We start from the raw sequence: 71060 nt of genomic DNA, 5'->3' as shown, positions 1-71060 counted from the left end.
CAGGCAGTTGGGTGTACACCTGCACAGAGAGAGACAAGGGTGGGCGGGTGTGTGTCAACATTTTGTTGGCAGAAGAAACCTGCAGATATGTTCTGCTTTAGCTAGAAAAATAAGAAGTGGGTTTGCTTCTTTTACTGCCAACAAACCCAGAACCAAAGTGATGCTCTTTTCACGGCCAAATAATGGAACATTTATATTTTCTATGGAGCAGATGGGAAAGTGATATGTCATGTCACTGCTGTCTGGACTGAGAGAAACAAGCTAGTGTTTAGTGCCTGGCAGGAGTGTTACTGTTAAGACAAATCAGAATTACATGTCAGACACAGGGATCAATGCAAGCTCTTTGTTTGCAAAAAAACACCATAAGATCTCACTTGTCTATGCTGTAGTAATAAATTTCTCCACTCAGAAAATCCCAGGAATCTCCAGTTTTCTGTTTCCTCACAGACAGTTATTACCAAAAGGGCTATTTCTTATCATCCCTGGGGCGCTCACTTACTCATCCCCTCTCTGCATGAACTACCAGGAAAAAAATGGTCAAACCCTGCCTGGCTGCAAGAAGGGAACAATGTTCTCTCCTTAGTGCCATCCAGCCAAATTAAGGGGTTGGATTGCTCCTCACCCTTGCTCTTGAGAACATGGGGAATACCCAGAGCTGGAACCACGATGGCACAAAATCTGCTGCAGGAAACCACAGGCAGGATAACAACCACCCTCGCTTCCACACAAGCCTCCTTGGCTAAGGTTGCTCCTGCCTGTGCTCCGCTGTACAGTTGCTGCCCAGCTGCTGTCCAGCTGCCGACACCACATCCTTTCTGACCAGCTTTAGTGCCAATAAAACCCACTGATCAAATAGACATGGGGTTGTGGTTTCATCATCATGCACCACGGACCTCCAGGCCATATGCCCTCACCCCAGCACCCCTTAAGGGGGCACACAGGAGCTGCTGTGGTGCCCCAGAGAGACCCTCCAAATGCCAGTGTGTCCTGATTATAGCAGGTAACCCACAGTGACACACTTGTTCCCAGCTGTCCTTCTGTCCAGAGGTGTGGTTTGGGATGGAAGTAAAGGCAACAGCTGATTTAAAAGTAGAGTATAAATGCCGTGGGGTTTTTTTCCTCAAAAAAACTCTGTAACAAAGGAAGCTACGGCAAAACTGTGATAAAGGGCCCAGAGGGTGCATTTGCAGCTTTTGGAAAAGGGGAAGCTAGAGAAGGGGAAAAGACAACATCTTAACCTCTTCCCCAGTGTAAAACCATGCTAATTTTACCCCCATGGCAACTTAGGGTGAGCAGGAGGGCTGTTGCTTCAGCAGTGTTGTGGCAGGACTTCTAAACAATATCATTCTTTACATGGCGAGTCCCAAAAGCATCAATTCTGTCTGTCTACATAGATACCATAAGCTGATCCTGCCTGGGCTGTAGTGATATTTAATATGTAAATTTGAACTCCTAGGTATGTTTCAGAATGGAGTCCAGTCTCTTAATTTGTCATCTTTCTGCTTCCCTAGGCTGCAGTTATCCCAGAGCTGATGGCCAGGATTGAAGGGCAGGGTCTGGGGGGGAACAGGAGGCCACCAAGAAGCTGGGTTGACTGTTAGCGCTGTATCTGCCTTGTGAAACCTGTGGGGCATGAGTGGAAGCACTGGTCTCAGAAAATGACCTAAACTCAAGAGCAGGTTTTGCTTTAAAAATAAGGTAAGAATGTCCTTGAGGAGACGGGCTTCTTGAGGCTTTGCAAAACTGAAGTGGGCAAGGGAAGTTCTGCTGACTTTTCACTTTACCCTTGTCCTGAAAGAGTTTGTTACCACGTGCAAATCTCCTCTAAGGCAGATAAAGGGTACATCCACCAGCACAGACCACGCTGTCCAGAGTAAGTTTTTGCTTTGGGTCCTGTCTACATCCCAAACATGACTTCCAGGACTTGGCTGTCCATGTGACGCTGAGACAGATACCAGTCATAGTTAGGGTAGTGGAGACATTAATATGTTTTAGCCTCCTGTAAATCAAATGGCTTCTCCATTAACCTGTTTGAAAAACTAAAATCCCTTCATGCCAGAAAAAATCATATTTGGGATTTTTTGTTCCTATCCCAATCTCTAATAGGACCTTGGCTAAGGAAGAAGCTACCAGAAAAATTCCAGTTTAAGGGAACAGAAATTTATCTTCTGAGTCAACCTTTATTTCCTGGGTAGCTAAAGGGCAAACCAGCCCACAAAACCAGCAAACTTTTTTTCCCCCTCACGAGAAACCTGGAGAACAAGCTGTGAAGCCCAGATTACTTTTTGAATAAAGTCAGTAAAAAATGCCATCAGTGCATGCCTTATGGTAGGGGGCATTAATTTTCCAATTAAGATGAAATTAACCTCAGTTTGCCTGTTCAACTGCCAGGTATCCTCTTAAAGAGGTCTGTATCAGCTGCCTCTGCCTGGGGAGGAGACTGGCATAGAAAAGAGTGAGGGGCGATGTGGCTCCCGTCAGTGCTTCTCTGACTGTCCCTGGACTGACTGCAAAGTGAGCAGACAACTCCTCCCAGCCACTCTTTCAAATGCTCAGTTTGAAAATGAAATAAACTGATGAACAATATGTACCTTCAGCTGACAGAAGTCTGACTGAATTTTCAAAGAAAAGGAAAATTGAACTGGTGGCCACTAATAATATCACTTCCCAATTTCTCTATTAGAATCCTTTTTTTTCATGATGCTCCAAGGCAAAGCACACTGCTAGAAAATAGGCTTCTGGAAAAGCAGTTTTCTGGATAAGAGGGAAATGATTGTGGAATGCCTTGCTGAGTGCTCTTCAGAAGGGCAGGAATGACTTTAAACTGTATGATATGTTTTTCCTCTGTTCCTATTTGTCCTGACAACAGAAAATAAGGTAATTACTATCTTTCAACCAACTTCTGCTCTCAGTTTTACCACTATATATACACTGAAAGCAGTTGCATGATTTGTATTTCCTGTTTGACGCCAACAGGTTATTAGCCTGTTGATTCAACCACATAGTTTTTTATCTCTTTCACATTATCTTAACTGAAAATCCATGCACAGCATTTCTTACTTATAGAGTAGAAAGGGTGAATTAAAATACAGTAGAGCAAAAATGCAGGGTTTGATTCTAGGTGTTTTGAGGTAAAAAGGAAAAGATCCATGTGCCTTAGGTTCCTTGCAAGGTTCTTCTTACCATTGCTGACCTGATGGAGGACTTCCCAGCTGGTATAAACATTATATCAAAGCACATAACCCTGATCAACCATCCAGGAGGGCTGATGCTTTGTAGGCTGGAGCCTCCATCTGTAATTCCCTGGAGCCTGCACCAGGCAATATGGCACAGCATGCTGCACCATATAGATCAGTTATAACTGAGCACACAGTGCAAAGTTGTGTTTATCCTGAGAACGCTGAGCCACTTCCAACGGCAAGTCAGCAGTGAAGATCCTCCATCAAGGTCTCACCTGCCCTGGGAGCACAGTGCAGAGGTATCGTGCTCCAGGCAGCCTGATATCACTGTGAACAACTGGGTGCACCACCTGCAGGGCCTGGCCCTGCAGCAAACAGGAAAGAAGGAGCCAGTTTGCACGATTTCGGATTCCTCAGTGGACAGGAAGCAAGAAGGAAAGCTGAGGACACCATCCTGGGAAAGGTGCAGTAGTTGAGGGAGAAAACCCAACAGCATCTTTCTACACACTCTGGAAATACTGGACACAAAAACAGAGGGATGACACCTGTCCCCTTGCAACCATTCCTCTGGCTTCTCCCAAAGTGCAAGACAGAGCCTTTTAACTCCCAAAGCACACAGAGATCTGGAAATGGAATCAGGAGGAGTTTCTGACAGCTTCCAGTCACAGCTATGCACCTGCCTCTCTGGACACTCAACATCAGTGCTCTCAGGGAAGATGGACACCAGAAAACAGAGACTGTTTGAACTATAAGAACTATTTACCATCTCCTATCATCTGAACTGTGAAGAAAATAGATGGGTTGATATACTTGTTTTATTTTGGCACTTAACTCTTACTTGACATAATCTCAAAATACTTTTGCAAAATGGTTCTTCCCCCTTGCAAGTGTTGCTCAGCTACTGACAACAAGCAGGAGGATGAGCAATGCTCCACAGCAGACATCTGGTCTCTAACCACTGCCTGCCCTTCAGCAGGGGTGGGAAGAGCAGAATAACATGGGATGATGCAGGACAGGACATGTACAGGTCAGAATAACTCCCAGGCAGAGGTAGGGAGTTGGGGCTGAGGTCTTTGTGAGAAAGTTCCTGCGTCAAGGGCCAGCAGGAACTGCATCAGAGGCAAGGAGCAGCCCAGCAGCAGCCCTGTTAACTGTGTAGCTCCTAGCAAGTGGTAGTCCTGCTCTGGGGCTTAGTGTCACTGAGTGGCCAGCATGGAGGAGAGTGTAAGTGGTGAAGACACTGGTCGGCACTGTCACCTTATCCATGGAGTCCCATGTATCCCTTGCCTCCAAAACTTGTGTGACCACATCCCAGTGAATAGTTGGCCCCTGACTTGTGCTGCCTGTACCACGTTCTCACTGACCTGAACCACCTACCCCCAGGTATGGTATTAAATTAAATCAGGATCCAAACATGGTGCTGCAGGTAAATCTTCATCTGGGATAAAGTGAATTTAGACTTGGAACCGTTGGTTGGAGCTACTATTGATTTTTCTGGACCTATTTTTTAGCTTAATTTCATGAAGAAATGAGGCTACTGATGGCGTATGTTCACCTGATTGTGTGCCGTCTTTCAACAGACAGGCAGCACCCCCAGAAAAGGGGTTTGATGTGATCTCTGCTCCTGCTGCACCCCAGAGAGTCAGCAGGCCACAGAGATGCATGGAGAGCCCAGTATGATGATGCTTCTGCCAAAGTTTGAAGATGTTTAGATATCAACAAAACTCAAGATAAAAAACTGTAAGAAACAGTAAGCTTTTCCTGTTCTTAGTTCTTACCCTTGTTGATACTGGTACTGCTCAGCTTTTTAGGTTTATGCTGGGCTGAACCTCGATGACAAAGAATCATATATACCGTGAAGTGCTTAGGAGTGTGATACCATTCCAGAAAACTGAAAAAACAGTAGCACATTTGAAAGTCTTGGTACTCCAGATATTTACATCAAAAAACACTGCACCCTCATCCTTCACATGGTAGAAACTTAATAAATGATAGTTATCACCAACCATATTGGTTAAGAAACATCTTGGTTTCTGACTTCTTAAGTGTTTAAGATCTTGAAGTTGCTTTGAAGGTAAATTTTTTGTACGTATCTGGTCATGCTCCAGTCATAAGAAGAAATGAGTCCTTTTTCTTCCAAAACCAGGACAAACAAGGTAGTTTCACTGCTTCTTTTTTTGTCTTAAAACAGAAACCTCCACAATAGGAGTTTAGCTGTTGGATTCATTTTCACAAAAGGTTTTGTTTGATTGTTGCAATCTTGTGAAGTAGCTGCTGGGGAACAGCGCAAGATTTCCACGAACAAATGGATGAAGAATATTATTCAGCCAATTTAGATGATAATTACTCATATGAATACACCAATGAAAGCAATATCTGTGAAATGGGTGACTATTTCATATTTAACATCCATTTCACTACTGTCCTCTACACTATGGTATTTTTGCTCAGCCTGCTAGGAAACACTTTAGTGTTATGGATCCTATTCAAATATGAAAACCTTACATCTTTAACAAACGTCTTCATCATGAATCTCTGTGTCTCTGATTTAGTCTTCTCCTGCATGCTGCCTTTTTGGATAGTGGACCAGTCTTTCGGATGGATTTTTGGTGAGTTCCTTTGCAAAGCGGTGAATGCCATTTTCTCCACTGGCTACTACAGCGGTGTTTTCTTTCTGACTCTCATGACTATCCTGCGGTACTTATGTGTAGTGAACCCCCTTTCAAATTTGAGATCCCAGACACAGTGCTACAGTTTTCTGGTGTGCTTGGTTGTTTGGACTGTTAGTATACTAATTGTGGTTCCCGAGGTGATTTACACCACAGTGCAAGAAAACTATGAAGGGGACAGGACCTGTGATTATGCTGACTGGAAATGGAAAAAGGTGGACATTTATCTGAGAAACATACTCTTCCTGTTTTCCTTTGGAGTTATCGTATTCTGTTACTTCAAGATTCTCATAATCCTGCTCAGAGCAAGATCTCGCAGAAAGCACAGAACTGTGAAACTCATTCTCATTATTGTGGTGGCTTTTTTCCTGTGCTGGGCACCTTACAACATCCTCAGCTTTCTGATTAGTTTTCCACCATCTACCTGCCGGTATGCAAAAGACTCCACTCTTGCCTTTCACATCAGCCGTAACATTGCTTTCTCCCACTGCTGCCTCAACCCTGTGCTCTATGTGTTTGTTGGAGTCAAGTTCAAGAGGCATTTGGCACGGTTATGCAGTCACTGCTCACACTGCGGCAATGGTCAAGTCTCCAGCCCCCGCATCTGCTCTCAGGGTAAATTCCAGCATGAAGGTGCGTCCATCTACTGAAGCAAGACCTAACTATTAGGACGAATCCTGGAAGAACTTTCAGATTTTGGATGCCATGGAAAATCTCTAATTCTTAGAGGCACTTGCCTGGAAAGACACACAAATTTGCTCTTTGTAAACATGCTGTGTATGGAAAATAACAAAATGTATTTGCAGTGGGATGGAGAGTTGAGAATGCTGAGAAATTACTTCATTGGCCTGTAAGTCTTAACTTTAAATTTTTGCATAGTGAGATGGATTTTCTTTCATTTATACTCTGTTTTTAAAAGAAAAAACGTGCTTATTCCTTTAGAGTCTAAAACATCAAGTTGTAACATGAATATTGTTGCATATCTCTTCCTTACCTGACTTAAAATACTTGGATTGTATATAGCAATGGACACACAAGTATTTTCATAGCTTTTAATGCTGTTCAGTGTTTATCAGTGCGAAACTCATTGGTCTTTTCTGGGGGGGCTTTGAGGATTAACTGTCCTGGCAAGACTTACAAAACCTCTGAATTTCTGAAGTTCTCAGTGCAAATGTTCTTTCATCTTTTGGTAGACAAATATACATATAAAATTAGATAAGTATAAAAGCAGTATTTTGGGTGTGAAACAGAAACTTTGGGAGAGCCCTAGAAGGAACACAAGCTGTTAAGCAGATACCTCGTTAGGATAATTAATTTTCCTCCTGTTACTGCTCCTTAATGCAGGATTCTTCCAGTCTTTGAATACCCCCTTCAAGTGGTTGCAGTGGATTGACAGCCCATCTCCTGAGCAGTGCAGGAGCATATTTGCCTCTAAATGCTCTTTCCCTCCTTTTCTCCCTTTGCAATGGTACTGAAAAAGAATTAAACTTTTATAGTGCAAAAGAAATGGCTTTGTAAATAGCAGGATAGAAATAGCTTGCTTTATTTGTAAAATTCATGTTTGGCAATTATTTTTTTTAATGGAAAACTGATATTCTTCTTCCTGCTAGCTCAGTAGGTCTTTTTTCCCCAGGGAGTGTAATATGTAGTGTGTACTCCAGTGTAGCTGAATGATAAAGCCCCTGGAAACCAGAATATTTCATTTCATAATATTTGTATAGAAAGTATTTGTATAGTTTTGCTGTGGTATCAAGCAACGGTTTGGCAGTGGTTCTAAACAACAATTTGGCTTTTTGGGCATCCATCTTAAAATGTCTATGCACTATTTCATTTGATCTCTAAAGATCACCTGGAGCAGACTGCAGATTCTTCACAGTTGTCCTCTAGTTTTCAAAAAGCAGAAACTCAGATATTTATGAGTATATCCAGAAGTAACAATACCTAAGCAAAAGCCTAAGAATGGGGCAAACATGTATGACATAGTCCCAAATAGTCTTCCTAGGGCTTGCCCATGGTTTCCAGTTTGTTGCCAGAACAAAGTGATCATATCATGTCCCTTATCATCAGATGAGCCTTTGTGAACAGATCAGTCCTGGTATCCCACTACAGTTACAGACTAAAACTTAAAAAATTAAAGAGGTTACTAATTAACGAAACAGGGGAACTCACTCGTGTTCAAACAAACCACAGAAAGGTAGAAGTTGTCATTTTTGCTGGCTGTGGTGGAGAATAGCCTTTGGATCTTGTCTCCTGATAAGAAAGATTTGAAATTAATGTGGTCGCTTCTATGCAGTTCAAGAGACTTTGGACTGGGGACTCAATACCACAGATAAGGAAGAGATAATCTGTTGAAGGACAAATGAGTCCAAATTCTTCTTTTATTCTGGTAAGCCAGGACCACTTCACAGGCACCAGCAAAGCTCTACAACACATAAGTACTGTGACCATGAGTACAAGAAGGCCTTGTGCACCTACATAATTTCAACAAGTTGTCATTCAATAGTCTTAGAGCCACACAACCCTGAAATCTTTACTGTCAGAACATTTTATATTTATCTTTAAAAACTCGAGAAGTATAAGAGAAGCACGGAAGACTGAAATGATCCTGCTCTGCTCAGTTTTTAAGAAGTTATTTAAATCTATTTGTTACTTCAGTATATTTTGTTACAGTGTGTCTGAGCATGTAAAGGGAATGCTTAATATTACCTGACTGTATTGCAGCCATAACCAAAGTAACTCAGAATGTGGATCTTTTGCCTCCTGATATAATGAAGTGGTACTAATAAACATTCAGAAAGTCAATGGAATACTACGTTGTAATTTATTATTCTCAGCTTTTGGTAACTGTCTATAATAAAAAAAGGTATTTTTAATTGAAGAAGTAATTATGAATTTTCATAGTTTAATTTGGCTTGGAAGAGACTTCTTGAGGTTATGCAGTCCTCCATGCTGCTCACAGAAGTTCTATCTTCCCTGTCAGCAAAGGTTACATCAAATTCTGATGATCCCCAAGAACAGGGACTCCATAACTCCTCTGGGTCCTTGTTCCAATGCTTAATAACTCTTAGGGTGTATTTTTTTTCCTTCTACATGAACAAAATTTCTTTTCCTGCAACCTGGTGACATTGCATTTTCCCTTGCCTTCTCTCTGTCTTCACATTACGTAATTGAAAAGAGACAACAGATCTCCCCTAAGCCTTTTTTTTTTTTCCTGGGACTAAACATAACCCAAGCCAATCTAGTCTCCTCATACATCATGTACACCAACTCCCTGTAAGGCACTGGGAGCTGTATCCATTGTCAAGAGGAAATATGTTGTTGCTTATACACATATGCCATTAAAGACCTGTATTACTAAAGCGACTGGATATGTCCAGTGGAGGTCTGGGGATGGGCGGTCTGTGCACCTCTCTCCTTCTGAGAACTCCAGATGCTTGGAAAAAACAGACTGCTCTGGATACATCATAATGTTTAGGACCTTGAATCTTTAATTTCAATCCATCAACTATTATGTGGTCTGAGCAAATGCAGAACTGAGAGAAAGAAGTTTGTAAAGTGAAAAAAGAGAAACTAATTGCTTTTGGAAACCACAGCCAATTTGGGGAGCAGTGTCACTTTGAGCAGTGGCAGTACTACAATTACTGTATAGTGTCAGGGGTACCTTTATGAAGGATGGCACCACTAACCCTAATTTCAAGTTACAATTAACTAGATACGCTCTAGCTGCTCTGGTTAAGTGTATATTAAGTTCCACCCAGTGGGAATGGCAGAGCAACAGCTTCTCTCACAAGCAGCTTAGCTGGATTAGGCCCTTCCCTACCTGTATTTTCAGCACGTTAACACGAAACTGACTCTCAGTGCTATAGCCTGTCAGTGCTCCCACCTTCTGCGCAGCCATGGGAACCTGTATCAGTCAATGATATGCCAGCAGGGAAAATGCTCACTGGTAAGGGTTAAGGCAGGTAACCAAATTAATCCTTTCCATCACTAATGCAAACTGTCTTAAACAAAACAAGCAAACTTAAAATCTAAACGTTTAAGAAAGCATTTTACTCAAATCAATGATAATTTTGCTTCTGATCATAATTAGAGCAAGAATCAGACTCATAATATGTGCAATGCATTGGGCAAAACACAGCATGCACTTCTTACTGCCAGAAATATTTTCACTGAGAGTCAGGATACCTACACTTATAAATCGTTTCCAAATATTGAGGTTATCGAAATCATAAACAAAACTCTATTTTATCTTCTCCTTATGGTTACTCAGCAGTTTAACATGCCCTTGCTCATCCAGTGAAGCAAGAAACCAAGAAGAACAAAGGAAAGTGCAGGGAGTGGAGTACTCTCTCTGTATTCACGAACTGCTGAGGTAACAGATCCAAAATATTTTTGAGTTTGTTTTTTGTTTCATAACTCCAAACAATACTGTTTGATAAGGCCAAGTTCTGTTTCTTGATGGCAGTATCATTCCAGCCACTGCTGGGGACTTAGCAAGCCACCACAACTAGCTCTTAATCTTCTAAACCTTAGTTTGCTCTTGATCCGTGTGACATCCATCTCTATGCATGTAAGGCACTTGGTTTCATTTAAACTGCACAGTTCACAGTCTATATCCTGGCTCTCCCACATCACTGCTGATTCAGCTGAATCAGCACCAACAGCTCAAAATCTTGGTACCTACTTTGTCCACACAGCAGTGAAACGCAGCCAGCCCCAAGCAGTGATAGCTCCTAAGCCCAGTGTGCTCTGGTGGAAGTCAGTCTCAGAATCTGACCTGATATTAGCAGAATACTCCTCCAAGCCTCTCAGACACCTTGTCTAAAACGCCATATTTGCTTCTAGAAGTTTTCCAGAGCTTTGCTGTTTCTTTTTATGTTGTCTGCTCCCACCTTTATATCTACTAACAATTATTTGTCCACCTATTCAAAACAGAATGCAAACAAATGCAAAATGTGCTTCCAAAGCTTTCTCCCCCCAGTCACAGGAGGTCTCTGATGATGAACAGCAGCCTGTTGTTCAGTCTAGCTACAATGGTATGTTAATCCACTGAGGGTGACCAGGGAAACTGAGAGTTTTCTACTCTCATAAAATACCTCAAGTGCCTAGAGGAAGCAAAACCCTCTCCAGTCATTATATAACATCAATTAACTCTTCAAAAATTCTGAAGAAAATATGTAGCACATGTAACAATAATGTTAGACAGATGAAAAGAATGTATTCTATGGACACATACTCCGAGACCATGACAAAATATTCCCAGAATCTACTATCCACAGGCGATCACATTTTTTTTCTGTTATTCTTTGTTTGCTTGTGGTTTGTTTTTGTTTTTGTTTTTTTGGTTGTTTGGTTGGTTTTGGTTTTGGTTTTTGGTGTTGTTGTTGTTTGTTTGTTTGGGGTTTTTTTAATTAGATATCAGTTATTTAGAGGGTTTAGTAAAGACCTGCTCTTGGCCAATGAGGCACCAAAGTGTTGCCAGCATTAAATGGTTGATGACAGTGTATGATTTTTTCATCAAAATTAAAACTAAAGGATTCTATATTTATTCACAAACTTTGTATAGAAGTGGTGGCGTCTAGTGAAATGTGAAAAAAACCCACATCCAAACCCAAACCAGCCAACATTCAAATTATATTTTCAGAATCACTCTCAAAAACAGCGTTAGATTTAACTTCTGATGTCAGAAGTCAGTTTCAGCCCTAAAATATTTATCTTGGCCTACATTTCAGCAATATGGAACGGAAGCTAAATGCGATCTTTAAGGATCCTTAATACATGTTAAGCAGCAATTTAGTTATTTGAGTTGATTGAGATGGCTATCTCTGTTACATTCCACCAAGTAGTGAAAAGACTTTTCCCAACAAAGGCTTTACTTTTGCTGGGATGACTTGACATCGCCTTTTCCCAAGCTAGTAAGATTGATAATAATTTCCATCCAGCTTATCACAGTTTATGAAGAAGTTATTAAATAAATTTTATCAGAATAAAAATAAAGGAAAGCAACACACACGGAGCAGATAATGCATTTTTTTCTAGTGCAGTTTCCAAAAAGGAAAAATCTTGAACTTCTTTTATTGCTAAGAAATGAGAAAATATAGAAATTTCTAAGGAAGTGTTGGTCAGCTATGGACCTAGTTGGAAATGGCATGTTTTCCACTAAAAAAAAATGATCTGTATGTAAACAGGCAATGATTCAATAATTAATGTCAATAATTAAACATTTCTGAAATTAGTTTACTACACAGTTAAAAGGAGGAACAATCCATTCTAATTGATTATTTTCAAGTGAAAAGTAGAATTGCACACTGACTTTTTGAAAATATGGAAGAAAAAATCCATTGCAGTGAAATTATACGAGATTTGATTTATCGCTATTTGCATCTGATGACCCTGAAATTACTTTTGGAAGACACCCATTTGTCAACAGATCAATGAAAAAACAAACAGTTGTTTTCAGTAGATGCTCCTGGCACTGTACTGGATGATTCAGCAAAGTATGCCAAGAAAATTCAGCTTGAAGGTTGCTTCCAAACTATGCGAGGCATCCCAAAGCATTGCACAAGTCATGTGCCCACAACATGCAAAGCCCTATAACCTGTATTTCTGAGGACATTAAAATGCTTTTGAGTTATTCAAAAAACATACATTAGATTAATCACCAAAACTTAAGGTCACTTAGTCATTCTTCTTCATGGAGGATGAAAAAGTGAGGATGATGGAAACATGTACAGTGACTATGTACAAAATGTATTTCCTTGAGAGTCTTGAAAATGGGATGCTTTGATCTTATGGCTGCCTAAGCTGAAGTTTATGAAACTAATAAAGTCACAGACATTGTGGCAAGAATTGATGACAAACTGCTTGCTCACAAGTTTTATTTACAATCATTCATTTACCAAAGCCATGCAGAAAAAACACCAAAGGAATTTAGTATTCCAGTACACTTTCAGGTATAAAACCAGCATAGCCTATTTCAGATACTGCGAAAGAAATGTCCTTTCAGAGAATCATATGCATTATGGGAGGGTTAAAATCTGAAAAGGGGAAACAGTCTGTTTGTAGAAGGAGCCTGATGCTGGGAGATAGTGTGCTGGGAGTATTAGGAACCCCATGCCCCACATACCCCCCACACCCTGCCTCAGGAGGTGCCTTCTTGTTCCAGTTTTAAACTCACTTTCTCCCAGTGTTTTACTTTCTGTGGCCTTTATTAATCTCTACCTATGTCTTTCACAGAATCACAGATGCAATTACGTTGGAAAAGACCTCTGAGATCATCAAGTCCAATCTTTGATCAAATGCTACCATGTCAACTAGACCGTGGCAATAAGCGTCACATTCAGTCTTTTCTTAAACATTTCTGGGGATGGTGACTGCACCACCTCCCTGGACCACCCATTCCAATGTCTAATCACTCTTTCTGTGACGAAATTCTTCCAGATGTACAACTTGAACCTCTCCTGGCGCATCTTGAGAGTATGTCATCTTGTCCCTTCACCTTAGGGATGAGGATTTTCTTTCTGCCAGCTGGCGAAGGCAGAAGGGGGAAATCTGCTGCTAGATTTAGTGAGCCTGGCTTTCACATTTGCTTCAGTTGTCCATCAAGCAAAGAGCTTGATGAACTAATGAGCAAACCAAGAAAGGAGAAAAAAAAAAAAGAAACCCACCTATATTGAATAGTCCTAAAAGAAAGCAACGGATGGTATTATATTAAAAAGTTATTGTATTAAAATGAACAACCAAAAGTTATCATATGAAAAAAATCTTTTCAGTGGTGCCTAGCAACAGGACGAGGAGAAACGGCCATAAACTAAAACACAAGAAGTTCCACCTCAACACGAGGAAGAAATTCTTTCCACTGAGGGTGGCACAGCACTGGAACAGGCTGCGCAGGGAGGTGGTGGGGTCTCCCTCTCTGGAGACATTCAAAACCCACCTGGACACGTTCCTGTGTCACCTGCCCGAGGTAACCTTGCCTTGGCAGGCGGGTTGGACTGGATGATCTCCAGAGGTCCCTTCCATCCCTAACAACGCTGTAATTCTGTAAAAATCGACCTCGCCTGAGGGTACCAGAAACACACCTCCCGAGAGGAAACCACCCCAATCCTGCAGCTGTAGCCGAAAGCAGAGGTTCCCCCCCCCCCCATAGCCACTTAAACCCTTTCTGTTTTCAACACAGATCTTTCCCCCTCTGCGGCCTCCGGGTGTCCCGGGCGGGGCTCCAGCCACCGCCCCGGGGGTGGGGAGGCCGGTCCAGCGGCCTCACGGGAGTTGTAGTCGGGCGGGGAGCGGCGGAGCCTCACCCCGGGCCGCGTCTCCGCGACATGGCGGCGGAGGCCGCGCAGGTACCGAGCGACACCTCCCGCACACCCGCCGGGGCAGCGCGGCGGGGCCGGGGGGTAAGAGGCGGCGTCTGCCGCCGGAGGGAGAGGGAGCGGGAGCGGGGGCGGGAAGTAACTTCGGCGGCTTCCACTTGTTGCTGCTCGGAACTCGGCTTCGAGGGGTGGAGCCCCGGCGGGGAGAGAGGTGCCGGCGGCCTTTTGGGGGATGCCAGGGTCGGCCTTGTGGCGGGGTGAGCGCGGGCAGGGCAGGGGCGCATCAGCCCGGGGTGGGCTGGATGCTGGCCTGGGATACCCCCGGAACGGGGACTCCCCGACCCTCAGGGGCTCCGCCGAGGCGGACATCGGCCACCAGCCAGACCCAGTCCCCTTAAGTGTCATCATGTCCACCTGGTGAGCGATGACTTTAGACCGACATGAACACCCGTCCTATCTTTTCTCCCCTCCTGCAGCTGCAGGAGGAGCGGAGTCACCCTGATGGAAACCAAACCCACCCCCCAGCCCCCCCTCTCCCCTTATCCGTGCCCTCAACCCGCTATAAAGTGCTGACAGGCAAATATTTGCCGCTTGCCCCTAATCCCGCTTTGCCCTTGTGTCGGCAAATCTCCGGCGGATGGATAGGGAGAGAGTTTTGCTGGCACACGGGGCGGCTGGGTCTGTCTCCAGAGCAGATGCCGGGTCTGCAGCCTCCTCCTCCGGCTTATGTTGATCCTGGTAATCCAGAGTGAGCAAGGAAAAAGGCAAAAAGAAAGGTTTTAGTGAAATAGTTGTCCGCCGCCTTTGTGCTCTGGGTTCTCCTTGCTTAGAGGTCCTGCGGTGGTGAGTTGGACTGTGGAGGGGCTGTGCCGTGTTTTGGAAGCTGGTGAATTCCTTGCTGCTGCAGCTGCCTGTTCAGGAGCTCAGGACTCGGGTGTTTTCTGCCTGGGTCATCGCACCCACCCTCCTGCTGATGTTTACAAGGTTTGTGTTGCATACTGAGTTGGTCGGCTGCAGGTGTCACACTCCTGGTTCTGCTTCTCACTTGAAACCAAGTTTAAAGTTTTAAGTTTCAAGTTTAAACAGAGGGAGCAGTACCAGGCCTTTACCTCTTTAATGCTGAAGATCAAAAGTGGGTGTTTGATTTTATCCAGCTTCGTGCACCCACAAGGCAAGCTAGGATGAAACTTTCAGAGTCAAACATGTTCTCTGTCTTGTCAGCAACAAGGCAGCGTATTCTTTCTTAGTGTTTTTCTTATTTTCTGACATGGTGTTTCAGAACATGCGGCAGAGGAGACAGACTGCCTTGCAGTAGTGCTTTGTATGTTTTCCAGATTTTATTGTGTACAAGGCAGTTTCCTGAAGTCTTTAAATGATTCCCGTGGGAGTGCTTGAATTTAAAAAATCTTCTAGATGATCCAAATAGCGTTTCCAAACATTCACATTCAGAAGACTGCACTGCAGTTAAAAAGTTGTATCTAAGATGCTTTGGCGCAAAATAAGTGATAGTCTATTTTGCTCTGCTTGTTGTAGTATATATATCTGTAGTATATATATTTGACAGCATTTGTTGTAAACATGGTTTCACTGCTTCTTCTGAAGAGCCTGTTAGTTGGTTATGGAGTCTGATTTTCATGTATAAAAGAGTCTCTTATGTACACCATCTGACAACAGTGAGTGTATTGTATTTGCAGTCCCTCTCTCCACTGCTAGAGGGTTACATAAAAGGAATAGGAATTTGTCCTAATGTCCTGAAGGCCGGGATCCTCTAAGACTCTGCGAGTGATCCAGACCTAAAAAAACAATTAGAGAGACAAAACTCTTCAAGATGTAAAGAAAACTATGTAAAATTGTGGAAATTATGTGGTGCACTCAAGGAAAAGTAGTGCTGATTTTTTTTACTTCAAATTGTTATTTGTTTTTCTTGGTTGATTACATTTAAAAATTAACAATTGCCTATTTGTCAAATAAACCCGGAACTCCTCTAGTATTCTTTAAACGTTGTTGAGATTATTAAACTGAAGGGAACTGTAAGAGCCCTGAGTGCTTTCATTGTTACATATGACTGGTTTCGTTTATTTATTTCTATTACTATGTTTTTATTTGTTTCTTTTTGCCAAAGCAAGGAAACTTTAGCAGCTTGTATCCAGTCTAGTTCATATTTTCATGTAGTAATTCCTGGTGTTCCAGGGAGTGGTGGCTATTTGTGTCCAAAAATTCTACTTTAAAGTACTTTGCCCAAATGTATTCTGAAGGTGGTTTTACATTTGTAACACTGGTAGAAGGAGCAGAGCCTTTTTCCATAGTGCCTGGATCTCAGTGTTTGGTACAGCACTGGGAGACTTGCTGCACAGGGCCTTGATTTGTATACCCTTCCCTCTGATTTAATATTTTTGTCCATCAGAGTATTCTGTGTTTGTTCATGGTATAGTGATCTCAGCAAAGATATTTATAAGCAATTAACCCCTGAATGTGTCCACCATGACATTTAATTTCCTGCTGGGAAGAAGGATGAGAACTGGAAAGCTCTTGCCACTGCTACAAGCCAATTTAGGTTTTGAAAGTGAACTGGTTGGATCAGGGTATCCCTGAATAACTGGGCCCATGCCAAGCCTGTGTCATCTCTAAGCCTGTCTGTTCCCAGCTGGCCCAGCAGTGGCAGTCTCATACAGGCCTCTCTTCCAAACTTCGGGGCTTGCAACCCTGAAATATCCCCTTTCTCTCCGCAGTGGTGACCTACATTAGAAAACCCACAAGGAGAGAGAGGGAGAGGAAATAGTCTGTTCTTCCTGCTACAGAGGAAGGAAAACCAGAATTCTTTCTGTTGGCTCTGGGGCAGCATGGATCACTTGGTGGCCTGTCAGTTTGGGTTGTCTCAGCATGCTTTTTGCTTGCCTTGCTCTCTATTTGATCTTCACGTGTGTGGCCAAAACCTGTAATTTTCAGTGTTGCAGGTTGCTAGTTCACTGGGAAGTCCATACAGGCCAGGAGTTGTCCTAGGGAGCTGCCACTGCTGTTGGACATGTGCAGTGCTATTGGTGGGCAAGTCTCAACTCCCACCCACCAAGCTTCCCAAAACCATTAGCTGGAGGAAACCTTTTCAAGTACCTTTGAAACTTTATCTTGGAAGGCCTGCGTGGAATGGTAGATAAAGAGGTAAAAAAATCTTGCTAAGGGAAGGTCCCATTCAGAGCCAGGTTGTTGCTTTTAATCTATCCCACAGTTTCAGAGATGGCTGAAATGCTTTAGTCAGACTGAACTTGCTGAGAAAGTTAACAAGGCTCAGAGACCAACTTTGGAGACCTGAAAACCATGAGAGTTTTTGAAATCTCCGAGTTAGGACCAGGAGCAAGTTGGGTGTTATGAATCACCAACACTCCTTTTGCAGCTGGAAGTCCCCTGGTGTTTCTATTTCTGTAGGTGTTCTGTAGGTTTCTATTTCTGTAGGTGTATACATAGTGCTCCTCAGAGCAGCACCCAAGCATCAGGTGTATGGCTTGAAGAACGTGTCAATAGCTGTGTGAGTTACGAAGAGGAGGAACAGGTTTTGTGGCGGGGAAGCTACACAGGGACGTGGGGAGAATGGTTTGGGAGAATGAGGGCACAAATGGGGAAAAACCTTTTAACTTTTAAATTAAATCGATCTTTTCGGCTCACCATACAGGCAGAGGGGTACCTTCTCCAGGGACAGTGAAATAGGATGGGAGCAGCTGAGAAGAAGCAAGTCTCTGGGAGAGTTATAGTTGGGTTAATTGGTAGATATTAGTAAACAAGGTAGAACTCCTGACATGGGGCGAGGTCTGGTGTGTTCTAAGGAAAAGCGGCAGACGAGTTTGTTAAAAGTGATACTAGTGCAATTCCTGTTATCAGAAGAGTGCTCTTCTCTTTGTAAACTGACTGCTTCCTCAAACAGGGAACTTCTTTCGTCATGAGATAGGGCTGAGACAGGGTTGTCTTTGTGAGATATGTACAAGCCTGTGGTGTTGTTTGAAGAAAGTGATCATTTGAGTTCATGTTGTTCAGCAGGAGTCTGTGTCCCTCGTGTGATGCATCTGTGCTGTGTGGCAAAGTTCAGTGTAAGATTTCACAGGGTTTTAAGCCAGGTCTTAGAGTGGAGGTGCAATTCGGTAGGTGCAGCATTGAAAAAAATTTGTTAGGGTTGCCAGCTTTGCCCACTTGAGGTTAAAAATTAACTCTGCCTCATGGAGTTCTTACCGTGCCACTTGTATAGTCATGTCCATTGCCTAGTTTTGATCTTTTTCTAAGAACAGGTTGCAAATACAAGGAACAGGGCTGGAATGCAGGTCAGTTGTTCATAGAAAGGGAACATTGCACAAAGAAATGTATAAAACTTTACTGATTCTTCTGTATCAGTCTCTCCTTCAGATTAGGGTTACAAGCAGTATTTTATGAATGTCATTAGTTTGTGCTCTTATGCTGTAAAATGCAAATATCCCTAGAGAACAAGAGCCTTCCCACGAAAAGGGCTTTACTCTAAGGAGTCCTTAACTATAAAAATGCTTCTCTGTGAGGCATTTGCGAAATATGTGATTGTTTTTATGCACTTCATCTAGTTACTCTATTCTACTCTGCCAAAATACACTTCAAAACAAGGTTTGTGTGTATCAACATGTGGAAAATCCAGCATAGGTTTACAGCGTGGTCTCATGCTTGAGGTACTAGAAGAAATAAAAAACATTCCTCCAAAATCTTTTTATTTGTCATTGAAATGTGAAGGTTTGTTGGTGTAGAAAATGCAGGGGGAAGATTAATTTAGCAAGAAAATTTCGATTCTCAGAATGGAAACCCTGGCTCCCTGGCTGACGTTCAGGCTGTACCTGCCTTTTGTTTTCAATTGTCCTATGTCATATAGTCCGGCGTGTGTTTGTGTCAGTCACATTGCTTTGTATGCGGTGTTAAAGCACAAAGGTTTGAGTTGCTCAGTAAAAGCGTGTGTGTGGTCATGACAGAAGAGTCACTCTGTCCTTTTTACAGCTCACTTCAGACTCTTACTTCCAGCAAACAGTTCTTCAGCTTCATGGATATGCAGCTTCATGTACCTGCATGGTACAAAATGGGAAAAGCCAGCAGCACAGTTGCCAAGAATTCCACTGGGGCTCTGTTTCCTGTAACAACAAAGTACCAAGCAGTTTTTCCAGACAATTACTGGAATGAAATTATTTAGCTAAATCAGTGGTGTTGCGGTCCTGAGAGTTAGGGATTTTCTTTTCCCAGTTCTTTCTTCATCTTTGCTGTGAGGTTTGTGTTCAGTGTTCTTTTGTTAGTATATTGTGTAGCCAACTGTATGACCAGATAGGTTGGGTTTTTATTTCCACAGTGTGCTTTGCTGTTATCAGTCAGTATCTGCTTTTATAGGGCAAATCATATTCACACCACACAAGGGAATAACACGGTTAAGGTTGTTGTGACTCACAAACGTAAGATTTGTCTCAGTATCCTCACTTGTCTGTTTTGTTTCATATAGAATGTTAGAACAAGCACAGGACTGCAGGCACCAAATAATTAAAGGCCTCATGATACCATTGGGGGACACGTGATGATGATGCCCAAAAAATTAGTTCTTGCAGATCTGATTTACTGTTTAGTTGAATTACACCAAGTCTGCAGCGTGAGCTCTGCTCTTAGAGTGCGCTGAAAATGCACTTGGATGGGGAGTGGATTCTCTGATATCAGGCTATAACAGAGGTCTCACTGCAGCCTTTTTATCAATGAAGGGACACTCTGCTCGTGGACTTCCTCCCAAATTACTGTTCTGATTGCCCATGGGGGAGTGTAATATTTTGAAGACAACTACGTTCTGTCAAAGTTGGCCAAAATTGACCAATGAAGTAAAAAAAAAATGTAGCTGCTGGAGATGCAGACATGGTGTAGAAAATTTTATACCATCAGATTAAAAGTAGGTCATTGTAGCTGCTCCACTAACCAATTTAATTACAGTCATTAAACTTTGTTTCCTGTTTTATGTGTGTCTCACTCCCGTTCAGGTAAATCTTTTCTTTTCCTGGACATGGGCTATTTCCTTTCTGCTTCTTTCTTTAATCTCCAGGATATCCTCCTCTGTAAAGAAGATTGTCACCCCCACACTAGTACTTATGCCAGCAGGAGAGGCAGGAACCACCTTCAGAGATCAGCAGGCACAGCCCAAGAGTGCTAGGAGGGACTGATGACATGTCCTGCCTCCTCTGTGTAGCTGCACTGATGTCATGGCAGCTCTGCAGTTCTTGTGCAAGTTAATACCATCTGCCTTAGTCCAGTGCTGTTACTTTGTTATGTAAGAGGTAACGATGCATCATCTGAAAAGCTTTTGACCCGCAGCAGGTCATTTGTGCCTGACGAATGTATCATGCTGTTTTCGCATAGCAAATATTTACAGGCGTGCATAATAGGATAGGAAATGCTGGAGGAACAGAGTTGTGCTCCAGAGAGTTCTGGGCACAGTGTTCTGGGATCAGGAAGGATTAGATCAGGTGTTTACAGTTCTTCCTGTTTTGAAACTTTGAGAAACCAGCTAAGGTGCGTTACCAGCTTTCTTTGCCCCTGGAAGTGGGAGCTCTGCGCCTTTCTGAGGGATGGACTGTGTTCTCTAAGAACACCTCTGGAAGGACCACGGAGGGGAGAAGTATCTTTGTCCCCATTTTGCAGAGGGCAAGGCAAGTAGAAAAGTTTCAGCACGTTTGCCTTATGTAATAGTCCAGGTCAAAAAGTCCCCTTCACCTCCAGGAGGAGAAGGGGTTAAATGCATGTCTCAGGGATGGGAGCTGATGCAAGGAAGGGGGACTTGTGAGACTTTGCTCCAGGTATTGAGAAAAGGGGTGACATGGAGTAGGAAGTAGGCAGAAGAGTGGGCTGTGCAGCTACATCCTTCCAGCTGACTTGTGGTCTCTGTTCAGGATTTTCACATTCTACCTAGGAGATCCCACTGGGAATGAAGATGCATGTCTTGGGTGGATTTGACACAAGAGAATCAACTCATTGGGAAGAGGAAGCCTTCCTCTGCACTGTGCCACTGAGCTCTTGTGCACACAGTCATTTATCTGTGATTTCTGGGCACACACACTCACTTAAGCAGTGCTAGTGGGACTGGGGAAACTCTAAACTGCCTTAGTCCTCCTGCAGTGAATATCTGACTGAGCACCATGCTGGGAATTAGCACTTGGCTGGGAATTAGCGCTTGCTGTGCCTGTCTGCCGTAGGATGCCCCATATCCTCCTCCCTGCTGGTTATTGCAAAATAAGGGCTCAATTCCCAATTGCCTGCTCTCCCAGGCTCTCTGTACATGCCTGCAGTTGGCCTGGTCGTTGTTTTCCCGGTATGCCTCTTTGTGCCTCTGGAGTCTTGAATGGGAGCTTTGGGAAGGACAGGCAGGATCCCCTTGTTTGTGTGAGGAAGAGCATTTGGTTTGGTCACACTTTTTAGCTTCAATTGCCCACATGTCATAATCTTCTCACTTAATCTCCTTTCTGTAACAGTTGCCAAACTGAGCAGCTATGACTGATGTTACTGTGTGTGCTTAGAAAAGGAAACATTGACTCACTGGGTTTGTTATTCTTGCTTTTTTTTACATTGGTACCAAACTCAGCAAGTTGCCAGGAAGTGGTGGTACTTCGTATGCTCACTTTGTAGAATCAAGATAGGAGTCTTGAGAATGTAATATTGTTGATTTAGGGTAAAAAATTGTGTTTGGCACCACAGAAGGTTGTCTGGTCTCTGATTGCTGGCCTCCTCTCCCTGAAGCAACCCAGTTGTGGTGGGGATTTTGCAGTCCAAGGCCCTTACCCAGACAGCACATGGACCATGTGACACTTGAGTCATAACAAAATATGGAAACTGAAACTAGCAGGTAACACAACACACGTATTCAGAGAAACACGCTGGTAAGCCTAGTTTCAGCCTTCTCTTTATTCTGTACCATGTTTCTCTCTCTGTGGCTTTGTTAAGGTTTGCTTTGTTTCAAATGGAAAAGAATAGAGGATCACATCAGAACCATTTTCTAATAATATCTCAATACATAGGGAAGGATGGTCCATTTGATGAATCCGGACACCTACTTTAGCCATGCCAATTTAGTTCTTTGGGGAGTGAAAGAAAGAAAAGAGAAAGGAGATGTAATAATCTGACCTAGTCACATTAGATTTCAAAAATTTGTAAGTTTTTAATTACAACTTAATTTCATTGTGGTTCATCTTGAATTATAACAAAAGCACTGAAGTGTAACAGCAAATTTTCTAAAGATTCAGTGCTTTGGGTGTTGTGGTTCCTTGAAAATTTGGCTGTACTGCTGCAGACAGAATTCTGAACAACCTTTGAACAGGATGCTTAGTAAGTTCCTATGCAGTTTCTGTGTGGCTTTTTTTTTTTTTTTTCTTTTGAATGATTGTTCCCAGATTAGTGTTTGAAAGTTTAGATCCCCAGGCATGGTTATTTAGTAAAGTGTTTTAGGCTTTTAATTAGTTTTGCTTACAGAAAGATTTTCTATGAGTGCTAGGTATAACTCCTCGTTGTCCTAAGCAAGGGAGGTGGTGCAAGGTATGTTTATCCAACCAGGGATGTTGTAACAGAGCTTAAAATAAAGTGGTGTCCTCTTACATGTTGGGTTCTGAGAATGGGATGAGAGGGGTTTCTCATGCTAAACCCAGGCTCCAGTACTACATCTTTCAGTAGCTCCTATGCATTAAAAATACACTCCAGTGCCAGAGAATCAAGAATGCGTCATTTTTTGATTCCTTGGCCCCTGCCTACTCTGTGTCTTTGAAGTGTCCCTGAAATAGAAGAGTTGTTATATCTTTTTACTCTGCAGCCCGTAGGGAAGATCTAGCAGAGGATTTTGAGAGGGAAAACCACGTGTCATTGGAACCTCCCTCAGGGTCACAAGATGTTTTGCATGAAATGCCAGCCTGAGCTGGGCTGTACAACTGACTGTGTTGTATCTACAGCAAAAATTGCTCTCTGAGGTTTGCTCAGTAGTTTTGAAAGATATAATTGAAGAAATAACTGAAATGGAAAGTGAAATCTAGAAGGAAATAAAAAAAGAGATTCCTGGAAAGGAGTTGGCCTTGGAATTCTTTACTAAACAGGATCTAAAATGCCAAAGCACCTCTCTGCTTCTCATTTGAGCTGATAAAATCTTCCATTTAATTTTTGATTTTTACAATTGCAGGTGTTACAGAGAGAAGTAATCAGCATCAACCCAATGGTCATCAAGGATATGAACTCTGCTGTTTTTATCTAGATGGATGAAAAAGGTTAACAGCTCAGAAGGGGAGTTGCCTTTGTTTTCAAGATGGCAGCAACTAGTGGCGAAAGCCAACTGCAGCGGATTATCAGAGACTTGCAAGGTACTGCATCCTCCATGTTTTAGATAACAGAGAGTAGGAGTTGGTGTTTTCAGCTGTTACTCTTTCGTGCAACCATTACAGCAATGTAATCCAAGGTGTATGATGTGTGACTGATGTTTCTTTGTGAGACAAGTGCTGTACCTTCTGCAGGACCCTAAATTCCTAAATCCTGCAGATTTAAACATACAAGATAAGAAGTAAAAATATTTTCCATGCAAGATAAGAAATAATCTTTAAATATACTTAAAAAAAAGGTGGCTGTGGGGTGTGCATTGTGAACTAGTACTTTGTTGGCATGCACAAAGCTACTCTGTTACAAGACTTCATGTGAGATAAGAAGGCCTGATTTTTAGACCCTTCCTTGATGCGAAGCTGGTGTGGAGTTGCTGCTAATATGGGAAGGGAAAGAAACAGAAAGACAAACCAAACTGGGAAGGGTGATCCAGAGGAACAGTGCTGGAGGACTGAACCTGCTGTTCTCGCTGCAGTGGAACCTAACTTATCCTCCACTAGAAGTAGCCAACTTCATTTTCAACAGTTCTGTTGCAGGCAGAATTGGCAGCAGATTCTTAAGAATTTTCCTGCTCTCTGTCTTAATTAGCTGTTTATACAAAGATCCAGATTTTTTTCCTTTAAATTTTTATTAAAGTATATGCACCAAAACTGGGAACCTAGCTCTTCCTGTAGTATAAAAAAATGAGATCTATATGCCTGCTAACAGGAAGAGATTTTAATTTGCAAAGGGGATTGAGTGGGACTGGGAGCTGAGGCTCACTCAGTCACCTGAATTAAGTAGAAACTCAAGTGGAAAGCAAATTCAAAATCAGTAATTTCTGATGCTGAGAAGTACACGCTTGGGGGCTAGGGTGTCCAGGGGGACAACAGAATTTGTTTTGACTTGAGATTTCCTCACCCACTACAGCTGTACATTTGAGGGAATAGGAGTTGCTGTATGCTTTTTTTATGTAAATTATTTTACCCATCTGTGTTTGTAACCAGCACAAGCTGAACCTTCCTGAATAAAGCATGGAGAAGATAAATGTGCTGACCAAATGACTGTTCTCGTGTTACTGATCCCCTTTAGCAGATTACATGCTTTGTCCTTTCTAATCAGAATTCTGTTTGTTCTGTGGCAATACCTTAATGTGCACATGAGACAGCAAAAAGTTATTTCTCTTTCCTCTGCTGAGGTAGCAGTTAGCAGTTGTCTGTTGCCAATTTTTGCTACGTGTCAGAAGTGCTAAGTGTCTTTTTAAGAAGAAGAAATAGTCCACACAACAGATTGACATAGCTTGAGCTCTAGTTTTCTTATAGGTGGTTTTAAATTGCAAGCATATCAGTGATTTTTTTGCCCTGTCATTAAGACTTTTCAGCTTAAAGAAACTGAATACATATGCACGATGTCCATGAAGGAACCATTTATTTAGTTGTTTATGGATTCAGTGCTATATATCATTTGCATTAGTTAACTGGTTTCGTGTCTTGTTTTACAGATGCTGTGGCTGAGTTAAGTAAAGAATTTAAAGAAGGAGGGGAACCGATCACAGATGACAGTGTCAACTTGCAAAAATTCTCCTACAAGCTTGAGTACCTTCTACAGGTAAAAAATTATGTGTGTTGTTTGTAATCCACCAGTAAAGCTTGGCCTATTTTTCTCTTACTGCCTGTTCAATATGTGGGGTTTAACTCAATCATAAATGTCCTGTTGAGTCTCTCTTTCTATTTTTGTGTGTGTGTGTGTGGTAAGTGGACTGAAATGCGTGCTGCTTATTGTACTTATTTCAAGTGAAAATAAATAAATGTAATTGAAAGGAAGAGCTGGCAGTTTGATTGAAGAATGTAAGGCATTTCTTTATTGATCAGAAAGATCTGAGCTTGATTTTAGAGTTGCTAAGTTATCCTGGAAAAACTGTGGTAATGAGATCTTGACAACATTTTGATGCAAAATAAATACTAGTGAGCTGTTCATGGTGCAAATATAGTAGTGTGAGTAATTTACATTTTTTTTTTTCAATTTCACTTCAGAAATTCTTTTTTTTTCCTTTTTTATTGTGTGGAAGGCTTAATGCAAAAGCCTGCTTTTTAATCTGGAATGCTATTTTTTTCCTTCCTCAAAATTTAAGTAGAAGAGGACATTGCTGGGCAAACTGAAATTCGGTTTGCATGGTCTTGTGTCCACATATGCTGTAATCATGTCACTGATTGCAACAAAGACATACTAATCTAGTTTTAATCTAGGCAAGGGAGTTTTAATTGGGGTGCAGAGGCTTCAGCAGAAGCTGAAGAATCCTTTGGGATTTGAGTGGCCCAAGATGCAACTGGTTGTTAGTTCCTTACTCTTGAACCGCTGCTGAATTTGCTGTAAATCTTTGTTTTGGCAGTTTTGAAAGGGTGTCTGTATTTTAAAGAGACTCAGAACATTATTATCTGTTACTGTCTGTAAAGTAGCTTTTGTAACTGCTGGATTGCATCAGTACAATGCAATGTCTCCTTCCTTTGTGGATACACTGGCTAAAGCTAAGAGGAGTCATGAAAGCACATATTACTGGGAGAGGAACAGCATTCCAAGTAGCTATATATAAATATATTTATATTTAAGTTTTGCTCTTTGCATTTTATTTTCCTCATTTAAGTTTGACCAGAAAGAGAAAAGCACATTGCTGGGCAACAGAAAAGACTACTGGGATTATTTCTGTGACTGTCTGGCAAAAATCAAAGGAGCTAATGATGGAATCCGCTTTGTCAAGTCTATTACGGAAGTAAGTATATCAGCTAAGTATTGTAATATGTGGTTTATGCTTTGGTAGGTCTTTTCAGAGAGCAGTAGAAACAAACCAAAAAAAAATCCACCGCTTTTAACATATAGCAAAAAAAAATAGGGGATTTTTTTTGTTAATTCTCATGTAAAGTATAAAAATGCAAAGTTACCTTTTCTACTAGAGCACTAAATTATATAGGATTAGATAGCTTGACTCCTTTTTCAAAGGCCACTTACAACTGAATGTGCCCTGCCTTTTCATAAAGTGCCATTTTTTCTAAAAAGAAGTGAAAAATTAAGTCAAGGATAGAACCTGCCGTCTTTAGCACAGCTTACAGCAGGACTTGGCTCTAAGAGTAAGATGAAAGGTTCACCGTATTTGACATTTCTTAAGACTTCTTCATCTGGTCTGTAGAGTTGAGAAGGACTGACTGAGGGCAGCAGTTTCATCTTCTGTCTCAACTTTGTTCCTCTGTGTGAAACAGCGTGATGAAATGACTTGGAATGGTTGTCTTTATTACCTCGGTTAAGAGGTAATGAACAGCACAAAAAACCTTGTTTCTGTTATATATAGTAATAAAAGCTTAATCTTCTAAAAGCCATGTTATGCCTTCAGCTCAATGAGTGGGTGAGATAAATACTGTGAGAAGCTTTCTGCGTTGATCCTGTCTGAGTCCTTGGAATCGTTTGAAGATTTTCCTTGGGGGTAGAAGAGGCAGTGGTGTGGTGGTGCCAGCCAGCATTGTCCTGATGCTCGGTGCCGTTATCTGTGAGCAGGGCTAACTTGTATTGACAAGTTACTATTTACAGCAGATTTCCCTATTCTCTTAGCAATTTCTCCACAGCAGCTCTAGATAATGTTGTTTTGATCCATCTGAAAAAGAACCATGATGCTGTAGTAGAGGCAGGCCCTGAGTTCTCTACCCTGCTTTCTTCTCCCTGCAACTTCAGAAGTGTTGAATTTTGCAGTTCCGAGGTGAACAATCCAAGGGAGGGCTCCAGTTTGTTTTACCACTGTGAAGGAAAAGAGGGACGAGACATGGAAATTTGATTTGAATATCCCATTACTTCCAGGAAGACTGGTGAAGTAAGGACAGTAACTGCTGCTGCAGGAAAGATCCTCTGACTATAGATAGTGTCCCCTAAATTCTTGGTAGCATTAGACAATCTGTTTTCTCCACAAAGGTGATTGTGCCATAGTCTTCCACAGTCTGTTGCCTGTGTTATCACCTGCATATTACCACATGTAAAGACTGCTCGCTTTTTCCTCCTTCAGTAGCTCTGGCTGCTTGATTGTTAGCACAGTATCAGAAGTTATTGTTTGGAAGTAGGATATTTTCTATTTCAGATTATGTGCAATAATAGAAATTAGCTTGTGGAAGACTTCTTTTAATTTTAGCTTTATTAACTTGTGGTTTAGGAGTATGGACACTTATAATAAGGATCAGTCAACCATTTCAAATAACTGAGTTGGCAGACTTGGGTCCATGACACAAAAACATGTTTGTTATTTCCCTTCATGACAGGTAAAAATCATCACTCAGTCTTTGAACCTGGCTGGATAGAATACAAAGGTTTCCAAATGTAATTTATTTGCTCACTGAACAAGAATTTGACTTTCAAAGGTGGAAGTGAACAAAAAGGAAAGAGCAATGGCAGTTAATTTTGGGAACAGTCAAACATTTAACAGCATAATGCCTCTCCTTCTGCTCTACCTTTAGTACTTCTAATATTAGGGTGCATGATATGCTAGAGAGGTGGAGAAAGAAGGCAAATGAGAATACCCTGGAAACTGTTATCTGTTAATTACAGAGGGCTTTATTCTTTATGGCAGTAGGTGAACAGTGAGTTCTGGTCATTCCCCTTTTCCTTTCAAGAGGTGATTACACTGAATGCACATCTTTCCAAATCTTGACAGCCATACATTGCACCTTAGTTACAGTGTTTGCTGTCTACACCAAGTCAGATGCTGCCTGCCTCCTAGATTGCTGGTAGGGCTCTAGCAGGTGGTTGGCATGGTTTTTCTTCCTAGTCAAATAGCCTTTGGCTATCTGTAGCTGCATATGCATTTTCCTCTACTCCTTATCAGGTACATGCATTTGTTCTGGTATCTCCATGCTTAAAAAAAGGCTTTGCAATTTTAATTGATAAACCAATGGGAGGAAGGATAGGATTAATTCTTTGTCTTCCAGTGGGTTTTTTGTCTGACAGTATCCACTAAATATGCCTAGTTAGGAAAAAATGCTTGTAAGCTTCTGTGCACAGGGTGGGCATAGCATCTCCCTGAAGAAACTTTCAGCGATCTCCAAGGTGAATGAAGATGAAAACCAGTTGGAAATTTAAATTTGCTCTTTCTAGGGTACTTAGTGTTTGGGGACCATGGTATTTTGCACTTCCTGTCCTATAGAATTCAAAGCAAAAAGCATGAAAAACTGTTGCTTTCTTTGCTCCACATTTCATTTATGTTCCTTTTATAAAGAACGTTTTTGTATGTAGTGGATTACTGAGCTAAATGAGGAACCTGTGTCTTACTTTAGAGCATAAGCCCAGTAACAGCAAAAACAGGGAAGCTGAATGTTTCACATATTGCTCTCACTTCACCACAGTGGAATACTGATCAGAAGGAGAGGAAGCTTGTATGGCCTTTGAGCCTTCTTTTACACTAACTTTTCAAGTGAAGTTTACAGTAACCTACCAACTTGTGCCTCAACCCCTCTGATATTTGTCTTGGCTTCTATTTTAAATAATTTATTTGCATTGTTAGTTGGATGAGTAGTTTGGTGAGAAATTCTTTCATCACATTCCATTTCCTTTCCTAAACTGGTTACTGATTTTGATGGAAAGAGAAAATGAAACACTGCTATTTGGAGTTTCAGCATTTTGCAGGACAGAAAATGGTTCAGATGTAAAAGACAAAACAAAATATCAATCCCCCAAGTTAACAGCTATAACAAAATTCAGTGCTGAGTTTTGTGATCCCCTTTATGTTGATTTAACAGCTGTCTTCCTAAAAAGATCCCTCAGTTTCAGTCATGCAGCTGCTCTTGGTCTGAAGTTAGAATTAGATTTTATTCAATGTAACAGCCAAGTATTAAGGAAGGCTTTTTACATCATCTGGGGTTACTGTGTCCATGGATATGTATATTTGTTTATGTGTACATCTTTGTTCTATGACTAGACCTGTCCTAAAGCTCTTTCAGCTGTGGCCATACACATCCTAAGTATCATTAAGCAGCCACTTCTGGCTTTGCTGGGCATATTGAGGTTTTGCCTTATATTGGGAATTGTCCTTAGCGTAGTCTGTACTCAAGTATTCCATATATTAGATGATTCATTGGTCCTGTGATGCCTTTTTTAGTATTATAAAGTGGACAACAGCCAGCTGTAGAAAGAAATTCGTCCTTCGTCCAGTGACAGACATGGGAGAAGGTGTCTGTCAGTGGCAGTTCTTACTGCTTTCCTTGACTGCTTTTTCCTTTATGGTGGCTTATTGTGAGGGTTTTTTTACAATGCTGTGTAGACTGTTCTGTCCGTGTTTCTACAGGATTACAAATGATATTTAGAATTTTCTTTTCTTTTGGTTTCTCCCTTCCAGCTACGAACATCCCTTGGAAAAGGAAGAGCATTTCTTCGTTACTCCCTGGTTCACCAAAGACTCGCAGACACCTTGCAGCAATGTTTTATGAACACCAAGGTGACCAGGTGAATAGCAAAGTACCTTGATAACTGGGTGTTTGCTCGGTATGATTTAGCAACATCACCTAGTAGCTATTGAAAGAAGTTGAAACCCTTCCAAATGGTTGGCTTAGACAGGTGGTAATAGGATATGAAGGTTAAGAGACCTTTTGGCCTAGGTCACTGGTTCGTATCTATCTTGGGCTTGTAAAGATTGAAAGTTATTACAGCTAAATGTGTGTGGAGTGGGTGGTACTGGTGCTTCCATTCGTCGGTGTCGAAGGTGATGTTTTCATAAGTATGGAAGATCCTGGGTTTGATCAGCTGCACATCATGGGGAAGGATTAATTTGGATGTGTTGCACAAAGCCCCAGAATGCATTTCCATTTCTCTGGATTGTCATACAGAGGAACAACTTGCCTCTGTCCAGGGAACACCAAAGGTAGCTTGTAGTTGTTTGGAGGGACACTGCTAGGGCATTTAGAAAAAGCCAACTATTTTCACAGTGTATTTAACTCTGGATACTGCTTTCTGTCCCTCATTTTTGATGTATTAGGTGAGTGCTTTAGGTATTTACCCTGTGATTTTCCAGTGTGTAGCAAATATGTTGCATTATCAGTGATTTGCCCAAGCACTAGAGGAAAAAGTCTTTTGTGCAGGGGCTCCTCTAAAAATATTTATGTGGAATTAATTAAAGTTGGTTAGTTTCATTTACATCAAAGGGATGGGATGCAGTTTGGTGGATCTAGTTGCTTTCAGTTTGTGTTTAGAATAGTGTATCTTAATTTTTCTGGAGTGAAGTAAATAATGATGTTGTTGAGTTTTTTTGCAAGAGAAACTACTGCTTCTCCTTTGCTTATGAATAAGTATTTCTTCTTTTTTGTTTGTTTATTTTCAAGTGACTGGTACTATGCAAGAAGTCCATTTTTGAATTCCAAAATGAGTTCTGACATTGTGGGTCAGCTCTATGAGCTCACTGATGTTCAGTTTGACTTGGCATCAAGAGGCTACGATTTAGATGCAGCTTGGCCAGCATTTGCCAGGTAAGATGGAACCACTTTGTCATTTTGTATTTACAGGGCCATAAACCACCTGCCTGTTAAAGAACCTGTAAAAGTTTATGCTTTTGAAGGTAGCAGTAATTGTGTTAGAACAGGTATATACTTTTCCCATGTAATTATTCTATAAACAAATTGGCCTGTTTTTCCTTCTAGTATACTGTGTCCCAGCAATCAGAGATGATGCTCTGTAATACAGTACTTTCACTAACTGCAGTTTAAGTCCAAATCCCAAACTGTTCTCATCTATACAGGCACAAGAAGAAACATTCTTGGCTTCTGTTTTAAGAACTGAGATGTAGTGGGTGGACAGGCAAGCAGTGTGCTTCACTTGCAGTAATGGTGATCCCACTAGACTTGAGGAATAACAAAAACTACTAGATCTGGTCCAGATCCATTTTTATCCGTGAGAATTTTCTAGGGCCACTTGCTGCCACCACCTGGTTGAGCTGCTACCACACAGCAATACAATTCCTTAGAGTAAGACTACATTGATTCTTCTGGATGTGGGAAGTCATGGCTACCAGCCCCATAATCTTTTGTAGGTGCCTTCAATATCCTTATTTTATTTTTCATCAACTTCAGTGGTTGTTGCCCAAGGCAGCAGTTGCAGTTAGTCTTTTTGCATGTGGTAGATACCGGTAGACAAGTCTTACATATGGGAGTAGAAAGACATGTATATATGTGCTTAGAGTTATATATTGTTTCTCTGTGTGATCAACAGAAGGACACTGTCCTCACTTGGATCTTCAGCATATTTATGGAAGCCACCAAGTCGCAGTTCCAGCATGAGCAGTTTAGTGAGCAACTATTTGCAGGTAAGCAGATTGCAAATAAATATTTATGTGACATGGCAGATCTTTAGTTGGCATAGTTCCAGAGAACTTTCTAGTTTTATCGTGGTTATGACTTTTATAATGCTATACTACAACAACTGTTCTTAATTAAAAGTAAAGGGAATTATCTGGTAGCTGAATCAACTGAACATGCAAATCTTGTAGAGGAAAAAAAGTATATTCAGAAGACTGCCTACAGATAGGTATGATTTCATTTATCTTCTGGGAAAACAAGTCCCATTTCCTGTAAGTAGATATCTTGTAGTGCTGTGAATACAACGTGAATGTCACTGTATGTTAGGAATCTGAATTTGCTCTCATTTGAGCACACCATTTATATACATGTTTAATACTACTTAGACCTTCTGGTTTTCCCTCTCTGTTCATTTAGGCCCAGGAGTTTCCCTCCAGCCCTGATGTAAATAGCTCACTAAATGCTGAACACCTTGAGGGCTATGAAGAGATGCGTTTAGAACTTGACCAGGCTGAGCTGAGACAGAGGGAACTTCAAGATCGTATTCACCAGCTAGAAATGGAAAACCAGGAGCTCCAGGCAGCTGTCAGCCTTCAAAAAGAGCAAGTACAGGTAGAAAAGGAGAAGAACAATAACTACAGTGAGGAGAACTCCCGGCTGACAAAGATGATCACAGAGTTACAAAAGCAGTGTGAGGTCTCACACTCCACTCAGAGCACTGTCCATGACCTGCAGAAGTGCCTACAGTCATTGGAATTAAATGCAGTGGAGCAGCAGAAAGAATATTCAACAAAAGTGGAGCAGCTGTTGACCAGCAAGGAAGACTGTGCCTCGAAACTGCAGGTTTTGAATCAGGAGCTGGAGACCTCAAGGGCTTTGGTTGCTGTGAATAATCTTTGCATCGATGAGCTCAAAGCCAAGCTGAGTTCTTCAGAACAGAAGAATCTCAGCCTCCTTGCGAAAGTTGATGCTGCCTTGGACGAGAAGGGACAGCAAGCCACAGCCCAGTGTGACTCTGCCCTACAAATACGGGCACTGTTGGAGAAGCTTCAGGAGATGGAAAAGGAAAAGGCAGATATGCAAAGACTAAATGATGAACGTGCGTCTCAGCTGAAAGCAGCAAAGGAGGAGCTGCGGCTGAAAGAACAGGCACAGAAGGAACTGGAATCCAGATACAATCGCCTCACTGCTGACTCCAAAGAAGAGAGTGAAAAGCTGATTGGGAGCCTGGAAACTATGACAAAGAAAAAGGATGCACTTCAGAAGGCCCTGACTCTGAAAGGAAAGGAGATGGCTGAGCTCCAGACCCAGGTAATGGGGTCGCTGGCTCAGGTGGGGTCACTGGAAAAAAGTCTTGAGGAAGCCAGGAAAGAAAAGGAGAAACTTGAGGAGGAATATGGTAGGAGGGAAGGAGCACTGAAGCAGGAAGCCCAGTCACAAGCAGAGCAACTTGAACTACAGGAGGGTCACTTAACAAAGGTGAGTCAGACTGTGTGTAGCCTTGAGGAGCAAAACCGGAAACTCATGTCTGAGAAAGAGCATCTCGGGCAGAAAGTCAAGGAGCTGGAGGAGCAGATGGAGCTGCGAAACTCTGCAGTGAGCGAATTGGATGAGGAGAGCAGGAAGCTGAAAGCAGAGAATGTGAATTTGCAGCAGTCCAAGAACAAGATGGAAGTGAAGCTGAAAAATCTGGAAGCTTCTAAAGCTTCCCTGGAAGCTGAGGTAGCCAGGCTGAGAGCCTCTGAGAAACAACTTCAGAGTGAGATAGATGATGCCCTGGTGTCAGTTGATGAAAAAGAGAGAAAGCTCCGGGGTGAGAACAAACAGCTGGATGAAGACTTGCAGAATGCCAGGAGGCAAAGCCAAGTTCTTGAGGAGAGGTTGGAGGCTCTTCACTCAGAATATGAAGAACTAAGGCAAAGAGAGGAGACCACCAAGGAGTCTTATGCCTCACTTGAAGGACAGCTAAAGAGTGCCAAACAGCATAGTTTACAAATGGAAAAAAGCTTGGGCACCTTGAAGGAAAGCAAAGAGTGTCTCCAGTCACAGCTCACAGAGAAGGAAGTAGAACTGCAAGGCATGGAGAGCCAGTGTGAGCAGCTGAGAGCAGAAGCTGAAAGACACAGAAAGAAAGCAGAGACTCTTGAGGCAGAAAAGCTCAGTGTTGAAAAGACATGCCTTCATCAGACAAAGCTTATAGAATCCCTCACATCAGAAAAAGAATCGGTGGAAAAACAGCAACTACAGCTGGCAGCTTCCCTGGAGAAGGAGGCAAAAGAGCTGGCCTTCAGACTGACCATGAGCGAAGAGCAGTTGGAGGTCAATCGAGGTGAAGTGTCTAGGCTGCAAGCAGAAGTCCTCGACCTGCGAGTCAAGCTTCAGCAGACCACTGATGAGAGAGAGAGGATGAGAGGTGAGCTGGCAGTCACTGCGACTGCCTTGAGTGAGCAGAAGGTGCTTGTCCAGCAGCTGAAAGAGCAGAATGAGTCTCTCAACAGAAACCACGTGCAAGAACTGGTACAATGTAAAGAAAGGGAAGAAGTGCTGAAAAAAGAGCAGGAGACAACAGCCCTTCAAAATGCTGAGCTGGAAAATAATTTGCTGAATGTGAAGGAAGAGCTATCCAAGGTTAAGCAGTACTTGGAAAATGCTAGAATGGAAAACGAAGAAAACAAAGATCTCCTCCACAGGACTAACACAGATATGGCTGAACTTGGTATTCAGATTTGTGGCTTGTCCTCTGAAAAGATGGATGCAGAAGAGCAGTTAGCCCAGGCCAGAGAAAGGCTCAAAGAACTGGAAGAAGAGGCAGCAGAGCAACAGAAGAAGCTGAAGCTTGACATCTCTAATCTCAAAGAGGAGAACAGGAGCCTGCAAGAGAAATTAGAGGAGGCTCAAATATGTGCCGCAGCTGTCCCAAATCTGCAATTGCAGCTGGAGACAGCAAAGAAACAGGCACAGAGCTTCCAAGAGACCAGCCAAGAAGAACTGTCTGCAATAAAATTTCAAATGAGCGCAGAGATTCTAAATTATCAGACAAAATTCAAGGTAAATTAATGTAATTATTATAGCTGAGGGAGCTGCTTTACCATCTGCTACAGCAATTACTGCATGAAATCCTAAGGTTTGTGTGGGTCAGGCTCTGAGACTAGCACACAACTAACCTTAGCCTGGGAATCTGAAAATGTCTCTACACTCATGACCTAGGCCTGTCTGAGATAAAATACCTCTTCAGAGTGTTATGGACATGTGCAGTGTGGCCATCCAAGCCCAGTGGAGAAGCCATCCACTCCTTGAGAGGGTGATGATTTCTTATGTTGGCACTGAAGGTGGCATCTGCTGTAACTATTCCCTCTGGTTACAGCTGTGGTTGTTCTCTTTTTTGGTAGGAACATTGCGAGACCTGTTCCTCACACCTGTAAGACTGCTTCTCCTTAGAGCTGATTCTGATGAAAGCAGACTTAAACTGAAACCATATGCTTTTGCAGTTAATTCCCTTTCGTATTTTTGCTTTCAGCTGCTCAAGGTAGCAACTGAGAAGATCAAAGTTTTGCTTCCAGAAAATCTTGAGTCAGCCCTGATTATGTGAAACAGCACACCTAAAGGCTGAAGATTTTATTGTGGGTTTTTTGCCATTCTGAGATAACATCTCAGACCACTATCAGACTGGTGGTTTGATCAGAGGCTTATGCCATTGCATGTGTTTGACCTTCTTTTCGTTCAGAATTGTAATAACCTATGGAATTTAGCAGTAAAACACAGCTAGTGCCACCACAGAGGGAGTTTCCTTGATTCCAAGAGCTGAGTGTCCTTTTAGCTGTCGTTCATAAGCCTGACAGTGGTGCTGCGTTTATCACACGCATGGCACTAAGAGCACTCATGATTCACAGCTGGGAACTTTGTAAATGAAGGGGTGGCCGCTAGAGGATTTCTAACTCCTGGCTCAATCTCTCTGCTAGGCAGTCAGTGAGGAGTGTGGGAAAGTGAGAGAGCAACTTGAGGAGCAGAAGCGACAACAGCATGCTGCGGAGGAAGAGATTACCGAGTTACAAGTAGGTGCTTGATCTGATTTAAAACCAGAGGCGTTTGTGTCAGCAGGCATTATTGTTAAAGCTGAGAAGGCAAGCAGTGTTTCTGATGACTGGCTGTGAGTCTGAGAATGCCCTTCAATAAATACACTGTGCTGCAGGCAAGAAAACTCAGCAGCTGACAGCCACCAAAGCAGAGATTATGAAAAGCACAACTTCACTTGGGATTTGTTCTGTTTTGAAAGCTAGCCAGGTTTTCTGTAAGACCTGGCTATGTGTTCTCTTCTTAAATGGGTGTGCAGGTTCAAAATGTGTCTTTCTTGGGCCCTGCATGCCCATTGTGCAGTTACATGTCTGGATCCTTCTGAATAACCCAGCCAGAAAAATATAGAATTTTTGCAATGAATTTATCAAACAGTTGAGTTAGGAGGGTCGTACTGCATTGTAAGGAATCCAGAAACAAGGAAGTTAAGGTTACTGACCGTGGCCCTGCCTGTTAGCAAATATACACACACCTTTACATGCAGTTGGATATGTTCCTTGAGGACTCCAAGTTTGGCATACTTGGAAACTCTGGAGAGGCTAGCTGTGAAAGAAGTTGGTTTTGTTGTCCATTGTTCTTCATATTCCATATAGCTTTAATAAACAACATTTTTCTCCTACTTATTTTTTTACTTTTGAATTTTTTAGGTGGTGAAAAAGCTTTCAGGGTGTATTCTTTTGCCATTTATCTTTGAGAGATTTTTCTTGATAAAGAGCCAAAAGCTCAACTGACATGGACTAACAACAATTACAGGCTTAATGCTCTCTTAGTGTACAGTTTATCTCTTATTCAGTGTGACAGAAGTAATCAGTCACTAGTACACAACTAATTACTGCCTGCTTATACAATAATATCTTAATTGGTCGTGTGGCTGTAACTGATTCTTCTGAAACATTGGTAGCTGTCCTGGTAATTGTCCTATGCACGGTAAAGTGTTACTTTTACGTGTAAGGAAATACAATAATTTATTTTACTAGGCTGCAAACACGAGTTTGTCCAGAAAGCTGGATGAAGCAAGAGAGCAGCTGTCTGAATCAGAATCTGCTCGGCTGCAGAAGGAAGAGGAGGTGACATCTCTTAGAGAACTCTTGGAAAGGTGAGAGTTTGGGTTCTTTACACAAGCCGTTAATTGTAAGCCCAGCAAGGGAACAACAACCAAAATATAATGAAAATCGCTGGGGTTTATGAAGTACCATGTGCCACAGGGTTTATACAGGGCAAATAGTGCATGGGCACTGACATGCAATATCAGATTGATGCTTCAGGATAAGAGATAAATTACGCAGCACACGTGAATGAGCTGTTTAGATTTTATTGTATTGTTAGCTGAGGACTTAAATTTATTGTATGTCTTCTTTCATGAAACTTAAAGATGTTTTTATAACCTCCTTTTACCTTATAGGTTAAGCACAAAATTAAAACAATATTGGAGGGAGTTGTAAAGAATGGAAAATTTAAGGTTTTGGGCTGTTTGTTTTCTCTCTCCTCTCCATGAGCTTCAGGGAATCAGCAAGAATTATTTGAATGGGACCACATCCTTCTTGTCTTTGCCAGGTTTCTTATCAGCTTTAATTATCTAACTCAGACTGTGTTTTCAAGGTCTGTAATGTGGGCCTGTGTGGTGTGGATAATCTGGCAGTCAGAAATAGAACTTTGAGGCGTGGAATCACACAGAGTCTGATGGTTTAACGAAAGCCTATGTATTTTTATGTTTTTGCTGATATCGTCTGTTTTATTCCTAGTGTGGTAGCCTTCGTAAACTTTACTGTAAGCAGGCCATCCAAGAAACTGCTGGTTGCTGACTGTGTTCACTAGATGGTGGATCTATGTGCATTTTCAGTGATGCAGAAAACTGGAGAGATTCTGTTGAGCTCTTAAAAATATGCACACTGAGAACAATTTCACTGAAACTACCTGTTTATCAGGGTAGAGGAGCCCTTTCTTCCATGGGGAAGATTTAAATGCACATGAGCTAAAAATGATTCTTAATTACCTTTATATTTGATCAGGATCCAAAAAGAAGCTGATGAAGCAAAAGAGAAGATCCTGGATTACACTGAGAAGCTCAGCAAGGTGGCAGCAGACAAAGATAGCAGTGACCAGAAGTTATTTGCTGAACTGGATGACCTGACAAGAACAAAACACTTCCTTGAAGAGCGTTTGATAGAACTTATCAGGTTGGCATCAAAACAAACAGCAAGCAGAAATTAAAATCCTAGATTAGGATGTTGAGGGATACTGCCTAGGTGGTCCAGTCTTGTATTCCTGAATTAAAGATGCAAGTAATGGTCAAATTCATCAGCAGCTGAAATTTTGCATTTCCATAATACAGTAAAAAAATGTAACACTGAATGTTATCTCAATTTGCTGTCTGTTTTGCAAAAATATATAGTTCTCCACATGGCATATGGTTTTCTCCCTGTCTTTCCCGAAGCTTCAGGTGGTTTCTTTTAATCTATCTTTATTTCTGAAAGCCTCCTCAGAAGTTTAGAGCGAAGCAATTTTTACAGTGAAGCTTTCACCAGCATTCGAGTTGAGGTTAGTTAACAGTAAACCAGCACTGATAACTTTTAACTGTGTCTCTGCAGAGATAAGGATGCTTTGTGGCAAAAGTCTGATGCTCTGGAGTTCCAGCAGAAGCTCAGTGCAGAGCAGAGGTGGCAGGGGGACACAGAAGTGAATCACTGTCTGGACTGCCAGAGAGTGTTCTCATGGATGGTGCGCCGACACCACTGCAGGTCAGTTTGTTGAACTGTACTGCAGTGTTCAAAAGCAAAATTCGGTATGATCGTCTACATGGATGAAACAATTCTTAATGTTTGCAATTCAGTGATCAGAATCATTGATCCATGACATTGCAGAGGCTGAAAGAACACACGAGCTTAGAAGGGGGTAAGAGACATTAATGGAAAGGTCCCTTGACATGTATTAAGGCAAAGATCTGGATGCAACTCTGACCTGGGGAGTCTGTTAGTATCTCATTTCTGGAAACAAAGATAATCACACCCTATCTGGTGTGTTTCTTTGAAGGACTGTGCACTTGTCTCTTCATGCTCTAAACAATATTCACTAGGAGGGTTTTGCTATTGTGAGGTAAGTATTCCAGAACAAATTCCAACCTGCTGTGCAATTATAAATTTTTTTACTTACACTAGATATGTTCAGAGGTAATTACCAATTGCAGAGTAATCTTTTTTTAAAAAGTTGATATTAAATTATTTCCTCTAGTATTATTTATCTGATCTAGATTTATTAAAATATATTTAAGTGGATACATTTTAGGGTTCCAGTAATATGTTTGGTTTGGCTCTTCACTGTTCCTTATCCTCATGACCTGGTTTGTCATGTGAGGAAAGAAGTACTGGGACTGTTTCAACTGCATATAAACATTAACAGCCTTCCATGGGGATTAGTGAAAAATGAAACCATTTTAGGTAAAAACTTCCAAATTACTCATTTCTACTAAAGTCTGTGAAAGGTATTTGTGTTTTCCCCTACTAATGATTTAAATGATTATGAAAAACAAAACCATTAAAACTTCATGAGTAGCAGTCATCCCTGCTGGGTGCTTTTCTTCATGAAAATCTTAATATGCTCATTAAAAAATATTTAATTGAAGTCTCTCAGTTTAATACTGAGAGACTTCAGAGTGGAGAGTGCAGGAGGGATGAATGTACATATATGTGTCCAATACTGTTTTTTCTTTCTTGTCTGCAGGGGAGAGGGGTCATTACGAAGCAGAGACATATAGATGTGTTCTTACAAACCTTACAATCAAGTAGAGTTTTGCTGTACCTCAGTATGAGATTTGGCCTGTGTAATATTATTAAGCATATTTCCTTCCTATGTACTTAGTATAAATATTATTTATTTGTATTGTATGTTTATGTGCATTTGGTTGTTTTATGTCTTTAAATGTATTTTTATTTCTTTTTTAGTATTTTTAGTTTTTTTCTGTTTTCTCTGTTTATTAAGGTAGCAAAGTGTGAATGTGAATTTCTGTCCTGTGCTTGTCAAGAAAACTTGTTTCACTTCAGAAAGGAGCACAGTCGGTATAATGAGTTCTGCCATGGATGTAGCTTTCACTCTTTTGCAGAAAACAAGAATGTTCTGACAAAGCCCCAGACTCTGTCACGTAGATATGTTTCAGCTGTATGTGGTGCTTTTCTAACACCTTTGGTTTTGAATCATTTCTAGAATGTGTGGTCGCATTTTCTGCTACTACTGCTGCAACAACTACATGGTGACAAAACCTGGTGGAAAAAAGGAGCGTTGCTGCAAAGCTTGCTTCAGTAAGCCTAGAGTCATCGTGGACAATACAGATGACTCTGGATCCAGTGCCAACCAGGAAGGATCACCAGCTTCACTGGAATCGCCTGTGTCACCATCTGAGAGGACTTTTGGTTAGTTTATTGTATGTATGCTGTGGAGAAATAAGTAGGGTTCTTTGACAGTCTCCAAGAAACCACAAGGTCACCTCCTGCTCCAACAACCTGCAGGAGGTCATGGAGTGTTTTCAGGGTGGGACTGATCACATCTTTGATTTTGATTATTATTGACAGAAATGTGTACGTATATTAAATAAGTGTCAGTCAGCCTGTGGTTTTATAGTAGTTCTGGTAGTTACTTAATGCTTCTGTAAAGGTAAAAGAATGGCCCAGTCCTCCCCCTTAAGGGTTTTGATTGTTTATTTTCCAGACAACCAGCTAATACTGTTTATGTTTATTTTCATGTCCTTTTATGGCACAGTTGCAAGTGAAGCCTCTAAACCACCAGATGATGCAGCATTTGATATAATCACTGATGAGGAGCTGTGCCAAGTACAGGAAACAGACTCTCTCCACAATGAAAGTCAGATGGAAAGAGTGTCTCTGGATCAAAGCATGACAGATTTGTGAGTAAACACTGGTTCATGGAGAGGGGACTCTTTTGGGTTTGCTTTAGAATGTTCTTTTTTTTTTCCCATTGAGTGAGAGTAGCTAACCTCTGCATAAAGAGAAGACACCTCTGGTCTGAGGCCACATGTTCATTAGACTAACACAACATAATTTTGACCTATTTGCACAGTTAGCATCAAATCCAGTAAATATAAACAGTTCCATCCTCCCCCTCCACCCGTTTCTCCACAGCAGAGGGGAATAGTCCCAGCTCTGTGCTGTCATCAGGCCAACTGTCACCTCTAAAGCAGCATTCAGGCCAAGCTGGATCACTGGTCTCGCACACGACTTGTAATAGGAGCGAAGTGATACTGTCAGACTCACCACTGCATAATATCAACTGGACAAGGAGGTGGGGAAAAGCTGAGGAAAGAACTGCTCTTTTTATGACAGGCTTCATTGAACTAAATGTGAAAGAACTTGTCTGTGTCCATAGGATTCCTTTCTACCTTGAAGATGACAGCTCACAGAAAAGAAAAAGAACAATTGTGCAGCTAAATCTGGCACAAGTTTGTTCTTTCTTTCTTAAGAAAAGGAGAGTGGATGTAGATTTCAGTAATTTTTTTTTTTTACATCTATTTCTACATTGAATTAGCAATGAAGAGGATCTCATCTGAATATCTAAATACTTGGTTTGCAAATTATGTTGCAATATTATAGTGTAATGTATATTGAGGTTTATACAAAATATTGGTTTACTATTGTTCAAATATTTCAAGTATTTTACAAAATTTCTGTAAAATATATTGTCTTTTGAGAAGAAAAAATTTCATCTAAATTATGCATTTGCTCTACTTCTGTACAGAAAAATAAGCATGATAAATCTAATTGCTAAACTGAAAATAGCCACAGAGTAACCAGTCTGTTGCTGAGAAAGCAGACCTAGACTCTTTTGCCTTCAGTGGACCCATTTCTGATATAAACCACAGTGACTTGCAGTTTGTTTATTTGGTAAAAAATACTTTTCAAAATTCTATATTTTTGTTTCTTGGTAAATAACTTGCCTGTATTCTGCCTTTTTTGTATACTGTTGGCATTGACAGTATATTTCTGCTTGTGATGTGCTGGGCATACATGAATGAACTGAGCTCCACAATGCTCCTGTGAATTTAGTTTTGCCTTTGTTTGCAAAGGGGCAGTTTGTGGTGGTGGCTTTTGTAGGTTTGGTGTAATGTACTACTAATTTGAATTTGTGCTGTCTGCAGGGGGTATATCACAGGTGAGTCAGCTCTGGAGAAAACAACCAGAAGAAAAGAAATAAGTTGGGTCACCATTTGTTTCAGTTTGGGATTGATTTAGATTCGTCTTGTCTCAGAAAGTATTCAAGCTAGAAGGAAGGATTGCCACTAACAATGGAATACTATTCTTGATGAGTGCCCATGCAACAACCTACTTGCACCATGTAAACTTTTGCAGGTTGTCCATCTCCCCTTGTTCACATATTACAGGCAGGAGAGCCAGGAAATAGTGGTTTATCTTCTGCTGCTCTTGGTTATGAGTTTCATGAGCAGGTGGAGAGTCCTACTCTGGTCATACTTGGAGCTTGAGACATTCTTTGCAGAGAACACAAACCACACCTGCCCTTTCCCATGACACCTGTAAGGTCTCACTAGCCTGAACACTGGAGAGGAGAACGGCCTTCTTACACTGCAGATGACTTGATTATCTCATGTTGATTGTGTGGTTTTGTGTTATGGGAGATATCTAGAAACTGATAAATGAGTCAGATGGTGGTGTGGTGCCTGTGGTACGTGTTGAGAGAAAAACAGCAGAGCACAGTGTTGATTGTGACAGCACAGTTTTCTCACTTGTTTCTGTGGTGAGCATTGTACGTGTACCTAAAGCTTGAGTGTCGCTTAGCAAATGAGCAGATAATACAGCACAAAATGCTTTGGGGGTTTGAGAGTAAATGTGCCAGAGCCACTATACTGGAGAATGAGCAAAGATTCTGCTAACCCTCTGTTCTGTCTTTGACAGCAGCCCATGGCAGATGTACTAAAAAATTTCCCCCACTTCAGGGATCTGCAGTTCAGTTACTTTCTGAGTTTCATTGCTGCAGATTTCTTGGCTGTACTAGACTGAACACCTTGAACTTCATGTAGACCTATAGTCTTTATTGGTTTTTGAAAGTGTCCAGCTAAATGTGGCCTGATGGAAACTTTGGTTAGTCTCCACTGGCATTCCAATAATGTTCTCTTTGCATGAAATTGAATACTTTGAGCAGAATTTGCTTTGATATTGTGCCTGGGGAAGACACAAAGGATCCAATATTGTCCTTGCTAGATGCAGGTCTGAGGAATACGTACAAATAAGTAAGTTTTCAGGCCAGACTTCTTTGTTGAGTTTTGCCAGAGATGTGAAGTAACTGGTGCAGCTTTATAAATGACGGAGATGAGCAGCCAAGAGAGGAAAAGTCCAAATAGAAGAAAGGTCCAAATAGAAGAAAGGTCCAAATAGAAGACCTGTGACAGATACGTTCTGTTGACATAGTTTCTTGTGACCTTACTCTGGCTGACTAACAGTCACACTGACCATACCTATTCTAGGTGTGAGTCCTTTCTGGATTGGAAATACGAGTTTCTGCTCAAAGAAGTGAATTATCATAAAGGATATTCCTGTTTCTATTTGTCCCCACTTTTGGTGCCTACTGCTCTGTTACTTTATTTTTCACTTGTTTTCTTCACCTAGCCTGCCACTGTAGTTCTTTCCTTGAAGAGACACAAAGCAATTACAACAAAAATATTTCATAACAGCAAATTTTGAGAGTCTGCCTTTATTGGTACAGGTCAGTTAAGAATCAATTAAAACTCACCTTGGTCATGAACTGCACAGGTGCGTGATAAGATAGCTGATGTACCAGCATAACTCTGGCTGACCTTGAAGCGGCTCTTTCCTACAGGTTAGGATTAAACAGCAGTTGCTTCATTCTTTCAGGTCTGTTATGTGTGTTTGGAGCAACCTGATCAAAATCTTAATGTGAGAAGCTAAGTTGTGTAATTGTGGTAGATGCTGTAGATACTTCAAGGCTCACGGGTTTTCTTTTGAAGTGTCGTATTTTTAAACTCTTTTATTTCTAAAGCATTCACATTTGCAGATTATGTTCTAAAACAAAGGTCAGGGTAGTGTATAGCACTGGATCAAAGTCCTCAGGGTAAACCAGTGCACCGTGTTTCCACTTCTACATATCACAGACATTATTACATGCCTGCTATACACATTGCAGCAGCAGAACCAAGATCATAGACAGCAGAAGAGTAAAAAAAGAAGAAAAAAAAAAACCCACACCAAATTTGCCACTACCTTGGTACAGAAACAAAGGGTTTATTCACACCTTGGTAGTGGTAGAAAGAACATCTCAGCCTATCTGCACTGTGGTTGCTTTGTTTCGCATTCTTTTTTTCCTTAAAAAAGACTCGTAACACTCTTTGCTGACCCAGTTACAACTAACATGGCTGGGTGCCAGCGTAGCCAGAAGGGGAAACTGAATGTGGCAAAGCATTCACTGCCCTATGAAGAAGCAGCCAGGAAGGGTTGGGGACCGGAGCACCTCTTGTCACCCGCTTGCTGGCAATGCCTGCCTTGCTGTCTGTTGGGATAGCAGCTTTACTTGCCACACACATGTGAAAGCACAGCATGTTGCTTCCTGGTTTTATTTTAGGGATATTTCACTGTAGGAGAAACGAGAGATTGTGTAGTAAGGAAAGGATTGCCTAAGCAGCTGTTTTCTAAGGGGAAAAGGGACATGGACACAATGGTGCCATTAAGGGTCAGGTACCCACTGAGCTGCATTGCTCTGGTAGGAAGGACTGAGAGTTAATGAGGAGAAAAGGAATATCCAGAGTGAGTGTGATTGTTTAAAAATGGCTTGAAACAGTTTAAACTGGTATTTTAAAGATGTAATAATGCAAAGGACTTTCAGCCTTTGGGCCAGACCCAATCCTGCCTTCATCGCAAGCAGCCCACAGACTGGAAAGATGTCATGGAGCAAAGGATGTGTGGGAATGAGGATGTGACAGTTTGCATCTAAGGAAGCAGTGCATAGTGTTGGAGGCCACATGTGACATGATGTCCCTTGTGTTTACAAGGGGTCTGGTCAACAGGCACCATAAGCTCTGTTATCAGAAGTAAAATACAAAGCTGTGTAGGGGATGTTCAGACCTGATATTAGATGAAAGGCAGATGAAAATGCTGCTTTATTACAGAAACTTTAGATGAATACTAAAGGATTATGTGTAGAGAACTTCTCCTAAATGGGAAAAAAAAACCAAACAAACAACCACACAGGAAACCCAGCATGAAGATTGAAATGTATAATTGATTTTAATCCAGGGATTCTCATGAAATGAGCAATGAAAAGCTGAACTAGAATATGTAATATATTTGAAACAAAACTCATAAAAGCTTTTACTAACAAATAGCATTCATGAAAAACAGCATGCCAAAGATTTAGGAGTCAGGAAATTCAAGTTAGCTTTATGTTATGAAGCATGGGGTCTGCACAGCTAACTCAGGTAGCAGCTTTGACTGGAAAAGCAGGAGACACTGAATTATCATGATTAAGATAGGTTGGTCTAAAGTTGATCACAGTGTTTACCAATGGCATTGTATTTCCTCTTTCACTCAGGCTGCCTTTCTCAGTTTTTACAAACAAAGTGAAATGGAAACAGTGAAATAGTTGACAGATTTTCTAGGCAATTTTTGTAGCTTGTGGCATCTGCATTATTTGAAGAAGTAGGTTGAGAGTCTTCCTGTTCAGTGGTTTGCCATTGTTTAGCCATAACTTGTTGTTTGATACATAGAATCATAGAATCATAGAATAGATTGGGTTGGAAAAGACCTCCAAGATCATCAAGTCCAACCCCTAATCCAACTCTAATTACTATATCATGGCACTAAGGGCCATGTCCAATCTCTTTTTAAAAACCTCCAGGGATGGTGAATCCACCACCTCTCTGGGCAGGCTGTTCCAATGCCTGATCAGAGAGGGTCTCTGTAAAGAATTTCTTCCTAACATCTAACCTAAACTTCCCCTGGCAGAGCTTGAGCCCATGTCCCCTTGTCCTGTTGTTGGTTGCCTGGAAGAAGAGACCAACCCCCACCTGGCTATAACTTCCCTTCAGGTAGTTGAAGAGAGTGATGAGGTCACCTCTAAGCCTTCTCTTCTCCAGACTAAACAACCCCAGCTCCCTCAGCCTCTCCTCATAGGACTTGTGCTCAAGTCCCTTCACCAGCCTCATTGCTCTTCTCTGGACCCGCTCCAGCACCTCAATATACTTCCTGAACTGAGGGGCCCAGAGCTGAACACAATACTCAAGGTGCGGCCTCACCAACGCAGAGTACAGGGGAAGGATCACTTCCCTGCTCCTGCTGGCCACACTGTTCCTGATCCAGGCCAGGATGCCATTGGATTTCTTGGCCACCTGGGCACACTGCTGGCTCATGTTTAGCTTCCTGTCGATCAGCACCCCCAGGTCCCTTTCCACCTGGCTGCTCTCCAGCCACTCCTTGCCCAGCCTGTAGCGCTGCAGGGGTTGCTGTGGCCAAAGTGCAGGACCCGGCACTTGGCCTTGTTGAACTTCATCCCATTGGAGTCAGCCCAACTCTCCAGTCTATCCAGATCCCTCTGCAGAGCCCTCCTGCCTTCTGGTAGGTTGACACTCCCTCCCAACTTGGTGTCATCAGCAAATTTGCTGATGATGGACTCAATCCCCTCATCTAGGTCATCGATAAAGATGTTAAACAGGACTGGGCCCAGCACTGATCCCTGGGGGACACCACTGGTGACCGGCCGCCAGCTGGATGCAGCCCCGTTCACCAGCACTCTCTGGGCCCGGCCCTCCAGCCAGTTCCTAACCCAGCACAGAGTGCCCCTGTCCAAGCCATGGGCTGCCAGCTTTTCCAGGAGTATATTATGGAGACAGTGTCAAAGGCTTTGCTGAAGTCCAGATAGACACATCCACAGCCTTCCCCTCATCTACCAGGTGAGTCACCTGATCATAAAAGGAGATCAGGTTGGTCAAACAGGATCTGCCCCTCCTAAACCGGTGCTGGCTGGGTCTGATCCCTTGTCCATCCTGTAGCTGCTGTGTGATTGCACACAGGATGATCTGCTCCATAACTCTGCCAGGCACCGAGGTCAGGCTGACAGGCCTGTAGTTACCAGGGTCAGCCTTGCAGCCTTTTTTATGGATTGGGGTGATATTTGCCAACTTCCAATCATCTTGAGTTTTTAATAATTTTATGTAAGTACCTTCTGATTTTTATCCCCATGAAGAAATGCAGAACAAGGTTAAGACAGCCATGGAAATAAGCAAGAGTTCCTGTTATGATAATTGCATGTTCAAAACTGCTATTCAAGTTAAAGCTCCACTCTGTGTTAATTATCAGTCTCAAGAAAGTATAGGGTAACTGAAAGAGGATAAACAGGTCAACTATAGAAAATATTTTTTATAGATTTGTTCTTTTGAAGAATTCTGGCATGCAGTAAGGTTCTAATAATTAGTGAGTAGCTGATGATCATGGCTAGCACAGGAATAAAATATGCAAGAGTCACTTCAAGAACCAATTCTGTGCAATGGTTTGGCTATTCTTCCTGACATAACACCTTATCAATATTAAACACCTCACTAAAAAGGATTCTGTGGCAAATGCTAGCATGATCACTGAGATCAAGACACAGATTAATTTGCCCCATGTCATTTGTTGTTTGGTTTGACACATGTGTTTCAGTGGCAAAAGTGATAGCAATAAGCCAGTCAAAGGTGATAGACATTAGAGTTAACATTGAAGTGTATACCAGCTCCATATAATACAACATGCTGTGGTGCCTAAAGTCCACTCCTGAGTATCAGAATATCCCCAGAGTGGCAGCATCCAAAGGAAGATCCATCAGCTATAGCCAAGTGTAGCAAAAACATGTCTGTCAGCATCTTCAGTTTCACGTGGAAAACTGGCAAAGACCAGTGCATTTTCTGCTAGGCCAAGGATGAAATATATAGGAACTGAATATATACAGAGCAGGAAGACTCTTGTAAATATGAAAATTCTCACTTCTCTTTTCATTGGGACCAGTGATGGAGAAGTTATAATAAAAGTTAGCAGCATCTGTAGTTGCCATGCTGCCTTCTTTTTAAAGGCAGCCTTTAAGGAGACACATCGAGATTTTTTTTTTACTCAGCAAGCAATTAAATCCTAATGCATCCAGGAGACAGGAAAAATCCTAAGTTCTAACAGATAAGAGTTGTAGTAAAGCATCCATGATAGACAAAAGCAAATCTTATTTGCTTAAGAGGATTGGCTTAACAATCAAGACCCAAACACAACAGCTGGTGGATTTGAATACATCATTTGTTACCAGATTTATACTGTTGGGGACTCAAAAGCATACTCAAAAGACAATTACAAAGAAGCTTCTGAAAACAGTAAGGATTAAGCTTTCAAATACATCAGTGCTTTAGTGTTTGAGTTTAGGCTTTCTGGGGAAACCCATGAGAGAAATAGAATTCGTTTTGCCAAATCTAGCCTTTGGGCTCAGATTGCAGGCTCTGAGTGCCAGTGCTTGGGTTGGACCTGTCCTGAAAGGCATGGTCTCAGCAAGTGAGCACCTGGGGTTCAGTTCAGCCTCATCTTGTTTTTTTAGATATTAGTCACATCATCATATGGTGGCACTTCTTCCTTTCCCCTTCAAATGACTTACTGGAAATATGAAGGATTTTCATTAATGTATTTCTAACAGCCATCTTTGCAAGATGTTTACCTGGTAAATTAAACCTTTAGTAGGACAGGTTTTTAAAGATTTAGTCCAAAAGTTAAATGCCCTCTCTCTTGAGCTACAGAGAATGTTTCTGTGACACTAATCTTACTACAAGATATTACTCAGTGTAAAATTAGTAGAAATCACCTCTGAATCATTAAGGTTGGCTGAAAGGCCTTAACTAATGAGTCGTAATGTAGAGCAGTTTGAATGTCTCTTGATTCTGCAAGGGAGGGAAACAGTATTCAGAGAAAGCAGCCCATGCAGTTAGATCTTTGCAGCAGCCTGTGGTACCATTGCTGGAGTGCTTCTGGGACTCTGACTTGCAGTGTGCTTGTACCTCTGAGTACTTGAGTTTGGAACCTGCAAATGTGTATTTAAAAAAAAAAAACAGACAACCCTAAATTTTACTTAATCCTGCAGCATCATTTACTGAAATAAGACTACTAAACAAGGCTCTGTGATGCCCTTTATAACTGAGTTGTTCCTTGTGCTTCATTGCATGTGGAAGCAATTTCTCTGCCTCCGAGAAAGAAATGTGGAGCAAGGTGCTAAATATTCACAAACTGCTCTGGTCAAACTGAGGAGCAATGGGTTGTGACGACCACCTGCTTTTATCAGTTATTTTCAGATGCAGAACAGAGTAGGAGGTTGATACAGCAGTGGCTAAGCTATGTGGTAGCATCTGTACCCTAAAGCAGTGTGAATGTCTGCCTTGAGAAAAGATAAAGTTCCCACTGTGCTGCAGAGGGCCAGCGATTGGCCCTTTCTAACACCAAGGCCCATTTAAACTCCCTAAAACCAGAAAATGTCACTTTTGAAATGTCTTAATCATGTATTTATGGAGAACTCGTCTAAACTACTCTGGTCAGCCTGGTTCCCAGTGACCTGAAGTCACCAGAGATGCTCCTTTCTCAGACTTAATGGGCAGGGATGGTCTTCCCAGGGAGACCACTACTCTCCCTCCCAACATCCATTTGCCCTTATCCCTACACAATAAATCTTGGGATCAATTCTGTAACTTCTAATAAACTTTTTGCCAAAAATGACTGCATTATCAGCAGTATTCAACCCTTTGTCCTGCATTCAGGATCAAAAGAAACTCACAGATATTTCATTTCTCCTTGCTAACCTACCTGTAATTTGACCTGTTTCCTTCGTTTCATAATCTGTATTTCCATATAATATCTTTTTGATGGACTGCTCAAAGAAGCCCTTTCCGGCACAGAAACAGTAAAATCCGAGGTGGGCTGTGTGAGTTCATCTCAGGGAGCGGGCTGTGAGGTTAGCTGTTACTTCTGCACAGGTCAGTCTGAAAACATTTAATTGTATAGCTGTGAAGCTCCCTGTGTGCAGAAACCACCCCAGCTGCAGGGAACCTGCAGGCTCTGGGATGGAGCAGCCTCTGTGGAGATACAGGCTGGGCATAGAGGGCTAGGGAACAGCTCTGCTGAAAGGGCCTGGGTTCCTGGTGGATAGTGATGTAAACCCATGCCAGAAACAGCCTCTGCTATACCTCTCCTATAATTCTGCCTCAGTTTCCTTGTAATAGCCTCTAACGAACTGTGCAAAGAAAAAATTCAAAGGTATCTAAACTAGTGTTAACCGCAGAGGTGGCTGTAGCCTTGGTGGTCTACAGACTGTGCAGTATATTGGATATTTGGGCAGTGTTTGTAGTCTTGATTCTCGAAGTCTTGTTTGCTGCCTCCTGCTGGGGAAGGGACTTTAAAGTACCGTGGTAATCCCTAATCACTTATTCTTTACCTTTTGCAAATGAGCATTTGAAAGCTGTCTGCATCTCAGAACCTTTGCCAAACCTCTTCCCTATAACAATACTGAAAAAAAAAAACCAACAAAAAACTCATAAGATTTTGCATGCTGTCCCTTGGAGCATGGAAATATCCCTTTGTCACAATTGTTTGCCTAGTTTGCCTTCTGTGTATTGCCTCTGGTCTTACAGGTAGAGTGTAACCAATTTTAAAACCAATTTTAAGGCAGGAGAGTTCTTTTGTATTGTTTCTTCTTTTGGTTGTTTTTTTTTTTTTTTTTTAGTTTGTTTTTTCCATGCATGATATAGCGTAGTTAAATCATACAGAGTTTTTTTTTTTGAGAAATAGGTGGGATTTCCTATGTACCAATAAGCAGGTCACCCACAGCACATGGTGGTGGATCTTCATGTCAGTCCATGGTTTTTTCCCATCAGTTGTCTGTGTGATGCTTTCCCATCCCAACATATGTCAGGGTTTGCTCATAACTTTCCCATCCCTTTCCCATCCATACACCATGCAAAGTCACTGTCATGCACCCTGTTAAAAACAGTGAGCTCTGTATCCTCCATGTCCCACCCCAAATCATGCCTCTTTTCTTGCCCATGTCAAGGGCAGTCTGTGGCATCCTTTCTTCACCATCGTCTTTCTTTTTCTTGTTCATTGTTGGGCTGGAGGGGAAGGCTAATAACTAAGTCAGGGTGCTTGGGGTGGTTCTGACCTGCTAGATAATAGCAGGCCCAGGGAATCATTGGTGCATTTCAGCTTAATGCCTTTGATTGTTTCTTTGCATTTTCAGATGTGTTTGCTGGGCTAAGGAGCTGTTAGGAGCTCTGTACAGCCTCCACTCTCCGTTTCAGGTTTCTGGCTTTCACAGAATTCGGTAAGATTCTCACCCTGGATGACTGAAGTTCTCTCCAGAAATCACTGCGCTACTGACAGGCAGATGGCTTTGGGGATTTCACTGCTCAGCCACGTGAAGCCAACACCTCAGTCACATAGCTACAGCTCTTAGAGCTCAGGTGTTTATGAAAGCAGAAAACTGCCAAGTGCAGAGTTGAACCAGCTTCCTTCAGGATTTAATTCTGAAAGAGACTTCTTACTTCTACTTCCCAAAGCCATGTATGATGTTGACCACAGCATTTTTAGTATCATTTGTTAGAAATGCTTCCCATGTATAAGAACAGGCATACTGGACAAGACCATCCACCTGAGGGCCAGTGACCAACAGCAGGTGCCTGAGAAAGAGCATAAGAACAGGACAGGCATGAAGTGATACTTCTTCAAAATGCTCCACCAGCCTGTGACAACCTGTGTCTTGAGGATTTGCTGAATGAGAGCTGTTCTCTTCCTCCTGTAGTGTCTTTTCCATGCTTCACTTCATCCTGCTTTTCATCCCCACTTCATTTCATTAAAAAAAAAAAAAAAAAGAAAAGAAAAAGAAAAGAAACAAGTCCAGACTGTTTAAATAGATAAAGGATACATATTCATAAGCTGGGGACCTGGCAAGCTGGAGGAACATCTTAATGCTGCCACATAGGGTGAATAGGTCATGCAAGAATAAATTCTCTGGTCAAGGGGACAAGAGCTTCATTTAAGTCCTGAGACTGTTTCTTATATTTTCCACATAGGCTAGCAGACCTCAATTTAGACTGTTGGACTCAGTGGGATATCATACAGAGAAGGAGGATTTGTTTTGTGATTATAATGCACTTTGGTTTAATAGACGAAGTGAGAGACTTAACATTTCCTTAGCCTACAGTGAGTACATGTGTGATGAATTTATTGGTTGGAGCAGCCAAGTGTAAAGCTAACCACCTAACCATGTACTGGTTGCAGCAGCAGGAATAAGGAAAATCATGTGTTAGAGGAGAACATGGAAAATATATTGGTCCTGGGATTTAATTTACATTTTGGAGTTCCAAACAAAGCGTGAAATTAATGAAATAATAAATAATGAACTCTAATGGTGTTGTGTAATAAATCGTGGAGTTTGACACTTCTGGGAAGCCTGTAGTCATGTAGTTCTCTTTGTCTACATTAATTCAAGGCTGTGAAATTAAAGCTGCGTAGTTATCATGGTGGGAAGAGAGACTTACATGGGTCACAGCATGAAATCTGTTGCTGTTCCTACTATGCAAGCAAAATATACATATAGGTTTACAAGCTACAGTTTATTTTTCTAAGGTGTTTTTTTTTCAGAATCAGTTTTCTTAACTATCTTAACTATAAAGATAATTAACAATGAAATTATTTTTATCACTTGCTAAGTATTTGCATAGATGTTGCATTAACCTTTATGGACCAACCTGTAGTATGTCATTCCTACATTTCAACTTGGAGGTAGTGTTTGGTTATAGCTCAAGTTCTTGCACTTAATTACAGCTGGAAGTGTTCTGTGCATATCCCAACTGTCTCTTTAGGGTATTTAACAGTAGTGGCATGAGTCTGAAGAAGTCAAAAGTTATCCAAGGGGCTACAGGAATAAGAAAACAGGCATAATAGAGCATTAATTCTGCAGGTAACAGTGCTTTGACTTCAGGAAATATGTAGACAGTGGGTGCAGCCTAATTTGCAGTCATTAAAGTAAATTCTTCACGTTTCCAACCAATAATGCCACTACACTAGACTTACACCTGGTTGCGTGTGCTGCCACAGTATATTCAGATGCTGCTAGTGAGTGACAAGCTGAAGGAGCTGTTACCTGGAGATATTTTCTCCTGCTCTTATGGAGAAATGTCCCATTGGATTTAAAAGAAAATGCTAAACTGTGCAGTACTTTTGAGAATTGCTCTACAGCAAGTATGGCAATTATGCCCTTTTGGAGCGTGATTACACCTGGTGGTCCAGAAGTGCATATGATACTACATTTTGTTAGGTTCCAATGGTTTTTGGAAGGAACTGACCAGCTGGTTTCTTGTATATAAGAATCCTTGGCATTTTTTCTGCGAATGACAGCCTTATTGGCTCAGTTACCAACCTGCTGAAATGCTGAGAAGCAAAACAAGAGCTAGTTAGAGAAGCTCTAACTTACTTGGAAACTATCAGTATTTGTTTACTGAGTCTCCAACTCATCCTACTCCCTGTTTCCAACCCTGTAATTCCTAACTGATGCTACTCCATTGGTCACCCAAAGCGTACACCCTTTTGGAGGTAAGGAGTAGGTAGCAGGTTCTTCCATCCTTTTCCTCTGCTCTTCTGGACACATCATGGTGTGGAGGAGACGTCCTGCTTTGTCATCTCGTAACAGCTTCTTTAGTGTATTTGTGTTCAAATCATACATTATTTCTTGTATGAAAGAAGATGGTAGCGATTCTACAGTGATAAAATATGTTTTATGTGCAATTGTCAGAGTAAGGAAATGGATTATATGCTAAAACACCTCACAGATTAACTCCAGGGAAATGTCTTATCCCTTTGCCAGGTTTGATTAAGGGACAAGTGCGGACTGTTTTGCTTGTGTCTGTCCTCCATGAAGTTTCCACCTGCCAGGAAATCTTTAAAACCTGACAGTGTCTCAACAGTGAATTTATCTTATGATTGCAGAAGAGATGTTTTGGGTCTACTTATGTATTCTTCTTAGCTCATGAAACCAGGATAGGAAACAGTTTTATGTTTGTGCCCAGTGGTGAGCAAACAGGGCTGCAGTTTTGCCCAGGCAGTTTTGTGACTAGAATGTGCAAAATAAGAACCCTAGAATTTGGTATTAGGACTATCAAAGTGTTTCTATTTTAGGAAGGCATCAGCATGCAGATGGTATTTGACCACATACTATTCAGACAATCATGATTTTCCTTTTTTTCCTTGTTCTAGAAACAGTACATGTAATTCTTCAACCTTTGATGAATCTGAAGAGTGGCAACTTGCTCAAGATGCTGAGATATGCTTGTTGAAGTCAGGAGAAATCATGTAAGCGGAACAGTTTCATTACTTCGAGGTTGAAAGACTAAAGGCTGAGATCAGATATCAGCTATGTGAGCACAAGTCTTGCAGGCTCCCGGAAGAGCTGATCCCTTGTGTCCTACAGTAGAAGTTGATCTGAGGAGGATGAGAGAGTATAACTCAACTACACAGAGAAGCAGCAATGAGCCTTGTCCTCTCTCTTCAGTCCTACAAAACCTTAGTGCAAGTGGGGAACAAGAAGGAAAGATGTAGGTCCACATCACATCAGAAAATCTTCCTTTCTACTCTTAGAAGGGAGGTACTGTCAACAGGAAGGGGGCTTAGAGGGCTCTGCAGTTCTAGCAGTCTCTAAAAGAGACTGCAGGGACAAGTCAGGCATGCAGTGCTGGTTGGACCTATTTGCAGTCTGAAATAGATATCAGAATGAGGCCGGCTCATATAATGCTTTAGGACTTTGGCACCTAGATAATGCTTCATCTAGGTGCTAAGAACTTCCTTTTCAATTGGAAGTATTTTGAGTCAGCTTTTTTACAGCTTGTTTGGGTAAAATAGACCAAGATGTAGCATTAAGTTATTCAAAGGATCTAGACAGAGCTGCTATTCACATTTCCTCCATCCATCCCCTCTGTACTCCTGATCCCCATTTCCTGTACAAATGATAGTTAGAAAGATGAATAAATTAGGTAACTTATTTTTTGTTTAAATTTTTGTTTAAAAAGAACAGTAGAGGTCAGCAGACTCCTTTTTTATTGTAGTGCCTCTAAAAGTCTTTATTCTAGCACTGGTTTTCTCTAGTCAAAATGAAATAAATAAGTTAACAAAATTCACATTTGCCAGAGCAGTGAAAGTTCTTAATATCAGTCAGCTTTTCTGTAGCTTTTGCCTTCTTCTAAGGCTGAATTTTCGTGCATCTTGTGGACCTGTCCCAAATATGCTGTGGAGTCTGCCCCAAATAAATGCAAAATAATGATTTTTTGATTAGTGGATTTGTCTGAGTAAGTGGACTGGATCTCTTCAAGTAATTATATTTTTCTCACTTACAGGATCAAAATACCCCTTACAGTGGAAGAGATCATAAACTTTGGAGAAAGCAACAGAGAGCTGTTCATTAAATCCAGCACCTACAGTATCATTCCCATCACTGTTACAGAGACGGGGCTAACAATTAGCTGGATCTTTTCATCAGACCCCAAAAGCATATCCTTCAGCGTTGTCTACCAAGAATCTGAAGACACACCACTGGATCAGTGCAAAGTAAGAGCTTTGTTTCCTTACTACCTTAGAGACTGTAGCACTCTACATCGGCTGCCTAAAGGAATCAGCAAGTATCACTAGGAGGTCTCATCAGAATGCCAGTTGCTATTGCATTAAAGATTTGTTCCTCCAGTTAAGCTGCAGTTCTGCTAAAGGCAGGGCTACGCCTTTAGTTATTTAGTGTTGCCTGCAAAACTTGAGTTGAAAAGCACTGTAGCTTCTACTGATTGCATCTGAAATTCACCCACTATAATTAAACAAAACCGGAAGTTCTAAGCCTGCAAAATTCTTTTTTTCCCCTTTTTCAGTCTTAGTTAATTTGTAAGCTCTTTAGGGGCAATTTGCCAGCTCTTGAGCAGAAGCCACAAGGAAACATAAATTGCTTAGATTATCTACATTTCTTACAAAACTTATGTGTTGTTTAAAATTGATTTGCCAATGACCAAGGTACCAGTTTTTATATGTACTGTCCATATATCATGAGGATTATGGATTAAGTGAATCTATTTTACTCAAGTAATTGCAGAGTTTTACTGAAAACAAGGCAGCTGTTGGTTTAATCCACCATGGTAGGGGGAACTCTACAGCTGTGATTTACTAGGGGAATAAGACATTTATATAGCATGTGTTAATTCACTCCATGGTTACCAACTCCATGTAAAATATCTCCTAATCTGAAAGCCAAATGAAATGTGAATGTTGCTTTTGTCTTGATACATTTATTTGATATAACTTTTGAGTTTTATAGGGTCATTCTTGATCTATGTCAGCTGCTCTTCTGACAGCTGTGCTAGGGTTTTACAGCAAGACACATAGAATCAATCATAGATACACACACTTTTGCTGTAAGCTCAGATAAACAATTAGGATTTGCTGAGAAAGCTTATTTTATAATACAAGGAGTATAAAAGCATATATTAAAAGACATGCTTAGCTAAGTCTTGGTCTTCAATATATGCACTTAAGGTAGCAGCAGCTGATGTTAGTAAAGTTGCTTAGATTAACATTTAAAACATTGGGATTTAATTCTGTCTCTAAAGCAGAGATTTATAGGTTATTGCTGTAAAGAGATTATCAGATGTCTCACTGTGAGATTTTAGTTTGGGTGAGGTTTTAATGCTCATCACTTAAAATAATTAGTTTTGCAGGCATATATGCACTCTGGGAGTTTCAAGATGGTTGAAGTCTAAATGCTTTTCTGAAGGCAAATGTCAATTTTTAGGGCAAATAGCAAGCTTCATTTTGATTTGTATTCAATTCCAGGTTCTTATCCCTATGACTCGCTGCAACTCTCATAAGGAAACTATCAGAGGACAGGTGAAAGTCAGAAACCCTGGAATCTACACACTGATATTTGACAACACATTCTCTAGGTAAGTTCTAGGTGGGTGTAAAAGGTGAAATAAGCTTTGTTTTAGAGACTGTGGAACTGATCAGATATATCATTGTTCCTCCATTCAGAAGTAAGTATGAGAAATTGGCCAAGGCACAGGCAGACTTTTTTTTTTTACGGTCAGTTTTTTACCTGAGTATAAACTGAAAGACTGAATACACTTTTAAGGCTTCTTGCCTTGTTCATTTCAGCTAACGTGATCTTTTTGCTCTTTCTTCTTCCTTGACAGGTTTATCTCAAAAAGAGTATTTTATCACTTGGCTGTTGAGCGACCCATCATCTATGATGGAAGTGATTTTCCATAGCCTTGACTACACTGTGTTATTTTTAATTAAATTTTTAAGAAATTATATTATTTATGTACATGTAAGCAGACTGATTACCACTGTGTTTGAAGACTCTGAAACTATGCAATAGTTATAATGCACTTAAGATGTATACACTAAAAAATGGAAGCCTTTTCAGGAACACTAACTGTTCTGTACTGTGTACAGATTCTGAAAAGCCAATGTTTGATATAACAGGTCAATAATAACCATTTTTTTTTCAGTGGGGAGAAAAATAAGTGTGTGGGTGTCTAAATGCAAACTGAAATTCTCTGCTGAGTTATTGAATTATTTTTCTTCCAAAAATATCCTTCAAAAGGAAATTTAAAGAAAAAAGTCTTCTTTTTGACCTCTTCACTGAGGAGTGAACATAACTATTTCTGTTCTGCTGCTCTTACAGTCAGAACAGCAATTATGCAATACTTCAATCTTTACAGGCATATATTGCAATGCATCTAGAATTTTTTATCTATTCCAAGTTTATAGACAGCAAACATAGGAGTTTTTTACGTTCTGGGCTAAGATTTGGTGAGCCTTAACTGGCTTTTACAAATGCTTTGTCACTACCAGTTGCAAAACAGCACAGCATGAAGCAGCAACTCCTTTCACTTTCGCTCACCCTACTCTGTACATTGGTCCATTCTTACAGTGAGTACCAGTGGCAAAACAAGGAGTATCCTCTGTAAAGTACTGCTCACTTTGTGATATTGGGAAGAGGAAAATTCCTTTTTCCTGCCTTAGCACCTTAGTCATCAGCAGTCATAGGAAAGCACAGTTTCTGAGGACATCAGCAGTGTCTGTCTCTCTCTCTCTCTCTCGACCACATGGAAGGCAGCAATAATGTTTGAACTGGTCTCAAAACGTCCATCCAAACTGAATGCGTGTCCAGGCCTGATGAGCTCTCCACCCAGTGTTAGCATACTCTCTCCCTTTCCTAACTCTTGCAGATGCCGTATCCAACTGCTAACTTTCCATCTTGGATCTGGGGAAAGAGCTGGCTGTAAACACTGCCTCTTAAGGGAAGACAGGGTTCTCATTTATACAGAATTTCTACGCAAACCATCTGCTTTCTACATAGAATTTTATCCTATTGTCAAAATATCTGAAAGCAGATTTTTTTGGTTTTAAAATCCTGTCTTCTGATGGAATGGCAAAACATTTGGCAGGATAAAGGAGAAAAGCTCTTTCTCCCAACCAACCCCCTTCATCATTTTAGATGTATCTGATTTCCCATGTCATTGTTCTCCCAAGGAAACCTCAGACCTGGAAGGTTTTAGTGCAACAGTTGGTAGAAGGCCAGCACAGCCTGTCAGGAACCCTGTAGAGACCTGGTGGCAGCTGTAGCTGATACACATGGGTCATGGTGAGAGACAGAAAGTAAAACATAAGGGTAAAGAAGAAAAAGGGGCAAGCACAAGCTGAAGCAAATGGTTTAGGGGAGGGGAAAGGGGCAAACTTGTAAATGTAAAAGCAAGGGCAGGGAATTAGAAGGATCAGCTTGACTAGGGAAGAAAGTCAGGAGAGTCCAGCTGGTGTTAATGTGTTGCTGGTCCAATCGATTACCCACAAGGGTTTTCCGACATCAAAAGACTGGTTGGTTGTTTAAAAGATGGAGACTACAAAACAAGTGTTGGACATTTACATAGTAGCAGCTGAGGTAAGAGGGAAATTTATGATCATAGGAAAGAAATAACTGTAGATAAAGCTAAAGGTTGCTTATCATTTGTTCCAGTTGTTAACAATATATAAATGCAGTGATCTTGAAAAAGACTCTGGAAGAATAACTACTTTTCATGGAGCACCTAGAGTTTAGGTGTCTGGTTAATGAATGGTGTTCCCCTCCTTGCAGCTGCCTTCTTGCCCATACCAGTGGTGTGCCCCCCAGCCTCTGCCAGGCAGAGGGGGCAGTGCAAAGTACAAGCTGATTTACTCCTCCTCCTGAGGGCTACAGTGCAATTAAACCCTTACCCGGCTGTGTGCATGAAAATGAAATGGACAAGAGATAGACGTGGGCAATAAACAGGCCATAAATAGCACATGGATCGGTTCAGGAATTATGGTATATTTCAGTGTTGAAGCTACATTTTATATTTAATTAGGCAAGAAGAGTTTATTTATTGCTTAAGAATGGAGTACTGTGTACCATATGCTATGCAATTTCACTGAGCTGTTACTGAAGTCTGCTGCAGTTTTCCTTTAAGCTTTTAGGTGTGGTTTTTAAAAGCATTTTGCTGTTCTTAGGTAGAATACTAATCTTACTGGGGTATCTTTCTTAAAATGCCAAATGTAAGGTAAAGGGACACTGTCAAGTATCTTGGGCCAAAATATGACATCTCTGTTCAAAAGTATTTGAAGTCTGTCTATTCAAAATTATTTGACAGCCCTGCCTCTTCATTTCCTCTTCACATCCAGTTCTTAACACTTTTTTCATACTGTGGCAAATATTTTTAAGCTACTGTTTATGTAACTCTTAAAGTAATTGTCTCCATCTAGTGAGCTAGATGTTTCCCTGAAGGTCTTTCATGTTGACAGTCCTGAGACTGGCTAAAGCATATGTTTGGAAGGAGGGGAATAAAACCACAGGATTGTTTTCATTTAGCATTTGAGTCTTTATGGTACCTTCTCTTCAAGTTTTCCTGCCCCTTGAGAGTAGTTTTATGCCTTTTTTTTTTTCTCTCTGGAAGAGGACTTAAGAGTGGAATCCAGAACCCATAGTTTAAATATCAAAAGGTTTGCTCCTAACCAAGGAGAGCATTTAAGGAGAAGAAGTTTCAAATGATGAAATACTCAGGATGTTAAGGTACAGGAGTGCAGCTGTTCAAAGCAGCTGGTCAGCAACAAGAATCCCATTGTACCAGCTAGAAGGGGCTGTGCAGAGAAGGTAGTAAACAACCTGGCATTAGTACTGACCTTTTGTTTGAATGCCACTGATAGCTTATTTCTGGAGCCATGGAAACCCAATAAAGGACTTCACACAAGTGCAGGTTTGTGCAAGAGATTATTTCATTCAAGCACCTTATGCCTCCATTGATAAAGCACTTGTTCATGTGAGCTGTGCCAGTGATGCCGAAAAGTGTGTTTATTTACAGGTGCTCAGGTGATTTGTTGGATTGGGCTTTTTAATTTGTTAATTGCAGGAATGCAACTAAGAGACAAGAAATATTTAAAATTGATCATGAAGTTAATTGAAGGGGGTGTCTCACTCCTAGGACAGAGAGGTTATATATTGCCGTCAGCATAAGCAACTGGGTGATTTTTCTGGGTGCTGGAAATGGTAAGGAGGTACGGAGGGTGAGATTTTTTTGTTATGCAAAGGTTTATGTGAAGGAAAGAATGTAGTTTCTTTAAGAAAATGACAGTGTTCCTTTACTCAATCTTACTCAATGTTTCTTAATGACAAATGACAGAGACGTATTGCATGAGAATGTACCACGTTACAAAATAACAAAGCTACAAAAGCCTGACTTTGCTCCTTCCTCAAAATTGAAATTGCACTATAGTTTTAATCATGCTAAATCACTGAGGTTGTAACTTGTTCAGAAGCATCTTTTGGTCTTAACTGCCAAAGAATTGCAAACCCTGTTCACATCAAACTTCCTGCTCCAGATATGGGAAAAATTATGTATACCAGTGTCTGTACAGTTACAGAGATGAAGACGGTTGTGTACTGGAATGTTTCTTGATGCTTTTTTTTCCTTTTTCAACCTCAGGAATTAAAAAATAAAATTCTTTATTGTTGTGAATGTGTGTCCCTTTCCTGCCTTGTAGAGATAGCTTTGTGTGGAAGATAAATCTGATGGTTGCATGGTCTACTTCTGAACCGGAAAAGCTTTTACAAAATAAGGAAAATAGAAAATAGATTGTCAACCATTTGACAAATAGTGGCGAAAGGCCACATCTGTACAGCACAACAGAGGAACAGCGGAGATCCTTAAGGGCTAAGTGAGCCAGTCCTCAGAGATAGTACAGTCCCTGACAGTGAGCAGCACAGTCCTTCGGCTTGGGGCTCCCATCTGGTTTTCCCCATGTCCTAGCTGGGTCTGTATGCCTGGGTTATGTGGCATGGCAGCGAGATGTCAAGAAGTGCTGTGTGAGTCACAGCCACTCACTGGGTGTCACCTCAGTGTTTGCGTCTGTAATCCCAGCCCCAGGACACGTGGTAAACACATAGGCTCCTCTGAGCTGCTGGGGCCATCCGGATGGGCCAGGAGGACAGCAGGCCCCATCACTACCAGTCGTTGCTGCTTTTGTCAGCTATTTCTGTTTTCTCCTGGGGTAGAGGCTCCGATGCTTCCTGTCCCCACACTGCAGCGGGAATATATGTGACATGAGTCCGTGTTTCAGACTGATCTGTGTTTGTGGAATCTTCCTTCTTCTTCCCATCTTCCTCAAGCTTTGTTTTTATTACTTGTTTATTAAGTTAAAATATGAAATTCAAGGTTATCCTCATGTTGTGCCATCCCTCATTTCAAAGCTACAGTTACAAACAGAAGTCTCAGAGCATCTCCAGTAACATCTCCACAGGATGACACAAAGCAGCCTTTTATTTTCCATGACTATGAAGAATTTAGATACTGCATGCATCTTAGGAATATTCTTGATTTTGCTTTAGTCTAGAGTTATCTTACTCTGCAGAAACATCAGAGAGGGAAATTCATGCTGTTGCCTGGTAGTGCACATTGTCACTTTATCCCTGCTGGAGTGATAAAGTCCCACCTCCACACTCAGAAGCTTCTCTCTAGGCCAGGGTCTCCGGCAAAGCCTAATCTGGAGTACAAGGGATCTGCCAAGACTGAGTTTTCAAGTACACAATACATGTGTAAGTGCCTACACCTCGCTGTACATCAGCTCTGCAGGGGAGGCTGTAGCCGCTGAAAACCTCTGTGCACATTTCCAATAATCCATTTTTACCCACACTGATTACTGCCTCCCTTCCTTGGTGCTAGGGGCAAGGCTCTCCTGACCCTACTTCTGCCTTATATTTCTGTTTTGCTGTGAGGAACATATGAAGCTGCCACAAGACTGCAGTAACCTCTACATTAGTCCTTGAAGTGTCACAGGGATGCTTAGAAGGATAATTATAAGGTACAAGATAAGGTTTAAAAACATATGGCCCAGGAGACTTGGAAAAATCAGGCAGCACTTGAAGGCACTGGGAACCACAGTATCTGTTCAGTTAAATAAAGGATAAATGATTCAGAGCATACTTGGGTCTGCACGTACTGAACTCAGATCGATGGCTGACTTTATTTTCCATCACTTGAGTGACGATTGAAGCATTAATTACTGTACTCTCACACCCTTTCATCACTTCCCTGCTCTCTGGAAGAGGTGCTTTTATAAAGCATGTCTGTTTCAGGCAGGAGCAGTCATCAGGTAGGCAGGTTTGCCTGTGGAGAATGAAAGTTTCTTATTGGCTCTCCCAGCTTCCTCCCTGTACCACAAGCAGTGGGGTGCTGTGCTACGTGACTGCCTGCACCGTGGTCTCAGGGTGACAACACTTAGGGCAGACAAAGTCAAGCTTCTCCTTTAAAGAAAAGCAGCAGCAGAGGAGACTACAAAACAAAACTGAGGACATCTATGAAAAAATGTCTTTAAAGAGAAGGGAGGGGATCCAAGCCATGGTAGATCTCAGGCGTCTCCCAACAATTGCTTAGTGACCATCCTGCTCGAGCTGTGAGTAAGGCATGACCAGTGTCCCACAGGAGATGTGAGGGGATGGGGGCAGGAGAGGCAATACCCTTTGCCTTCAGGGAAAACTCCCCTTCTGGAAAAGTGCATCAGCTGAAGGCTGGGGACAACCTAGTGAGGCATGAGAGCGATTTTGGTAGGATAAATTTAACTAAAACATCAGGGCAGAGGGACAGAGGAGCTCCAGGAGGGCTTAACTACAAAAAGCTATGCTGCTGACAGATGGAGGCTTCCAGCAGATGGAAGAGGGGGTAATGACAGCAAACATTTCCATGACTGAGTCCCTGCTCTGTGGTGGCCAGCAACAAGGAACCCCACCAGCAATGAGGCTACAGCCAGAGGGCCTGTAGGTAGGCAGCTTCCCTGCAAATACATGAGGCACCAACAGCCTCGGAAGCCACCAGCAGCTGCTGGACTGCAGGCAGCCGTGGTGGAACAAGCCCGATGAAGGAAAACCCACCCCAGAGGGGCTGGGCCCCCAGCTCCCCCTGACAAAGTGGCAGGGAGCAGCCTGACTCAGAGCAGGATGTGCATGACCCAGGGATGACCCCGTCACCCCAAACTGCTCCAATTTCACTGTCGCTTCACCACCCGCAGGAGTTTCACCTGCTGATCAAGTATGAATATTTCCCATGGCGTTCTGGGGAGAGAAGAACCTTTTATCTTCTCTGAGAAGGCCACAAAATTCAAGTTCCCAGGGCTGGTTAGATGCAATGCAGGGAACAGGAGCTTGAGGCCCCCAGACAGGACCAGAGGTTGGCAGCCCCTAAGGTTTGCACACTTGTTTGTTTACATAGCTTGAGGGCTCTTTTGGGGCCAGGAGCAGCCTCTGACTAGGAGCACCCTCGCTCTCAGCCATAGGAAGCACTGCTATGGGAAAGCATCTGCCCCTAGTGTGCTCCCTCCTCCCCTGCCCTCAGAAACCTGCCTTCCCTCCCCAAACTCCACCCTACCCCTCGCCTCAGAAGCCTTAACCCTCTGGTGCCTGTGGAGTTCTCAGCTGCACCCCAAGGGTTAGATATGTGAAGTAAACCCTGTTAGCAAAGTTTTCCTGTGGCCTTTTTTGAGACAGGTAAATCCTGTCATTGGAAATAGGTCATGTGTAGGGATCCAAACTTGGGAAGGACGTGTGGGCAAGAAACAACCAGTTCACTCTCTTGGGATATGTGACAGTGCCTTTGTTTAGCAGAATTTCAGCTTCTTTCTGCTGAATACATATTGCAAAACCTCCCAAAACCCTTATTGCCCATATAGTAAAAAAAAAATGTGCATCATAGACCATTTTTTTTCCTAAGGAAAAGGTAAAAAAATATTTAAAAGTCCAATAAATGTATATAGAACTAGAACCCCATCTGCTTAGATGTACCCTATTAGCTAGAAAAGCAGTGCCAAACGACGCAGAAAGCTTGTGTTTATCAACGCTCTTTAATGATAAATGCACAATGAAACCACTTTTTACCTGAAAGAAATAATTAACCAGAAGGCAAACTAGGTTTAATGAGATTATTTAAAACAAAACCTCCTGAGCACCATGACTTGCAATTGAAGACTGGGAAGTGGAGGCTGCAGTCAGGCAGGACAGGCAATGCCACGTCCCTGTGAGGGGATGAGCGAGGGGCAGTGGACACACGATGTCCTGTGGCCTCAGGCACTGTTACAGCACCAACAGCAGCGCCCTGAAAGTCCTATAGAAGTTGTGGGGTGCATTACAGCACACCACTTTTGGGAACTGCTGTCTCCGCCAACCTGAAGTATCATTCCAAATGTCATTAAATCTGACACTTAATAGTGCTCCGTCTTACCGGCACCAGGCTAAATATATTTTGTCACTGTTAGCAAAGATACCAGTGCATAACTGGCAGTCAGCTGAACCACGGGTTTGGTTTTTGTGTTCTGGTTTACTACAGCTTTGCACCATTCAGAAAATATCCCTGGGACAGACAATGCAGTGTCTCTGATACCCTTGAATTTTTACTGTGAGGTGTGATTTGTTTCCAGTACCAAAGTAGGAGCCATAGCATAAATTGTACCCAATTTCACCTGATGTCACACAGCTAAACTATCAGAGAAAGCAGGTCAAATTCTGCAATGACCACTTTATGAACACAGACAATTGGCTTTTCTTTGCAAGAAGAACCACCTGAGCAGCCAAACAGAGTTACATTTGCCCAGGCACAGAGAGCAACATTTTCCCACTGCAATAAACCAATGTTGGAGCTAAAGGCCGTTCTCCTTTACAGGGGAGGGGATCTGGTGTAGGAGTCTGGCAGGGCACCGGAGTCTGGCCACCTCCATAGGAGACACTGTCATCACAGCAAATGAAGGCTGAACCCCCTCCAGCTGCTTCCCATGGGCAGGATGAGTGGTTCATCCTGCTTTGTCTGCCTCTGTTGCTGCCGTAACTAGGTTTATCACTTCCCTGTAAGACTTGTTATTTCAGACTGTGGTCTGAGCTGCAGACGGGCCAGCTATTTACAGCTGTCACAAAGATAGGTTTTGTTCTCTGTCAGTTCTGCTCATAGCAAGTATGGTTCCCAATTGCTGCCCTCTGTCAAAGGTTTCCTATCCTTTCAGCAAGCAACCCTCGGTTGATGAGGCCATCAACCCTTTCTGCTCCTCTGGGACAGTCTTTGAGGTACACAGGTGGTTTTCCAAAGAGTTTCTTGTTCCTCTGTGGAGGAGAGAGTAAGGACTAACTTACAAGAGGACTTTGCAAGGAGGGGACATAACAGAGGAGGTCAAGTGAGTGCTAAGGATCAGGGAGTTCCTCACCCGCTGCCTGCCTAGCATGCCAAAGGACCAGTTTGAGCTGTGCTCCTGGCTGTCGCAGGCAGGGGAGAACTGCTTTTGATCCCTGCTTCGGCAGCAACCGCTGCTTTGAACCATCCTGCCCAGTGCCATCCTGAAGCGCTCACCAGCAAAGGCGTAGAGGAAGGGGTTGAGACAGCTGTGGAGGAAGGCGATGCTCTGGGTGACCTGCAGCCCGATGTCCAGCCGGTTGGCAGCCCGACAACTGTACACTGCCCCAGTGTAGGTGCTGATGGCTTTGACCAGCAAAACAATATTGTACGGGAACTGAGAGAGGAGGAAAGCCGTGATGATCATGGTGATGATCTTCAACGACTTCTGTTTTTGGGATCTTTTGGCTTGTAGGAGGGTCTTGATGATGAGGGCATAACAAATAACCATGACAAGGAGCGGGAAGAAGAACCCGATTGTGACTTTCAAGACCAGGACAGTAACCCTGAAGATCCTGCTGATGTTTGAGGGGTACGTAAGTTTGCAAACTGTTATGTCACCCACCTGCATGGTTTGGCTGTATATGATTTCTGGAATGCACAGGCCCATTGCTGTCAGCCAGACGGCCAAGCACATGAGGTTGCTGCGCAGAAGCCACCTTCGCTTAGAAGTTTTAATTTTCATTGCCTGGACAATAGTGATGTACCTGTCAAAGCTGATGCAGGTCAGAAGCAAGCTGCAGCCATAGAAGTTGATCTTATACATACTGTTGACGGCTTTGCACATGAAGCCCTTGAAGATCCAGCCATCAGAAGCAGACTTTGCCCAGAAAGGGAGGGTGAAAAGGAGCAGCAGGTCTGCAATGGCCAGGTGCAGCAGGTATCGATCCATCATACTTCTCCTGAAGTGGTATTTGCAATAGACAAGCACAACCAAGGCATTTCCTACTGTGCCCACAGTGAAGATAAGCCAGAAAAACACTGGCAGGAAGGCTTGAGAGAACTGCCTGACCTGCCTCTTGTCGCACATAAAGTCTGTGTTGTTCACTGGGTTTCCACACAGGAACAGCAGCGCACTGTCGTTCCTGTAGTAATCCAGGCTGGTCTTGCCAGGGTGGGTGACCTGCAATAGGACATGGTAAATTTGTGTTGAGAGGCTCAGCAAAGCATGCATTTGCCCCTCTCTACCAGATGCATTTGAAGATGCCCTGCATATTCAATTTAAATGGGAAAGTGCAAAGGCTGCCAGGGAAACAGTGCGTTTCAGACTGCTTGAAGTGTTCAGCACAGCAGAGACTTGTAAAAAAGACCCACTGAATAACACTCTCTTTACAAAAGAGTAGTTCACCACCTCCAGCCAACTTCAGTTATTAAAATGGCAGGTGGTGAAAGCATTTCCTCTGTCAGATCATTCAAAACATGGTTGGATACATAATAAATACATACAATACATAATAAAATACATAACAAATACATAACAAAATGCAAAATGCCCAACTTGGAAAGAGGTGGGGAAGAAGGCTTCATTTTACTGCTACAGTGGAATGGGACCATTGGCTTGAAAGAGGCATAAAACTGATGGAGGAAAAGAGGGGGGAGAGGAAAACAGTGATGAACAGTAACATAGCTGTATACTCACTGTGCTTGCACCTGCCATCTTCAGACAGATCGTTACTCAGTCTTGAAGGAGGCCCCGTAGCCTGGAGAGGATAGATGAGGGAAAACAACTGATTTAGAACAGCTCTGAAGCAGGACTGTGACTTTTTTCTTTCTTCCTCTTCCTCTTCTACCTTAATAAAAACTTCAACTCTATGAAACAACTCTGGCCGGAAGATGAACAAACCACACAGAAATTGATATTACTGATTTGAATTATTTAGCTATTTCCATTTTACAGATTTACATTTATCCTTCTTTAGGTCTTCAACTTCTCTATGGCACTGTGCTGATTAAGTCCTTTGATGTACTACAGTCACTGCAATCTCATTTTTAACAAGCTGTAGACTCCCCAGTGTGCACATGTAAGAAGGGAGTAATCTGAAAGCACCATGTCTTCAAAAAGATTCAGGAGAAAAAATAAAATGTTTCTCTTAAATATCTAGCAACTAATAAGGAAAAGCACCTGCCTTTAAGGTAGTTTGCAATCTTAAATATTTGCATCCTCTGTAGCAACTGATTAACCTCTGCTTGCAACTTCTCTTTCTCAGCTGTGACCCTGAGGTTAGCTCAGTTGGTTAGAGCATGGTGCTAATAATGGCAGGGTTTGGGATTTGACTGCTGTATGGGCCTTTTACTTAAGAGCTGGACTCGATGATCCATGTGTGTCCCTTCCAACTCAGAATATTCTGTGATTCTGAGTTTAGGCACAGTGCTCACTGCTGTTGGCTTGGGAAACCTAAGCCCTGGTAAATAAGCAAATACTGGTTTTTTATGCTTCAGATTGCTTTTCCGGTCAGTCCACCATCACAAAAGGTAGCTGAGCCTTGCAGGCTTGATGCCAAACACAAGCACCCAAGTATTCACCATGTTCTGCACCAGCCTGTCTGTGATAGTGCTTGGGGATGAAGCCTGGTGCTACTGGGGACCTTCAAATAGCACAGACCTTCTCTCCAGAACCCTTCAAAAGCAGGTCATGTAACGCACCAAAAGGCCGCCTTCCAGAGCCAAACCTCTTGCCACAGCAGAAGCCAGACAGAGCCAAACCTTCTCTGTGGAGAAACGGCCCATGTTCATACTCTGGCTTCCCTCTGGATGCTTGTTGCCTGTTGAGTAAAAGGCCCTGTGGCTGTGGCTGGCACAGGCGGTGAGTGAGCTACTGATTTCTCCCCGTACCCATTTCTAACATGTCGTAGCATCTGCTGAAGAGTGCAGAGCTGTGCATCCCCAGGGGGCTTTTTAATGTTGTTTTCTTTTAGCAGTCAGACCTAACCGAAATTGCAATCGAAAAGATCATTGTAATGGGGTCAGTTGAGTGGCAAAAAAAAAGTGACTGGAATTCTGTTTCCTTTCCATGGAGGTTGATCGTGGGAAAGACAGACATAAATAGTGGAGGAGGCGGGGGACTCCCTCATGAAGACAGGCTGAGAGAGTTGGAGCTGTTCAGCCGGGAGAAGGGAGGGTTGTGTGGAGACTTCACAGCAACCTTCCAGTATCTGAAGGGGGCCTACAGGGAAGCAGGAGGGGGACTCTTTGTCAGGAGCTGTAGTGACAGAACAAGGAGTAATGTGTACAAATTGAAAGAGGGGAAATTTAGGCTGGAAGAATTTTTGTTGCTGTTAGGGTGGTGAGATACTAGAAGAGGTTGCCCAGGGAGCTTGTGGATGCCCCAACCCTGGCAGTGTTCAAGGCCAGGCTGAAAAAGGCCATGAAACCTGGTCTAGTAGGAAGTGTCCCTGCCCGTGGGAGGGGGAAGTGGGACTAGACAATCTTTAAGGTCCCTTCCAATCCTTAACATTCTGTGAGTCTATGACTCACCGGGACAGTCGCTGCAGTGGAGGGGGCAGCCTGGACATGGTGCCCAGCAGCCACAGCTCTGCATGTTTGCTCTTTAAACCTATAATTAACCTTTGGGCTTTTTGTAGGCTGAGCTGGGTGTGTGCTCCTGGGACCCCAGCCTGATTAGACCTGTTGCAGACTGTTTACTCTGTGGTTTGCACAGCTTACGTGGCTCAAACACAGATGGCAGTTTTCTTTTTTTTTTTTTCCTTTTTTTCCTGGTAAGCTCTTTCAATAGCAAAAGGACAACTTCTTATACCATCATTTTTCTGCTCATGTGCATCATCTAGCCCAGGGCAAATCAGAGGCTGCTCCAAGGCTGTGTCCTGCTGCAAAACACTTTCACTGGAGGAAAAAAAAAAATGCTGGAGCAAGAACTGAGTCTCTCTGGGCAGCCACCAGTGTGCCCTGTGGAAGCTGCAACAGAAAAGAGGGTCTTGTCCTACCCACTTCAGGCTGACCTACAGGCAGAGCTTCCCATTGCTGCACACCAAGGCTGCAAGCAAGCAGGAGCCAGGGTAGCAGGAACTGCACCATGCCTCACAAAAACTGGTGCTTTGCAAGCAACAGCAAAATGGAGCAAAACAAAAGTACACTGCTTTCAAGAGGAAAGGCCAGGCTATTCCTGCTGCAGAAAGTGGAGAGACCCAGGACAGGACTGCAGATAGTCACATAAAGTTCCTGCTGGTGACAACCATCCAGAAGAGAGACAGGAAAGATTTTGAAGAGGAAGGCAGTGAGAAGTGGTTAGTAAATACATGAACTTGTACGTCTTATGTCTTCTTCCTGGTAAGCTGGTATGCAAATTATTCTGATTTAAGTTCCCCTCTTTGCAGGAAGTCCAAGCACCACGAGGTTTTGCTTTAATGATGTTGTTCAGCTGTGACTGATGCTTGTTCGAGTCACACTTCAAGGAAATCTTCAAATTGCAGTTCAGGCTCAGTTCCACTTCTGGAGAAAACAATTATTTGGGTTAGGTTTTGGGTTGAGCTCCACCGTTACTTGGCACCATGCTCCAGTTTCAACAGCGTGGCATCTCCTTCCAAAGGGAAGGCTGCTCCACACTCCACCACTAAGGTGTCTGCATATCTTTAATACTTAGTTGTCATCCTGAAACTATTCCTGAAAAAGGTGTAGGTTTGTATGCGGTGATACCTCCATACCACACTTGGCCTCCGTCACATCCTCGGCCCTTCCAGTAGGAAAACAGAAGTGGGGGAGTAGTCTGGACTAAACTCCGGGGTACCTGCTAAAGGAAGCACAGGTGTGAAAGCACAGGCATAGTCTCTGGGATCAGGCACAAGTTACCCTGGGCTGGCAAATGGCTGCCTGACAGTGGATCTATGGTAATTATTCCTAATCCAAGCTAGTTTGGCCCTTGGTGTAATGCAAGCTGATTCAGCATTGGGAGAGCTACATTAACTTCAGTAGTGTAAAGGCATGCCCATGGGCAACGCCTCTGATGCAAAGGATCTTCACATCCTTTGGTCTCTCCATCAAGAATCTGAGCCCTCATGTTCAGGATTTAAGTGACTTTAACCAGACTTAATTTAATTCTCCCTAGAAGCAAAGTAATAAATTTATCATATCCCACCACTTCACACAGCCAGTTCCACTGTATTAAAAGTCCCTGGGGCAGATAAATGTCCAGAGCAGAGCAGAGGGAGCTGCTCATCTTGTTCATTACTTTTCTGTAAAATGCCATTTGTTAACTGAGTGTTGCTGACAGCAGCAGCATTTTGCCCCTGAGGGTGGGAAAGGAAGCAGAACAGTGTGAATGTTTGTCCATTTGCCAAATTTCTTCCGAACTTGCTCCTTATTTGTACCTTCACTCAGTGCCATGCACAGTTAGTTCCTTTCAAACAAAAACTGAGACAATGTGGTCAGTTCTTGCAATACCAGCATGCATCATG

At 42.1% G+C, this 71060-nt stretch overlaps 3 protein-coding genes across 9 annotated transcripts; 2 read left to right on the top strand and 1 right to left on the bottom strand.

Moving 5' to 3' along the window:
• The first annotated feature begins 5484 nt into the window (after positions 1-5484).
• XCR1 (X-C motif chemokine receptor 1) lies at positions 5485-6590 on the top strand. Its single transcript, XM_050320346.1, has one exon. It carries the CDS (start codon positions 5485-5487, stop codon positions 6496-6498), a length of 1014 nt encoding a protein of 337 aa, XP_050176303.1. The 3' UTR covers positions 6499-6590.
• A 7514-nt stretch (positions 6591-14104) lies between these two features.
• On the top strand, positions 14105-60966 carry FYCO1 (FYVE and coiled-coil domain autophagy adaptor 1). Of its 7 annotated transcripts, none has more exons than XM_050312381.1 (19): positions 14105-14193; positions 23342-23519; positions 25013-25119; positions 26153-26278; positions 29873-29979; positions 30852-30995; positions 31735-31828; positions 32238-34868; positions 35780-35872; positions 36869-36987; positions 37901-38068; positions 38480-38629; positions 40089-40294; positions 40641-40785; positions 51147-51230; positions 54161-54256; positions 55294-55504; positions 56768-56877; positions 57127-60966. In XM_050312381.1, the coding sequence occupies exons 2-19, from the start codon at positions 23465-23467 to the stop codon at positions 57200-57202; spliced, it is 4722 nt and encodes a 1573-aa protein (XP_050168338.1). In that variant the 5' UTR covers positions 14105-14193; positions 23342-23464; the 3' UTR covers positions 57203-60966. The 7 variants fall into 7 exon arrangements, with proteins under 7 accessions (XP_050168338.1, XP_050168381.1, XP_050168347.1 ...); XM_050312390.1 differs by having other exon boundaries at positions 14159-14247; XM_050312397.1 differs by lacking the exon at positions 14105-14193 and adding an exon at positions 14802-15147.
• A 4645-nt stretch (positions 60967-65611) lies between these two features.
• On the bottom strand, positions 65612-67309 carry CCR9 (C-C motif chemokine receptor 9). The gene is made up of 2 exons (XM_050310175.1): positions 67292-67309; positions 65612-66775 (listed from the first exon to the last, which is right to left on the bottom strand). Exons 1-2 carry the CDS (start codon positions 67307-67309, stop codon positions 65612-65614), a joined length of 1182 nt encoding a protein of 393 aa, XP_050166132.1.
• Between the last annotated feature and the right edge of the window lie 3751 nt (positions 67310-71060).

Source organism: Myiozetetes cayanensis, unplaced genomic scaffold (assembly GCF_022539395.1).
Source record: "Myiozetetes cayanensis isolate MyiCay16 unplaced genomic scaffold, myiCay2020 scf1, whole genome shotgun sequence".
NCBI classification, from domain to species: Eukaryota; Metazoa; Chordata; class Aves; order Passeriformes; family Tyrannidae; genus Myiozetetes; species Myiozetetes cayanensis.
Note: the sequence above shows the minus strand (reverse complement) of the source record. Positions and strands in the feature narration are given on the sequence as shown.

Coding starts and splice junctions, on each gene's coding strand:
- XCR1 (XM_050320346.1), top strand. CDS start 5,485: ATGGATGAAGAATATTATTCAGCCAATTTAGATGATAATTACTCATAT.
- FYCO1 (XM_050312381.1), top strand. CDS start 23,465: ATGGCAGCAACTAGTGGCGAAAGCCAACTGCAGCGGATTATCAGAGAC. Junction 23,520..25,012: donor GATTATCAGAGACTTGCAAG/GTACTGCATCCT, acceptor CTTGTTTTACAG/ATGCTGTGGCTGAGTTAAGT. Junction 56,878..57,126: donor TTTGACAACACATTCTCTAG/GTAAGTTCTAGG, acceptor CTTCCTTGACAG/GTTTATCTCAAAAAGAGTAT.